The 72089-nt window shown below is 43.7% G+C and overlaps 1 protein-coding gene, 1 long non-coding RNA gene and 1 other non-coding gene across 3 annotated transcripts; 2 read left to right on the top strand and 1 right to left on the bottom strand.

Annotated features, from left to right (window-relative positions):
• Positions 1–27759: 27759 nt before the first annotated feature.
• On the bottom strand, positions 27760–27893 carry LOC128571410 (small nucleolar RNA SNORA70). The gene has a single exon (XR_008375828.1). It is a non-coding gene; the product is annotated as a small nucleolar RNA SNORA70 (small nucleolar RNA).
• Positions 27894–49200: 21307 nt separating this feature from the next.
• Positions 49201–49792, top strand: LOC128570205 (endoplasmin-like). Its single transcript, XM_053569152.1, has one exon. It carries the CDS (start codon positions 49201–49203, stop codon positions 49525–49527), a length of 327 nt encoding a protein of 108 aa, XP_053425127.1. The 3' UTR covers positions 49528–49792.
• Positions 49793–51270: 1478 nt separating this feature from the next.
• Positions 51271–56325, top strand: LOC128570793 (uncharacterized). Its single transcript, XR_008375637.1, has 3 exons — positions 51271–51504; positions 54794–55006; positions 55643–56325. It is a non-coding gene; the product is annotated as an uncharacterized LOC128570793 (long non-coding RNA).
• The last annotated feature ends 15764 nt before the right edge of the window (positions 56326–72089 follow it).

The following is a 72089-nucleotide window of genomic DNA, read 5'->3' as shown; positions in this document are numbered from 1 at the left end:
TATGTTTTGGTTGCAGCCGTCATTGTTGTTTGGCGAGCCCAGGCTGTATTGGAACCTGCCAGCTGAGGTGTATGTGGCTGGCACCTTAGCCGCTTGAACCACAGGCACTGAGCCCACGCAAGGTCAATGGGAATAGGGAACTCAAGCCTCGAGAAATGGGTGAATCACCAGGAATGTAAGCAACCCAGCCCACAAATAGGGAAAACGCACTCCCATAGGGGTACTCACCAAGCCTGGATGAGGCCCGGGTTGAGTGCTGATGAGAGCGCGTTGGCAGATGGACACAAGCCGATGCAGTGGTGAGCGCCCAGTTTGCGAGAAGAGGATAGGGAGTCCCCAGGAGCTAAAACCCCATGGAAAGCGTGGAAGCTACCCTTGGAAGTGTTCCCTAATTAGATCCCACTTCTGACGCCAGACGAAAGGGTGGCACTCGACTGGCAGAGATTTCACAGACCACCAAGGCTTGTATAAAAGGTTTTTATTGGTGAGGGAGGGATGCTGCAGAGCAGCACCAACTAAGAGAGAAAAGGAGAGAGAGGAGAAAGAGAGGGGAGGAGAGAGAGAGGGGAGAGAAAGAGAGCATGTACCCCTTTATATAAGTTCAGTTAGGGGAAGTCTTAGAACGGTGACGGGATGGTAGAATAGCCAATAAGGAGTTACTGCTCTGGAGGAAAGACCCATTAGGGGCAGGCTGTAAGTTTGAAAATTTCAGTGAGTAACTGTATCTTTAAGAGTGAGCCTGCTAGACTTGGTCAGTCAGTCAGGAAGGGGCTTTCTCTGGGGCAATTACCTAACAGGTGGTCACAGTGGGCACCAGTAGTCCCACCTACTTGGGAGGCTGAGGTAAGAAGATGGCTTGAGCTCAAGAGTTTGAAGTTGCTGTGAGCTAGGCTGATGCCACTGCACTCTAGATTAGTGCAGCAGATTGAGACCCCCTCAAAAAAAAAAAAAATCACCTGTATTTCCACCACACAAAAGTACCATTTTCTTCCAAAACTGTGGCTTCACAATCTTTTCTCAAAGCCTAAAACTGCACATAGATTTTTCGTATTTGCCATCGTACTTAAATTTCACTTTTCCCTCGTGACTCGGGATTCTCCTTCAATGCTGAGAGATCTGCCCAGCCACTGAGCATCTCCACACTGTGGCCGTGCAGAGGCTCCGTATTCTGCAGACAAGCTGGCAGGGTAGCTTGTCCAGGTAGCCACCCAGTCTGGGTGTTCTATGCGAAGTGCCTCCCAGACTGAGAAGGCAGGGCATCGTGATCCAGCCAGTCCAATGGCTCTGGGAGACCAGTTCTGTTTCCCTCCCAAAGCGTATCCCCAAACTTTGCTGGAGGCCCCAAGCCCAACCCTTCCAAATACCCAGAGTGAGACACCACTGGACACCGAAGTGGGGGCGGGGGGGTTAAAACACCCCAAAGACCATGCAGCTCCTCGAGAGCTGAACTGTCCAATCACTGTGCCATTCTGTCCAAGCTTCAAGGTACATTGTCCAGACAGGCCTTGTTTGGCTTGTGCAATCCTTGCCAGGTATGCCCTATCAGCTTCCAGCCCCACCCAATCAGCCCTTTATCCTGCCCAATTAGCTCCCTCCTCCCAATCATCACCTTGCCCTACCCAGTCAATTGCTGTCCCTCAGTTCCGGTGCCCAGGGCCTGGTGAGGACAGGGTGCAGGCTGTATGGCTAGAACCCCAGACCAAAGCAGCAGGCTGAGGAGTCTGGGGGGTGGCTGCAAGGACCGAGGGCCCAGGCCTGTGGGTGCCCAATTGTCCTGAGATCTCCAACGCACCTGCCTCCTACCACCCCAATCCTTCAGTCCCTTGAGGCAGGCTGCAGGGTGGGGCTTTCCATCCCAAACGCGTGAGGCGCCACTCCTTCCTTAGGGCCAGAATTATGTGCAGCCCTGGTGCGTGCCTTGTTCCGGTATGTCCACTGCCCCTCCAGCTTCCCTTGACCACCTGGCACAGGCCAGGGGTGTTTGCTGAAGAATGGGGTTGAGCTTCCTTGGGCCATTGGTGATGGTGGTGGCAGTGCACAGGGGGAACTAGAGTACCAACAAGAATTTGAAAAAACTATGACAAAGCATACTTCTAAGGGCAGGCCAGCTGGGGGAACAGCAAAGGCCAAAGCCAGAGACTGCTGGTAAACTCTTTCCCAAAGTAGGTATCTGCAACCATACTTTTGATTTTGCTATATCCAGTACCATTAGTCTTAATACACTCAGTTAAAACAGTTTTACCCAGATATTGTTGCCTTCAAAAGATGTTCTCTTTTGAGTCAAAAGTTATGTTGGGGCCAGGCACAGTGGCTCACGCCTGTAATCCCAGCACTTTGGGAGGCCTAAGCAGAAGTCTCCCTTACTTAATTGCAGGAGTTTGAGACCAGGCCTGGGCAACATAGGGAGACCCCTAACTCCAGAACAATTGGTTTGGTGTGGTGGTAGTCCCACCCACCGACTCAGGAGGCTGAGTTTGTAGGATTGCTTGAACTTGAACTTTGAGGTTACAGTGAGCTGTGATCCTACCATTACATTCCAGCCTGATACCCTGCCTTAGAATAATAATACTATAATTATTATTAATAATAATACTATAATTATTATTAATAATAATATATTAGCAAAGCATGAGATATAAAAACCAGCTGGCACCAAATGTCCACCCTCTCCTTGATGACATTGGTAATCTCAGAAAGGAAACCAAAAAATACAATTTTTCCTCACTTTGAGCTTTGGTCACATTTAGGGGTACAGTTGATTTAGTTGCTCATCTACACAGTTCAAGGTGATTCTGACAAGTTACACTGGGGGAGGAATGCAATCCTGTCATCTACACCAAGGAGTGGGGCCATCATGGAATGCCAGGAGGGGGAGATGCTTGTGGTCTGGAGATCAAGTTAATTGGTGCATGCAGCAAACAATTTTTGAGGGGTCAACAGGGACTGTAGCCAACATTCAGGCCAAGTCCCTGTCTACGTGGGGCTCAGGTTGGGGGAGAGGGCAGACCACAGAAAACAGTAATTCCATCAATAACTTCAGAGCTATGAGAATGATGAGGGGTCTAAAACAGGGTGAGGGATTAGAACAGTTTTAAAAACTTTATCCCACAAAAGAAAGTAGAGTTTTTACAAACTTCCATTCACTTGAATTTCCCTTCAATATTCCCTAGCCCTAGGCAACACTTTTGTGTCTTTGGATTGCCTACGGAGATGGGGGTGAGGGAACAAAGCATTATGTTTTAGAAATACATTCTTTTTCCTTTCTTTCTTTTCTTTCTTTCTTTTATTTTTGAGACAGGGTCTCAGTATGTCACCCTCGGTAGAGTGCTATGGCATCAGAGCTCATAGCAACGTCAAACTCTTGGGCTTAAGTGATTCTTTTGCCTCAGCCTACCAAGTAGCTGGGACTACAGGTGTCCACCACAACACCTGGCTGCATCAGCTGGGTTCAAACCTGCTAGCCTTGGTTTATGTGGCTGACACTGTAACCACTGTGCTTTGGACGCCAAGCCATAGAGGATACATTGTTAAGTATTTATGAATGGAAGAGTATGCCTGGGATTTACTTCAAAATAATCCAGTGTTAGAGGATGGAAGGAGGTGAAGATAGATTAAAATTTAAAATTAGAATACTGACAGGCAGTGAAGCTGAGATTGATGCATTGGTGAAATGTGTTTCATTATACTGTTGTACCCAATTCAAGTGAATTCTCCAAATTTAGAGAAAACGCCAGCACACTTAGTTCAAATTAGGTATGGGGTCCTTTATTGGCTAGTCCACCAAGATGGATTCATGTTCCAAATTCTCAATGTCTGCATGACAAAAATAATGTTTTTTTATTAAATCACAGCTGTGTACAATAATACACTCATGAGGTACAATGTGTTGGTTTTATACACAGTTTGAAATATTTTCATCGCACTGTGTAGTACCCAGCAAAAGAACCCCTAAGGGCCCCTAACTGTCTCAGCCTGAGTCCTTGCATGTCTCAAACCCGCCCCACCTTGGGTTAATTCTGAGAACAGGTTTCAGAACAAGGAAGTTCCGTGAGTTCCAAAAAAACTCCTAGCCACAGGTAAAACAATGGTAGAACTTACCCCAACCCCCTAGCAATGGCTAAACAATGGTGGAAAGCTTACTCAAGCAAAATTTCCAAAGCCAAGTTTGTCCCTATGCCAGCTGCCATGATGTAACCCCCTGAGCCAACCAGCCCCACCCCACCCTGACTGTAATCCCACCTCAAGCTACCCCCTGAGCTAATTGGCTACGTTCTGCTTCTGCCCTTGCCAGCTTGCCTGCCAACATATCACAAAAATGGTATAAAAAACAACCTGCTTTTCTGTTCAGGGCCATTTGCCGTTTGCAGCAACCCTCCTGCACAGGTGTAATAAATCACCATCTGGTTTATACCTGAAGTGAGGTCCGAGTCATTCTTCAGGTGGCAATGACTACAACAACTGGTTAACATAGCTTTCATGGCATTTTCTTAGTTATTGTGCTCAGACTTTTATATTCTACATTTAGTAAGTTTCACCTGTACCCTTCCAAGATGCACTGTAGGTGTGTACCCATTAATGACCCTCCCTCCTCCCATAAAAATGGGGGTTTTATACCTTTTCAGTTGAGGGGTGAGGATAGTAGGTGGAATCTTTGAAAGATTAGATTTACAGGCTTGGGGGTTGGTTAGTTACCAGGGGAACCAAGGACAGGAATGTGGTTTTACAAGGGTCTGCTGTGACTCTGGGCTAATCCCCTGTTTCTGCAGGATATTTAACAGGATATTTATTTCTGTTTCTGCAGGATATTTATTTAACAGCCCATTTCTGCAAGGCCAAAGTGAGGGGGTGCTGAACAGGAGGGGGAAATAAAGTGCAAATTAGGTTCATTCGGCCTCTCAATACTATTCTCTCTACCCTGTACGTTTGAAATTTTCTATAATAAAAACAAACAAGGTCATTCGTTATCTCATAATGAGTTTTCTGAGGTTGGTTTAAGCAATACTGATTGAGTGGCTCAAGGAGGATTCCACCTCTGACTCCAGTTCTTTTCATCTTTTTGCTCTGCCATTCCTGGTATGTTGACTTTGTCTCCTGGGCCAGCTTTGCCATGGTGCTGGCATGGTTGTGACTGTTCCACATATCACATGGAGACAACACTGTCCAGAGGCAATGAAAGGGGGCACAGTGCTGTCTTTTGTCCATTTTTAAGACTGAGGCAAACTTTCCTAGAAACTCCCGGCTCATTTCTCCTTGGCCAAAATACTCTTGCCTAATTCATTCACACAGCAAGAAGCTGGAGAGTATTCTTGATTAACTTAGGATCTAAAATTTCCCCTTTGGGAGTTAAATAGATTCTAGGTGTTCTGGAAGAATCTGCAAATTGCGGGGTTGTGTTAGTCATGTATGAAATAATTAAGCAAAAAGGCTACGGCTGTTGGGTAAAGCTATTGACAAGGTCAGTTGCAAAAGAGTCAAGGCAAGAAACCCTTCTTCTCAAAGCAACCCTGTTCCTAGTTGGTTGAGATTTTAAATGTGAATGGGCGTTGTATTTGTCCCATAACTTTTCTGTGTTTATTAGAATTCTGATCCTGAGATTTAATATTCTTCCCTTTATTGTGTTCACATGATGTATTAAACTGACTGAATTTTGTATTCTGACCAATTTTGCACTCCTGGATGAAATCCTGCTTGGTATACGTATATAATTCTTTTTATATGTTGCTAGATTCAATCTGCTAGTATTATGGCAAGGATTTTTTTTTTTTTTTTTTACCTACATTCATGATGGGTATTGGTTTAGAATATTCTATTTTTATGATGGTTCTGTCTTGTTTTGGTATAAGGATAATATGGACCTCATAGAATGAGTTGGTGTTTCCTCCTTTTCTATTTTTTGGAAGATTTGGGTATGAACTCTTCTTTAAACATTGGGCAGAATGCATTAAGAAGGCATATGGTCCTGGGTTTTCTTTGTGCAAATTCTGTTGTTTATGAATTTGATCTCTTGGTATTTTAGGTGTGTTCAACTATTTTACCTCTAGTTTACTCAGTGTTATTAGTTTGTGTCTTTCTAGAATTTTTTAATTGCTTTTGTCATCCCAAATACACATTAATTGAAATATCTTAGGAAAATAATACAATCCCATCTGTTTACAGTTCTATTTCAATAAATTTTTAGAGAAGCTAAAAAACATCTTTATTGAGGGTGGCGCCTGTGACTCAATGGAGTAGGGTGCCTGTCCCATGTGCCAGAGGTGGCAGGTTCAAACCCAGCCCCAACCAAAAACTGAAAAAAAAAAAAAAAAAATCTTTATTGAATGAACTATGAATGAACACAAGTTAACCACACATAGATCAATATTTTCTCTACCTCCCACCATTTCAATAGGATTCTTGAAATGCAATTCTGATGTCTTTAGACATGACTTACTTGCAAACTGCCTAAATGAAGCAGAAATCATTGGTTTTGTTTTTGTCTCAGTGTGCCTATTTATTGTTTGTAAAAATTACTTTAAAATGTTCACATTTTGCAAGTGTAAATAAGTAATATTTTATCAGTGCCCAGGTCTTACACAAGTTTTTTCAAACTTCATCCTAAGTATTTAGTATTTTGATGGTATTGTACATGGAATCTTGTATTAACAGACTTCCTTTTAGAACAGTTTTATATTTACAAAGAAATCCAGAAGATAATGTAGAGTTTCCAAATACCCCCTGTACAGGTGTAATGTAATCCTTACATTAAGAACTTTTATGGTACATTTGTTTTAATGAATGAACCAATATTGATAACATCATTAAGTACCCATTTGTTGGAGGAAGATCACAGAAAGAAAGTGCCATTTTCATCACATTGTATCGGGATACATACTGTCAACATGATCTATGACTCTTGACATGGACCTTGCTCATCTGGCTGCCACAGTGTTTGTGTGTTTGTGTGATATCTCCAATGTCAAGCTATTCTTTGTTCCCTCTTCCATCAAGTGCTCGTTGGAAGGAAGTCAGTATGTCAAGCCCACACTTATGAAATGGGGCGTTGTGGTCCCGCGTATTAGGGTACAATATCTACACTATTTAATTAAAATTATTCAAAATGGGAGATTTGTCTCTTCTCCCTCACTTATTAATTTATCTATGGAGTAAATATCTATGGACTCAAAGATATTTAGCTTATGTTATGAGTTATAATCCTATACTACATTTTTGTTGCTTAAATCGTTAAAGCTTTTGCCCTTGAGAGCTTCTTCTACTGGTTTTGTGTCCTGTTGATATACAATGCTGATGGAGAGTGTTGTGGTTTGGGGTTTTGCTTTGTTTTGTTTTTAGGCACTTTTGAGTAATGTTAATCAAGGCTGAATAAAATAGTTTGAGATTTAGAATTTTTTCATTCCTTATTTCTTCTGCATTCTTCAAGTTTAGAACAGCAGAAACCCCATTTGGAATAAGTAAAACAAAGTACTTTGTTGTCTCAGGGGAGACAAAGTCTACCAGTGAGTCAGGCATAGCTATATCGAGGACCCAATCTCTATTTTCTCCTCTACCACAATCTCTTTGCTTTATGTTCTGTTGTATTGGCTTCTTTTTGGCCAGTTTCCCTCCAGGGATGGCTCCACTGCATATTTAAAGCCTTACAGTTGTCACCAAGGAAAAAAAGAGGATTTTACTTTCAACACGTACATAGAAGTGTCAGAATTGAAACTTTGCCCTGTCTTGGGCACATGTACGCTCTTGAACCAGGTGCTATTGTGGAGGGAATTGAATTCTCATATCAGCCAGACCCAGTCACCAGCCCAGCTGAATCTCATTGCAGTGAGCTCCCTGTGAAGCATTGGGACTGAGCAGAGGGGAGGTTCCCCGATGAAATAAGGCTTCCAATACCAGCTGATAGAAGTAGATGCTGGGCAGGTGACAAACAGAAGCCCTCACAGGCGATGATCAGCATGAACATGTTTTGGTTTGCCTCTTCTGCACTGCAATAGAATTCTTTGACTTATTTCTCCTTCTTCAGGTTAGAAGTCATCCCAAATTCATTTCTAGATACCTTCTTTCTCTTCTTTCCAGACTCATCTTCAGTGTTTGGAAAGTGACCAATCCTGGAAAGATGTCTTGTTTTGATGAATGATTTTTTTTTTACACTCATGACTCATAGATTGATGTGTGTAAATAATGAAAATACAATAAATCCATAAACACAAGATAATCTGAGAAATGAACATTATATAATCTGATAAATATGATCCTCTTCTTGTTTCTCAAAGACTAGTTATTTTACACATCTGCTGATAATCATAGCTGAATCTTATATAGTGCATTTTAGGTGCCAGCATTTTCTATCTGTTCATTTAATCTTTATAACAAATAAATGAAATATCAATAGATGCCTTTACAGTCTGATGTTTCAGTAAGATGAATGACTCAGTAAGAGTGAGAGCTGGGCCTATGAAGGTGGGGAGTCTGGATGAAGTCCACAGTCTTTTTTTTTTTTTTTTTTTTTCCAGTTTTTGGCCAGGACTGGGTTTGAACCCACCACATCCATATACAGAACCCGTGCCCTACTCCTTTGAGCCACAGGTGCTGCTGGATTCCACGGTCTTTACCGCTGTGTATTACTGTCAGGCACTGAGCTAAAGCCTTCCATGTGAGTAGGACAGAGTCTCCCATTTTAAAGACTTGTGCAAGGAGGAGGCAGACATCATGCGCATACACGTGAAAAGTGCTTGTTGTCAGAACAGCCCTAAAGGGGAGCTGTGTGTTGGTCCATATCACTAAAAGATATTGTGTGAGGGTGTGCTCACTTAAAGAGGCCATATTGGGGCAAAGTGGTGTACTTAGAACCTCCCAATGTCATATTGTGTGGTGAATGCTTTACTATGTTTGTGCTAAAGTAGGATTAATGTTGACATAGGACTGACTAGTCTTACGATTAGACTGTATTTCAGAAATGGTTCTTAGGAGCATGTAATTGTTTATATATTGATTTCATATTACCTTAATAACAGGCACACTAGGATGCAATGTATGGAGTACATTGTATATTTATTTTTCCATTCTTGCAATACTTTACTAAGAAGAATGCATTTCCACTCCATCCAGGTAAATATAAAAGATGTAAAGTTTAATAAAACACTAATATAGTCCAGTTCAGGGGTAGAAGGAAGCAGGGTGTGGGCATTTGGCTGAAGGAGGGAGAGCATGAGGCAGGATCTCACCTAATGTGCACATTGTCGGGGTGTATAACACACCCTGGTGAGGGGCTCTTCAACACAGTTCTTCAGGATCTTTACCCTGAAATGGGACCACTGTAATATAAATATTGTACCCTCATATTAATTTAAAAAAAAAACATAAAAAACATACTCAAAACAATAAAAAGAACTGAGAAGATATTTATTTACTTACTGATTGTTTTCCAAGGATCAAATATAACATGGAAATATAAAGGCATTGCATCTGAATGTGAACATTATAATGATTAGTATTATCAATTGTGAGTATAGGCTTTGGGAGGAGATAAGGCAAATTCCATGTCAGACGAACAGTGATGCCGGTCATTTGCACCACATGTCAATATGACACCAATGTGACAATTATTTCCTGACCCCTCTGCCTTTTACAGAGAAACAAACTGGATCATACCATGATAAAAACCAAACTGATGGGAGCATATTTACAGATACACTTCAACTACCGCTGATCTGTGGTTCAAAAGACCATGGGTGGGTTGAGGGGAGAGAGGGGTTAGGTATATTATGTTGAAAATAATTTGCTCTTGTTTCAGTGTACTTAGTGGGAAAGGTCATCATCAGATGGGGATGGTTGTTAATCCAGAGCCTTCTGATTTATTTCCTCATATTTATGTATACTAAAAAAGCCAACTTGGCATTCATCTGTTCCTAATAGAATTCTGCACTCAGGTGGTGGCTTTTAGCAGCAGATTTTGTTAAAAAAAAAAAAGGAAATAAAAGATTATATTACAGAAATGAGCTCAAAACTAAGCTAAAACCTCATTTCTCTAAGGATGGTATGTGGACCAGGAGCTTCCACATCATCTCAGAACTTTCTAGAAATGCAGAATTTCAGAGCCACCTCAGAGCTACTGAATCAGAACATACCTTTTATGAGATTCCTAGGAGATGCCTGAACACAGTAAAATTGGAGCCAAAGTAAAAATAGAAAGTCAGCAGTTGGATCTGTCGGTATCATCTGATGAATCCTGATTGTCCTTAGTGGCTGAAGCAGTTTACCCTTATCTGGCAGTCTGGACATTCAGCTTCTGTTCAGCCTGAGGTCCTGACACATAATTAGAAAAGGCTAGCCTGACCACCAAAGAAGGACAGAAATTCCTTGGAACGCAATCTGGGGCTCCTGGCTATCCTAAAGTGGTCGAGGTTGACAGGTGGAAAAAGCAGAAGCCTATCAGGCAGCAGAAAGAAAAACCACTTGGGGCCAGGCACTGGAGTAAGCAGTGAGCTCTCCAGGAGCTTGGTCAGCAAGCCACCCCTGGACTAGGAGGAGAATGGTACCCTCTGCTGACAAGGCTTGACATCCCTGCTGCTGGCAAAGGAAAACTATTTCAAAGGTCCAGATCCATTGTCATAGAGCAGGCGATGAAGCATGAATTTGGAGCTGATAGGCAATAATAACTGCACACTAGGATGCATTTAACTAGTTTCCTATTAGCGGACGTGTTGGTGTTTCCCGTTTTTCGCTATTCTCAACCATGTGCTATGAGTGACCGTAGGCATACCGATTCTCACACTTGAATGATTGTTACATGAGAATTTGAAATTGCAGAGAGGAACATGAAGAGTTTTGTATCCCATTCTAGTGTTAATCAAGTAAGTCCTGGGCTGAAGATTGCAGGTGAAAACATAGAAATCAGCAGCTGCCCAGATTACTCAAGGATGGTCAAAGGCCTTATTGGGAGTTGGGCACCATTGCTTTTTTCAGATTCACTGTAGATAAAAGAAGAGTAGATATTTACTAAATCTTCATAGGCCCCAGGTTTCCTCTTTCATCTCTGAATGGTCTTAGCCACTGCGGGCTCTCCCAGGATAACACACCCCTACCCTGCCACACCAGAGGACCATCATAGCTCGTACAATTCCTTCTTTATTTGGTACCTGAAGAGTCTATTTTTTACCCTTGGGGATATTTCTATATTTGTCTTGTGCTATTTGAAACATGTCCAGGTGTTTGTAAACAGAACCAGGAGGTCTAGAAGGCCCTGTGTCCTGCATGGAAGGCTTGTCCATTCTTCATTTCTTTGGCCCCTTTATCCTCAACACATTCTCACTCAGAAATCCCTCCAATTCAGCCTATGGGTGGTCACTGCTTGAAGACATACTTTAATCCATTCATCAGCTAAGCACCCTCATTATGCCAGGCAGTCCGTATAAGGATCCTGAAGGACAGATGCTGTTGTGTTCATTTTGTACACATGGAAACTATGGGTAAAGGCCTAAACGAATTCTGAGGTGTCAGAGCTTTAAATAGTAAAGCTTGACTGTGACACCAAATTCCCCAGTGGAAGCCCAAAGCGTGACCACGTTTTAGAAAACATTGTAATTAGTGGAAGGGGGAAAGGGCCAGTGGGCTCTGTCCTGCCTCAAAGGGCCTCACTGTGCCCTATGGTCTCTGGTGGCTCCTAAGTCCTTCCTTCCCTGTTAGTTCTGGCCCTGGTTGTGGCTTCCTCCAGTGATGCTTCCCATGGTCGCCTGAACACCTGTCACACATACAGAGGGTCTTTCCTAAGTCTTTGTTTCTCAAAGGCACCATTGTGTTTGGAGTTCTTGATCCAGACAGGTGTTATTAATCAAGGTGCGGTGCTTCCTTCCAAGAGTCAGGCCCTTCCCGCATGGTGCATCTCTTAGAGATGTTACCTGGCAGAGAGTACCAACAAGCAGTGAAGGTTTCACCAACCTTTCCTGAGCATCAGGCAGAAGTACAGGATGGGGACCACCCACCTATGTCTTTGATTATTGCTTCCCAGAAGAGCCAGTCATCCTTTACTTTTGTTAATTTATATATTTTTCTCAATTTCAGATTTACACAGAACACACACAAAAATACATGCACAAAGACCCTGAAACATCATGGCAATATGTAACGAAGACAATCTTCAAGCTATTATCCTCTCTTTGCAAATATAAGTGTTTGGCATGCTGTTTTGTATTTTTAAAATTGTAATGGACTATTTCCTAGGCAAAGTCAGGTGCTCAGCAAAATTCAGCAGAAAGGATAGGGAGTTCCATATGGCACCTGTCCCCACTCCCTCAGAGCCTTCACACTACCAACATCCCCCACTGGAAAGGCACATCTGGAACAATTGAATAACGTACATTGATATACCGTTATTATCCAAAGTCATAGTTTACATTAAGGCAACAACTTGATGTTGTACTTTCCCTGAGTTTGGACACATGTCCTGTATCCACCATTATAGTATCATACAGAGTAGTTTTACTGCTCTAAAGATCCTTTGTGCTCTGCCTGTTCTTTTCGACCTTCTTCACAACCCCTAACAACTACTAATCTTTTCACTGTCTCTAGTTTTATGTTTGTCCAGGATATCATATTTCAGCTAGTATGCCATATAGCAATTTCAGAGTGGCTTGTTTGTATTTTTAAAATGTCTTGTGACTAAGCATACATGACTATTTGTTTATTATATATTCATTAACTAGGGATAATATCAAACAGTATTTAGCAACTTTCTTCCGGTAAAAGTAAGTCTTGACCATATTTTCTCAACAGTATGTCCAAAGATTACGGTATCAACCACAATAATCACTAACTGACTTGATCATTTACTGTGCCATGCACTGTTCTACTGTAACTGTTTTCCACTTGTAATATGGGCTGAATTGTGTCCCCCTGAAGAGCACATGTTGATGTGCTAACCCTCAGTATGTCATAATGTGATCATACACAGACATAGGACCTTTAAAAGGAGGTATTGAAGTTACAATGAGGTCATCAGGGTGAACTTTAATCCAACATGACTGTTCTCCTTATACACGGTGGAGACTAGGACATGAGCACACAGACACACACAAAGGGTCATTATGTGAAGAGGGATAAAGAAGACAGCCACGTACAAGGCAGGGAGAGAGCTTCAGAGGAGGCCAACCCTGTGCTTATGATCTTGAACTTCCAGCCTCCAGAACTCTAGGAAAATAATTGCTTTTACCACCAGATCTGTAGTACTTTTTAGGACTTGTCTAGCAAACTACTACCATGTGTAACATTTATTCTTGCCATAGCCTCAAAAGGCAGGTATTTCTGAATGCTTTTTATAAGAAGAAACCTGAGGCACAGAGAAGATAAACAACTTGCCTGCAATCCACCACAGTATAACATCCGGCTACCAGGATATGCTGTGCTAACATAAAAATCCCCAAATCTTAGCCGGTTAACACAACAAAGGGTTCCCGCTCACTGATGTGGACAATGTATCAAGGGTTGGTGAGGGGTACTTATTCCTAGTTTCTCAGGGACCCAGTCTCATGGCCCCTTCATCCCAACCTGCTTTCACAGGCTCCTGAGATCAGGGAAGTGAACGTGGTGAACCTATGTTGACTCGGAAGTTTCTGCCTTCTCATCATTTCCTCTTACATTTCCCCTACTAAGGCAAGTCATTAGGGCACATCTGTCTTCAAAGGGCTAAAGGAAGGAAGCATAATCCCACCACGTGCCCAGAAGGAGAGGGAAACCAGGATGTTTGTGGATAGTGTCATGGCATCTACACGGGGCAAGCAAGCTCAGGGTGAACATGTCTTCCCCGATACAGGCAGGGCAGTGTGGGGCAGAGAATTCTCTTCACCTGAAGAGATGTCTGGTCCCTGGATTCAGCTACTTAGAGGGAATCTCAGAGTCCCTGGAGTGTCCTGCCTCATCACAGCATCGTTATCTGCCAGGGGGCTTTAGTCATCAGACAGTCTAAGAAGGTGATGTATGTTGGGTGCTTTGTGACATGCCATATGACTTCTGACCACCAGAAGGGCTGAAGGCTAATGGTCAGCTACACAAACATCATGTGATCAAGTTCACAAAAAGGCCTGAACACCTGGCTCAGCTGAGCTTCCTGGGTTGGCGGGACTCTGTGTACTGCCTCACCTTGTTGATTCTAGGAGGGGAAAGTGCTCCCAGGACACGAGACTGCACATCTGGAATGCTCCAGATTCTGCTCGAGGTGTCTCTTCCTTCCGCAGTTCTAATGTGCATCCTTTCACTCTAAGAAACTATGCTCACAAATAACACTTTCCGGAGTTCTGTGAGTCATTCTAGAGAATTATCAACCAAAAAGGTGGTTGTGGGAACCCCCCAAATTTGTAGCCAGCTGGTATGAACTAGGGTGGCCCTGGGATCCCCTGAACTTCTAGGTGTTTATCTGTTTTTTTATTTTCATTTTTTAAATATTTATACTCAACGTAACACTTTATTCTGTTGCTCTGCTGAGACTTTTCCTCCATTTAGAGAAGAGAACCCATCTTTTAGTTGTTGTTCCTTCCCTCATTCCAAATTAGGTATCATTTGACAAAGTAGAATTTCAAAATTCACTTTTCAGTAATACATTCCAATTTAATTTTTTATACAGCTTGAACCTGAGAGTTACAATGCATACATTTGAGAATAAAATGACATCTTTTCACATAACTTATTTTGAACAGCAAAAAACAACTTTATGTACCTGACCATCAACTTCCATGCAAATGAAGAATCAAAATTGCCAACTAATATATCAATATTCCCAATGTTGATTATTACTGAGGGTTCGATTTCTGACTATTTATCTTCCAAAGTTAAAATTTGTTCTCAGAATTTTGTTTTTAAAAACCTGCCTTTTGGAAGTGCTTTTATTTCTTAAGGGTGATGGCAACGTAAATTGTGAAAACAATGTGTAATACATCAAAGATAGTGTAAAAATACATACGGATACATAAATATGATAAATATTTCACTTTTTTCTGATTCCAAAAGCAGATAGCTAGCCATCTTTCTTAAATTGTATCAAAAATCTCCAAAGAGCATCTAGGTAACTGGAATATACAGAACCACTCTATAAGAAAGAGATAAATTGGAAGTAGGGCTTCTGTCACAAACATGATGACTATAAAGCATTCTCTGGAAACATTCCTATTTTGGAAGTGGTGACAGAAACGCAGGTATATTTCTTATTGTTTTATGATTTTATAACAGCTATTATGATTTATAACCCTAAATTCTAATACATCAAAACTAAAGTTATTAACATTTCACTTAAGATCATTCAGCATCCTCAGCTTTTAAAGAAATATAGTAAACACCTTAAAACAATGAAAATAGTGTTAACAAACTATACTCTACATTAGTATTTGACCCCAAATTTTGGTCTTAACAGGTGATGGGCAAAATCCCAACCATAGAACACTCTTCAGAAAAGTTGGCATGACACTCATTTTCAGTCTTCTCCCAGAGGATGGGCATGACAGTGGGGCTCTTGGGCCTGGGCATGTGGTTGTAGTATAAAGCAGGAAAGGGGAAATGACTGGACAGGGCTCTCGGAGGGAAAATAACTAAGTTGCAACCTGAAAGTATGGTTCATTAAGGTAGGTTTTGTGACTTAGAGTATGGGTGAGGTAGCCCCCAGTGAGGTCTCATAAGTGGAGGGTAATACTCCCTCATCCCTTGTAGAATTTCATTGTTTGAAAATGATCTTGAAGTTAAGCTTTATCTTGGAGACCAGGGTGTGTGCTGCCTTTGCCATTTTCTTTCTGCCATTTCTCAGTCAATGTCTCATTTCCAGTCCTCTCTGGCAGTTTGGCCCCTAAGAGCTTGGTGGCAAAAGACTGTTAGCATGGCAGAGCCAGAGGTGAGCTATTTCCCACCATGAAGGCAAAGCTCTTAGAGCAGGCAGGACACCCAGGCCCGCTGTCTGCTGCCTCCTACCCCACCTCCCTGGGGGCCTCATGGGGCCATTGTCTGCCTCTCTGAGATTATATGTGAGTGGCCTTGTCCTGTGTTATTTGTGCGAGTCTCATGCCTATGAATGTTTGAGGAAGAATTGAATTGTATGAGTGTTGGCATGTTGGGAGTGCCAGGCTTAACTGCTTCAAGTTTATGGGCACCCAGCTCTCTACTGGGAGGTATTTACTCCCCTCCTCCCCACCCCTACCCTCCAGGTCTGCCAGCCCTTAAAGGCAAAAACCTTTTGAAATTCAGGGGCAGCACTTGCAGCCATACAGTGGTTGTAATGTCCACCCCTTCAGTTAGCTGGGTCCTAGAAAACTTGAAGCAGTTAAGTCCCAACATGGCGCCACTCATACAATTCAATTTCTCCTCAAACATAGGCAGGCGCATCAGACAAGTAACAGGACAAGGCCTCGTACATATCATCTTGGAGAGGCAGACAATGGCCCCATGAGGTCACCAAGGAGGTTGGGTAGGAGGCAGCTGACCGCAGGCGTGGGTGTCCTGCCTGCTCTAAGAGCTTTGCCCTCTCAGAGGGAAGTGGCTGACCCCTGGCTCTGCCATGCTAACAGTCCTTTGCCAGCAAGCTTTTAGGGGCCAGCTGGCAGAGAGGTTGGGACATGAGGCATTGACTCAGAATAGATAGGAGGAAAATGGCAAAGACAGCATACACTATGATGAAATTCTACAAGGGACAAAGCAGCAGGAAATGGAGAAAGAGTCCCCTAAGGCAGTGGTTCTCAACCTGTGCGTCATGACCCACAAGAACTGTATTAAAGGGCCACGGCATCAGGAAGGTTGAGAACCACTGCCCTATGGGAACTCAGGGAAGAGAGCCACTTCTGATAACCAAGCCAAGTAAGGAAATGTTTTAGAAAGAAGTCTTTCCCAATCCTATCAAATGCACAGACATCCAAGTGGGCTGCACCTTATAGCTGCCAGCAAAGATGGCTGTCAGGGCAAAGGTAGGCATGGAGGCCACCTGAGTAAGGTTACACACTAAGCAAGAATTAGGGAAGTGAGTGAACTGAATGTACAGAATGTTCTGCAGCCTCACCAGTGAGATTGTCTAAGTCAAGGTCCCTGGCTCTGCCCTGCTGTAACCAGCCTTCCCTTCCCACAAGGCAGGTACTAACTTGAAGGGTAAAAGCCTCTTCCTAATAGGTTCCATGGTCCAGATTTGGGAAAGATGCTGGGGGACCAGAGTCAAGGGACAAAGGCAACTTGTTAGAGGTGAGCCTCCTTCTGATATGCAGTTGCCGCCGAGCACCTGTATCCTTGGACCCTGCATTAATGGGAAATGCAGGGGCTGGAGACATGACAAGCCCACCTCCAACAAAGCCTTGGGTGGGTGTTGAGGACGCTCCAACAGAGATGCTGCTGCCCGATGAGCCCACTCCAGTGCTGGCGGTGTTCTGATGGAAGGTGGCACTGGAGGTGGCTCCACATGGAGGTTTCTTGACAGGCGGGCTGGGCACCTTGAAGACCTCACCTGTCAGGATGGGTGTGTCCGGCCTTGAGGTGGATCCAGGTACAGGTTTCTTGGCAGGCGGGCTGGGCACCTGAAAGACTTCGCTTGTCAGGATGGGTGTGCCCAGCCTTGAGGTGGCTCAAGGTGCAGGTTTTTTGGCAGGTGGGCTGGGCACCTTGAAGACCTCGCTTGTTGGGATGGGTGTGCCCGGTCTTGAGATGGCTTCACCTGTATGTTTCTTGACAGGCGGGCTGGGCACTTTGAAGACCTCGCTTGTCGGGATGGGGTGTGCCCGGCCTTGAATTGGCTCCAGGTGCAGGTTTCTTGATAGGCGGGCTAGGCACCTTGAAGAGCTCACTTGTCGGGATGGGTGTGCCCAGGCTTGAGGTGGCTCCGCCTGCTGGTTTCTTGGCAGGCGGGCTGGGCACCTGAAAGACCTCGCTTGTCAGGATGGGTGTGCCTGGCCTTAAGATGGCTCCAGGTGCAGGTTTCTTGATAGGCGGGCTGGGCACCTTGAAGACCTCACTTGTCAGGATGGGAGTGCCCAGGCTTGAGGTGGCTCCGCCTGCAGGTTTCTTGACAGGCGGGCTGGGCACCTTGAAGACCTCGCTTGTCAGGTTGGGTATATGTGGCCTTTTCTGATGTAAGCTCCCCCCATAGCTGGTGGTAGTGCTCGTGGTCCCATTCTGTGCTGCTCCGATGCTAAACTCTCCTGATGTGGATCTAGAGCCTGGGGTAGCCACACTGATTCCCAAGGCCCTGCTGCGAGCTGGAACTGCTGAGGCTGCCAATGTGTAGGAGCCAAGCAGTGAGCCACTGGTCCCACTGCTGGTGGTTTGGGTTGCAGCTGTCAAGCCAGAGGTGGTGGCTGTGTGGTCTGGGGTATCCTCACTCTTCTCAACGTCTTGACTGGCAGGTGGGACTGCCAATGTCGCCAAGGAGAAGGCACGTGACACTGATCTACGGCGCCTACTTCTGGTGGTTTTGGTTGTAGCTGCAGAGGCAGGGATGGTGGGATGGTGGCTGCAGCAGAGCTGTCACCTGAGGTATCCTCACTCATCTCAACGTCTTCACTGGCAGGCGGGGCAGCTGATGTCCCCAGTGGGAAGGGACCAGACATTGAACTAATGGGGCCTCTGATGCTGGTTTGGGTTGTGGCTCTAAAGCTGGGGGTGGAGGCTCTAGCAAGGGAGAAAACAGCCGTGGTGGTAGCAAAGGCTGGCTGAGTGCCAGCAGGTGTCCCCAACGCAGAGGATATGGTTAGCAAACCTCCAGAATCTAAATGAGCAGCAGTGCCAAAGCCTGGCTGGAGTGGGGTTGTTTTTGGCTTTTTAGCTCGGGCCAGGGCTGCAGAGTTTCCATATGCCAGAGTGCGGTTCACACTGCTCAGGGGAGATGAGGAAGGCACTAGGAGCCACAGAAGATGGAGGGTTAAAAGGTGGGGTGCTCAGCTTTCCAGACTGAAATCCTTGCATGGCACTGGCGGATGGGCCAGATAGGGCTTGGGATTTGGTAAACGTCTCCGCTGTAAAAGCTACAGGTGACCTGGTATCAGTGTCTGGTGGGTCCACCTCCATCATCTTGACTGTGGAAATTAATTCTGTAGTTGTGTCTGGAAGGGGCCCCGACTGTGAAAAGCCCACCCCAGCCAGAAGGCGGGGTGTTGTTGCAGACAGATGGTCCTCAGTGGTTCCCAATCTAGCAGATTCTGGGAAGGGTGGGAGGCCTGGGGGATTCTGCCTTTCCATCCAGCTATCCAGCAGTGGATTAGTGCTTGGGGCTGGGAGGGAGGCCATGGAGGATGCAGTCTCTGAAGGAGATGGGGTCAAAGTAAATGCAGGCTGCATAGTAGCTGGGGTTTCAGGGAGGCAGGTGGAGGCAGGTGGAGGCAGCTTCATTCGTGTCTGCCAAAAGCTTGTTAAACAAATCGAATGAAGCTTTCTTTTCTAAGTCCAGGTCTTCAGCAGTGACTGAATAGTCAAGCTCGGGAGGTGGAGGCAATGTTAGAGGTTCCCCCCACCTACAATGCAGCAGCTGAAACTTCTCTTTTCACGGCCCAGAGCTGGGAGGTGTAGATGGGGAACTCCAGGAGTTTTGTTCCTTCCGCATGGTTGTTTCTGCAGGCTTCTCTCCCTGGGACTCCTTGTCTGTGACAGGTGGAGTTGAGGAATTGGAATGATGACACAGCTCCTCTCCTATTATTTTCTTTGCTGGCCTCTGTTGTGTCTGGGAGCGGGATAAGGAGGGTGAGGAACTGGGCCCGCTTCTCTTCTGGAGCCCTGAGAAGCCTCGGGTAGAGCTGTAGGAGCTGGTAATGGCATTGCGTCTAGGGACGGGGATGCCACATGTGTACGTGCTGGCCAAGGAGCTCGCAGAAGATGTGCACGATCTCTTATTCAAGGGGTCCTCTGAGCTCTGTGAATCGGGACCTTTCTTCAGACACTCAGGCTTAGGCACCAAAGGAGCGGGGACTCCTTTGGCCACCAGGGGCTCAAGGGCTGAATATCCAGTCCCACTTCTGTCATGGCAACTTCTTCTCTTTTCCTGGCCATCAGCAAATATTTGGTCTTCTCCCCTCAGTGTCTTTTTCATCCTGTCTTTGAGGGCACTCGGGACAGTCTCCTTGGCACTTGGGTCTGGGACGTGACGTGATGGTGAGGACAGTGCTGAGCTGATCACCTGCTCTGGTCCTACAGAGCGAGTCCATTTTCTGTCAGGAGGGGGGATCCTCACAGTCCCCAGGCGGCCCACCCACCTGAAACCACAAACAGGTAGCAGGGTCTTCTTGTTGGGGCAGCCATCCCAGGACACCCTGGGAAGTACCCCCACATGGGAATACCTATTCTGTGGAAGTGGATCCCATCTTGGAGGTACCATCACGTACCGTTTTGAGGACATCCCACAGTCCCCGTGGCAAGGCCTCCTGGAGGCCGGGAGCAGAGGAGTGGGGAGCAAAGAGTAAACATGCCAGAGAGGATAGGTCAGCCGGTCGGGAGGTGAGGTCCGGGCGGGTGGGTGGTCCCACCTCTCCTGTGGGTCCCTGCCCTCCTGAGCTGGCGCAGGCTGCTGCGGGCCAGATTTGTCCAGGTAACTGCCCATGAGGGCAGTTCAGCAGAGTCAGGTTCTTCGAATAGGATCCACTACTCTGGGAGGTTTGTGTTGACTACAGACTTTGCCAAGGTGAAGGGATCAGTTTTCGCTGACATTCTGTGTTCTGAGCAGCGCGCTCAGCACTCCAGATTCTAAGTTCCAGCATCAGGAGCCTCCGTGACCAGCCTGACCTCAGCACCTACTGGCAGCACCAGGTATAGCAGTAGGGCAGGAGGTAGAACAGAAGTGGAGGAGAAACATCCTGGAGGGCCCTGACACTCGCTCTCGGCCTGTATATGTGCAGTGTTGTCCATCTTTTCCACAAATGTTTTTGGTGTTGACAGCATGGGTACTACAAGAGGGCATACACACTACTCGGCCTATGATGAAATTAATGGCCTGATTCTTCTCCATTGTCGTATCCACCATCTCAGCTATGCAACTTTGCACTGCCCTACTACTCAGCACGTGGGTGTAATTTTCCAACCCCGAGTTCAGCATGTGTCTGGCTTTGGTCAATAGGAAATCAGCCAAAATGCAAGCGATTTTGCATTTTGGTCAATAGGAAATCAGCCAAATGCAAGTGAAGGTACGATTTGGCCTGCTGACCTTGACTTTCTGTCATTCCTGGGAAGGCATATGGGGTCCAGCCATCTAGTCTGTGTAGAATGAGAGATTTGTGACACTGAGCTGCCCTAGCCAAGGCTAGATGACAACAATCTCCTAGCCATCCTGCTGATGCACAAGAAATCTTCATTGTTCAATATCCCTGTATTCTGTGGTTATTTTTTATGCAGCTATAGCTAACTGTCACATATTCTAATTAGTTACAAACCCACAGAAAGACCTTGTAGTAGACATTGTCCAGGGACACGATGCATTCCTCAGAGCACTAATGGGAAACTGGATAAAAGTAAAGTTCAATTATGAGGAGAATTAATTGAGGAAGTTTTAATTCTTATCATTGGCTTTTTAAAGGACTAAGACACCATTATCCAGAGAACATCTGAATTGTTATTGTACTGAAACAAGACAGGAGCCGGAATCAAAACATGTGTATCAGTGTCAAACAGGAACAATGGAGAAGGATGCAGAGCTGGGTGTCCACCTATAATGTCATAATTTCAATATACCAGAGGTAAAGGGGACATCCTAAAGGCTTCTGGGAATGTGTAAGTGGGAGAGATAAGAATTCGATTGCCTTGTGCCTCTCACCAGGAAAGCCAAATTCTGGAATATAGCAGAGCAATTATTTCAAACTTGATTCTTTTTCTTTAACCAGTGTCTGATTTATTCCCAGCTATATCAGCAGTCAAATGAAATCACAAAATAAAAATCTGTTTGTTGTGAGGACTCTGAAGCTTTCCTACCACAGATGTTCACAAAAAAAAACAAAAAAAAACACAACAACATATTTCCAAGTATATAATCCAGCCAAGGGCTTCCTTACTCTTTGCAGAAGCTACCTAGGAGTGCAAAGGCAGATTTGTAAATTATGTTCTCTGCTCCCTGCCCTTTTTCTTCCTAACATTGGCTCCATCTTTATCTTCAGCAAGGGAACTCGCACCACCCATACAGAAACCAAAGTCTACAAGTCTGAGATCCATCCAAACCACCTCAAGCAGGCTTTTTCTGCCTGGCCCTCAGCTCTCCCGAGAACTGTGATCTGCCTGAGGAGGTAGAAGCCAGAGAATAGACCTGCACATGCTCTGCGAGTGGCTTAGGGGCCAGGTGGACAGGGAATTCTTGATTGTCCTGACCACAGTCCATAGTCTTGAAGGAGAGGAGATGAAGTCTGGGTAGGTCCCATAGACTCTTCACTGCCTTGGAAGGGGCTAGAGAAAAGCCAAAGCAGGACCTTATCACATCTGAGATGCACAGTAGAGGCCCAGTTGCCCAAATATTGGGGTGGAACTAAGGCTAACCACATGAAAACTGAATCCAAAAGCAAGACCTAGAACACAATAAGGAAACATGGAACAGACAAATATATCACGGACAAGAATAGACCCATATGTAAGGGAGCTTAGCATATGATAATTAAAACAATGTTGACTAAAATTATCATGTATTGAAAGCTGAGTATGTATGATATTCTCATGGATTTCAGTTCATTTATGAGAAAACTAAGGCTCAAGTAAAATTTATAGTTCACAGGACAGTGCCATAACCATACTTCTATGTGCTGCTCTAGCGTCTGCTAAAGGTAACCATATTTCATAGGATGGAAGCAGTGGCTCAAGCCTGTAATCCTAGCACTCTGGGTGTCGAGGCAGCAAGATCACTTGAATTCAGGAGTTCAAGTCCAGCCTGAGCAAGAACAAGACCCTGTCTCTACGGAAAATAGAAAAATTATCAGAGCAGGTATTCTGGATGCTGAGGCAGTAGGATCACTTGAGTCCAGGAGTTTGAGATTGCTGTGAGATAGGCTGATAACATGGCACTCTAGCCTGGGAAAGAGAGTGACACTCTGTCTAAAATAAATCACTGAATCAAAGCATAAATAAATAAATATTTGAAATTAGTGGTGACTGGATGAACTTTCAGTAAATAATGTTGGAAAAACCTTGTCTCACATTTTTTCAGGTAACCTGGTTTCTATAGCCTCAGTGGTTTCACACCATAAGAGATCATTTCTCTCTCTCCGAAACCTAAATGGGTGTTTTGTTCCTGATTGGCAGTGATTTGGGGATCACAGTTTCTTCTATTGTAGCCCCACCTTTAAAACTGGCTTTCCTAGGTACATGGTCATCTGCACCAGGCACAAGGGGAAAGATTAGTGAGGATGGTGGTGAGAGGTTTTTATGGGTCAGGCCTAAATGGAATTCCCACTTTCTACCCACATTCCATTGGCTGGAGCTCAGTCTCCTGGTCACAGTGAACTGTGGAATAGGCTCAGAAAGGTGAACGTCTGTACCCCGAGGAAAAAGGAGAAAAGTTTCATCAAACATTTCTATCTGTTTGGTAATAAAATTTTAAAATGGAGAGGAGGGGCAAGATTGTGGCCAACTAACAGCTTCCTTGCAACCAGGCATGGTGAGTCTGGGGAGACAAGATTCCAGGCATCTCTGACTTGTGGGATATAACCATAAACATCCCTTTGAGGACACAGGGAGTCAGCGAGAGACTTCTGGACCCCAGGAGGAGGTCAAAAGCAGTGTAAAACTGGCAAGTGGTTGCATGTGTTCATTCGGTCTAATCCTACTCTCAGCTGTAAGTAAAGCGGCAGTGAGATTGCAAACTGGAAAGGCCTTACCTGTGAGCTGCTTTGGTTTTTTTGGAATTGGCACTCAATTGAACTACCTTGGGAGAATTTGGACAAGAGTGTGGAGGACTTGAGTATTGTCTGGGGCCCCAGACTGAGCTAATAGTGTTCATCCATGGACCACACAGAGCCATTGTGAGAAAAGTACCCTGTCAAGTTCTGCCCTCAGGGTCGCAGAGCAAGGATCAGGTGGGAGCTTGTAATATTGTGACTGAGCAGCCTAAAGGTGGGAACTGAGATCCCTTGCAGCCTTAGCCCTCGGAGGCACTAACAGCATAGCCAGTAAGAAATGACCAGGCTTTGGATATATTTTTAAAGCCAGGCCTCTAGTGGTGTTAATGAGTCACCCCTGGATTCACAAACCACCAGAAAATCCAACCAACTCTCTAAGGAGTGATCTCCTTTAGCACATCTGCCAGACAGATGAGTGGTAAAGTTAGAAATATAGTGAGACTCTGTCTCAAAAAAAAAAAAAAAAAAAAAAAAGAAAGAAAGAAAGAAAAGGAAGAAATACTTAACCAGAGAAAGAAGAGCAGCAATCTTCATATATTTTTTAAACCTTCCACATAATTGGCTGAAAGCTTGATTGTTTCTTTCTTTCTTTCTTTTTTTTTTTTTTTTTTTTTTTGAGACAGGGTCTCACTATGTTGCTCTTGGTAGAGTCCTGTGGCATCACAGCTCACAGCAACCTCTAACTCTTGGGCTCAAGCAAGTCCCTTGCCTTAGCCTCCTGAGTAGTTGGGGCTACAGGCAGCTTCCACAACATCTGGCTATTTTTTTGATGCAGTTGTCATTGTTGTCCCCCTGCCCCCTGCGTGGGGTTCAAACCCGCCAGCCTGGGTGTATGTGGCTGGTGGTGTAACCATTGTGCTACAGGTGCTGAGCCAAAGCTTGATTCTTTCAAAGGAAACATGCCATTTTCATTAGCACTCAAAAGCTCCTATTGTGCAGTGTTCTGCAAGTGTTTCTTTTTATCTCTTCTACCAAGTGAGTCAAAGGGACATGACATCCTACTTATTGCATCTATACTGTAAATTTTTGTATCACTTATATATTCTCTTATATTCTTCCTTAGTAATTTCTTGCATATTAGTCTTGGCATAGAAATAAAATTACTGACCTATGGGCAGGGATCATACCATTCGTGTCTTTCCTGTCTATTCCTAGACCTAGGAGAATGAGGTCAATAATGATCATTGCTGTGTCCTCAGACATGAAGAAGCACTCAGCACAAACTCAACACTTGGTTTCTCACTTGATCTCTCTTTCTCTCTCTCACACCCATACTCCTAATGAACAATTAAAATATAAATTGCACAAAACTCAAACTCACTTTCATCTTTTCTAAAACATAGCCTATGAGGTAGTGCTGTTATTCAGAAAAACAAGTACAACTGAGTGAGTAACTATAGTTTGGAGCTCACGAGAGGTTCTGGACTGAATTGGTGAATTTTGGAAGTATAGATTCTACCTTCTTTAGAAATAATTTCTCCTGCAAAAAAAACTCATTTGTAAAGGCAAGCATTACCTTTGGTAGGTAAATTTTAGCTATAAAAAATATTGATTGCTTATGAAGTAAGACAGAGTCTGTCACACTTACAGTGACCAGGGCTATAAACAATGGCATCAACTTCTTCCAGCCAGGTTCCCTAAGCCGCCACATAACAGGACCCCACGGTGATAGCAGGCTCTGTGCTGGTAGCCTGGACTAGCTTCACTCACCTCAGTGAATTTCTTTTTCTGCACATATTCAGTGGTGACAGCATCAAAATACTAAGCCTAGCCATAATTGAGGCCGTAAATCTTTCCTTTCTTCTTAATCTTGACATCTCTTTCCACCAAGACAAATTCACCAAGAGCCTAGGAGGGTGAACAGAGACAGAAGGAACAAGGGAGGAGCAGGAAACAGCAGCCAACAGCACACTGCACAGCGCCCAGGGCGTTAGGGGGTGAAGCCTGCTGCAGGAACCCGCGTTTCCTCTGGTCATTATGGAACTGGCCCAGGGGTGTTTTCATGAAACAGTCAGAAGAGACAGTGATAATTTGGAGCCTACACAGAGAGCTCAAGCAGTCACAACATGAGAAGCAAAATAATTCAAAGGAAAGTGGCCCAGTGTCTCCTTTCTTTCCTTTGCCCCTTCCACTGGCAGTGAGGCCCCTCACCTACAAGGACTCTGACCATACATATGTCCCAGTTCGTCATCCCAAGATTAAGGTTTTCAGGAGAATTTGGGCCATCAGCAATGAGAGGAAGAAGTTGCATCGATGCATGAAGGATACTTGTTGACCATTAAATTGTGGGCCAGCTATGTTGTTTAATGATTCAGTTTTGGAAACCACTAAATCTCTGTATATCAACACTCTTACTTGGGGGGAAAAATTCCTTCAGTCAGAGACTGGGTTCACGGGGCATAAGGACCAAGTTAGTAAAATCTAAAGGCATCCTCAGACTTATTAATAAAATTGAACCAAGTGCCCTGCAGTCCCAGAGCGTCATGTGGTCAACACCTGCAGGGCATTGCTCCAGCACCCCTTTATCTACTTCTGGTGGTAGCAGCCCCAAAGGATGTGGTCAGCTAGCTGCAGAAATCACCTTAAACTCTGGTGACTCTCTAAGTCCCCAGGAGGAACATCAGGGCAAGGGGCCCTGATCTATTTTGATGACTGTCAAAGACTAAGAAAATGAGAAACTCCATTTGTCCCAGCCTTCCCTGGAGTCTCCTCTGATAGTTCACAGCTGGCAGCCAGAGCAAAAGGTTCACAAGGGACACTGAAGATACTTCCAGAATGGAAGAAGGCAAGGCCACTCTGATCATGTCTGAAATAAGACAATGATGAGGACACTCAACAATCACAAAAATCACTAAACATTCCTCTCTCTGCCTAACATCAGTGATGACGGCTCCTTCACCAATGAATCTCTACTCTCACTTTCATCTTGCCTCCTAGATAAAAAGTATTAAGACATCTAATTATTAATTGCAACCACTTCCAAGTCACATCCAATCCAGAAGAGATCCTCTCTTCCTAAAATCCTTGAAATCACCAAGACAACACCCAGGTGTTGAATAAGCCCATGCAGACTCCTTCTTAGCACAGTGCCCCTGGTTCCTCTGGGGGCATCCCCCTGGCCCAGTGAGCCCAGCTTCTCTTTATTATAAGTTTGCTCTTGATGGTCTTTGGTTCATGAGCTTTGTTAACGTGCTGTGGGCTTCTATTGCTTTGGAGCAGTTCAGCACTGATTTCAGTTCTGAGAAGCACCCTGACTTCCACTGAAGAATTAGCTCTTTTCATGGATGCCAGTCTAGGAAGACTCATGTATGGGCCTCCTCTAGGCCAAGGTCAGACATTAGCTTGAAAATTAGATACTCATTGGCATTTGAAACCCGAGTGAGAAACAGAACTTGTGGTGGTTTCCAGACCAGACTGGCCAGGCTGTGAGACCACTCCTGAGCTCCCTGTTTTGGGGCCCTCCAGACCTGTCCATGTGCAGCAGCCTAAATATCCAACCTGCCAATTATTTGAGCAGGGTCAATTTCTCTCTTCCTTTTCTTGGACAGGAACTAGGATTTATTATTGGTAGGCACAAATGACAGGCAACACAGTAGAAGTCCTCGTGAGTGCAAGGCTCACCACTTGTCCAGGGCTATGACTTGGAATGTATTTGACCCCACAGATATCTGGGATGACCTGCTTCTCAGCCATCATGTCTTCAAATTTATCAAATTTAGATGTAAACTCAGTAAAACCCCACTTCCTGGAGATGTGAAGTAGAGGCCAGAGAACTTGAACTTGGCCCTGCAAAGGGCCTCAGTCACATGTTCCTTATTCTGTAGTTTGGTGCAGAGGGACATGATTACTTGACCAGTGTGAACCCTGGCCACAGTGCCGTGGGACTTTCCAAAGGTACCACACATACCTGTCTGGACCCTAGATTGTGGACAGCACAAGTTCTAACACATGAACATGTATTGGAAAGGAATGTCTCCGAAGTCCCTTAGAGGAACCTATAAAGCAACAGGCTGTATACACTACCAAGGAGGCTGCTGTTTGCAGCCATTGCACACCAGGCCTCCATGAAGAAAGGAGCATGGTTGGCTTAATTAGCTGCAGTTCTCTCTTGCTTTTCACCAAAGAGCATTGAGGATCATCTAAACAGTGGTAGTCACCAGTCCGTCTGCATGGAGGAGCACTTTCTGCATCAGTTTGGGGCACAAAGGGCCGGTTTATCCACCCCTGGGCCTGCGTGTGGGAACTGTCAGGCTCCTGGAACATTGTTTCTGGATTGTGGGGTGGCAATGATGCCTTACTACACTCTGGAAAATATGTCTCTTGGTGACCAGCAACAACCACTGATGATTAACGTGGCTCTCACACACTTCGGTAAGAGGCACCAGATCCTTGTCACTACAAAGCAGTATCTCCCTTTTGTAACGAGCACCTTGATACTGAGTCTCTCCTTCGTGGGGAGCTTGGTTAACAGTAGGTGGTCCCTCTGCCCTCACAGCACGTGTGTTCTGAGATCATCAAGTTATGAGCCCTGCAAGCCCATAGGTCAGACAGGTTCTGTGCACCCCACCAAGGATCTGTATCCTGTGTGATGCTGCTCATTAGCTGCTGGCCACCCTCCATGGTCTCTCTCTGTGACAACTGCCATAAGCTACCTCAGCTTGACATCAGCATCCAAACAGGCCCTAAGCCTCGTACACTGGGTCTTTGCTGCAGTACCCTTGTAAGTACCAACATGATCCAGAGGGTTTTCAGGCTAATAAACAGATCAGAAAAGATTATGCTTTGGTTCATCTCTTTTTCTGTCACACAGACAAGCTCTGGTGCCCCTATGTGTCCAGACTGGGCCTATCATCATGACTGAGGGCAGGAAACAGAGGTTGTGTGCCTGTGACTCTTTGTGTTGGGTCCCTGAGTCAAAGGCACCTCCCACTGTCTTTAGCACTGCTCAAAAGATTCTGGAAATATTTTGTTTGCATTGCACATAGTGTGTTCCAAATTTAGGAACAGATTAAGCACAAAATAGCCTGAGGGTGACTCCTGACACCCAAGTCATCAGTTTGACGTTGGACAAGTTACTTACCCTCACTTTTTTTCATCTGAACATAGGAATAATAGTAGCGCCTGCCTCCCAGGGCTGCTGTAATATTTAAATGAATCATAGATTAAAAATTCCATAGAACATGTATCTACATTAATACCACTTATTAAAAACTATATAACTAAAAAAAGACTATATAACTGTCAGCTGTTGTTCTAGAACAATTGTTGGAAGACCACTTTATTGTCTGATCATAATATTTATAAACCATAAAATGTCTTTGAAAATAAGAGCAAATTGGGGCATCTGCAAACTGGCACAGCAATGTGTCTTGGTTTAGGTGTAAAATGATTTCTATTTGAAAGTTCATGGTGTCCATACTGCAAACTCCATTCTGTCAGTTAACTGTCCTGTTTTGAAATCTGCCAACTTGATTCATTTTACACGAATGTATTAACAGGCAAACTCTACGAAGGCTGAAAAGTTTGTGTGATCAGGGCTATATCACCACTACAGCAGTGGTGCTTTGTGAGATAGTGTAATAGATGGTAAATAAACATTTGTAAATCAGAATTAAATTAAGGACTGACCTTTCATGTGTGTAACCACAAGCGGCTTTGAAATGGCCTTCAGTCAAAATTATTTGACTTTTCACAAGACCTGACTATACTTGGCAAAGCATCCAGCATTTAAAGGTGAAATTCACAGGTCATTGTACAGATGCTGCTGCTCTAAACAATCCGTACTTCATGCTTCAGTCTGGACATAGATGGCGTTGTCATTCTTATATTATGGAGTTCCCATAAATTAAAAAGTTTGAATTCATTTTTGGAAAATAAACTCCTTAAGGACAGGGTCTGAGTTGATACATTAGACTCTATAGACCTCTCTATTCCAAAGTGCCCTCTCTTGGACAGAGGTTTTTCGCATTTCTGATAATGGTGTTGGCTCCCTAAACCAGGCCCTCTCCCTCCCAAAGCAAGTATAAAGAATGACCGGGAAATTATCCCAGGGGACTGGGATGAAAGCAGGGGAGCATGGAGTACCCAGGAATAAATGTCGTAATATTCTCCTGAGTGGATGAAGAAGCATTCAAGTGGAAGGTAAGGACTTCTAAGTGTGAATATGTGAGGGACACTTCCCAAAGGAGGTTCGCAAGTAGCCACAATCCTCCTGTTTACTCCAGGGGTGGGATGTTCCTGGGATGGCCAGAAGAGTTTCCTGTTGAGGAATTTGGACAATTCATTAATCTCAGGATTTAGATCTTACAAAATGTTCTTCTCCATTAAAAGAGACTTTGTTCCATAGAAACAAGTTTTTCATCATTTCTCCAGCTTCTTGTGCTTGGCTCCCAGCCTTTTTAAAATGTGCATCCAACTTATGAGCTGCCTGCTCAGGAGCGGCCACCTCCTCGGTGACCTTGATCTGCCCCCGGGAAGGCTGCAATCTGCCATGTTTCTGCCTCAAAGTCCTTCAAGTTTCTACTTGCTTACAGCAATGTCTTTCATTTCAGGATACTTGAAATGAATAACCTGCTGAGGTTATTCATATTTTCATTTTTTATTATTATTAAATCATAGCTGTGTGCATCAAGGCGATCATGGGGCACCATACACTGGTTTTATAGACCATTTGACATATTTTCATCACAGTGGTTAACATAGCCTTCCTGGCATTTTCTTAGTTATTGTGTTAAGTCATTTACATTGTACATTTACTAAGTTTCACATATATACTTGTAAGATGCACCGCAGGTGTAATCCCACCAGTCACGCTCCCTCCGCCCACCACCCCCTCCCTCCCCTTCCTTTCCCCCTTCCTCCTATTCTTAGGACTTCAACCTAGGGGTCGTCCCCCCTCACCACCTCTCATGGCCACCTACTGGGCAACACCCAGAGCCACAGATGGGCAGAGCAGGGACTCTGAGAAGTGTCTCAGGTCACATTGTCTTCCTGGAAGTTCCTCCTCTGAGGGCCCTTTTTCCCAGAGAGACAGTGTCTAGCAAGTGACTTCCTCAGAGATCAGGGACCTGGGACCTCACAGAAGGAATAGGACGGCTCCCCTTGAAGAGCTCACATCGAGTAGGCAGAACTTTACTCACCTCTTCTCCTTCCACCTCTCCCTATCTTCTGGGCTTTTTCCTGAGGCTGGGAACAAAAAAAGATTAAGAGGCTGGGACTCACTCCTCTCACTCCACTCACTAGGATAGCAGCTGTCAACTGTATTAAAGGGTTGCGGCATCAGGAAGGTTGAGAACCACTGCTCTAGGAAGTGCAGGCACTCTTTATCCACAAATAATGTGATTCTTCATTTTAATTGATAGAATATTAGTTCCTTCTGTCAATTTTAAAAAATGATAAAATATTTCCACTTTTTCCTTCTTTGAAAAGTTCAAAGGAGAATTGTGTTTGAAGTCCCCACTTGATGCTCTCAGAAGCCCTGTGTTCAAGGAGGAGAGGACACTGAGTCAGAATCCAACAGTCACATCTTCTCCCTCAGCAGAGGACCCTGTATCCTGGGGACAGAGTTTGTAAGCTCTGGACATTGCTCTCCTGATTAGTGCAGCAAGAAGGAAGGCTTGATCAAGTGACACCTGCCATGGTTATGTGACTCTCCATCAAGTGTCAGGAGCCTGTTCTCCTTCAGAGAACCTATGCTTTCTAGGTGTGCCAACCCAGGACCACAACCTCACTGTATTTTGGATTTTATCCTGGAACCTTCCACTACACCCACGCAGGCACCTGTGAGCCTGAGGTTGGACCTTAGTCCTCCTGAGCCCTTAGCCCCGCCCCACCTCTTCCTCTAGCGGAGTCATATTCTACCAATCTTCAGGCCGACCAGCTCATTTAGAAACATGGGGATGGAAATGGAAAACAACAATGAAGAATATCTCTTGTGTTTTCCTTTCCCTTTTTATCTTTATGGTCCCAGGCTGTTGATAGGAATGAATTCATGACCAGGTACGTCACATATATAAAGGTTAATGCCAAAAATCCCAGAAATGTAAATTGAGGGTCCACATTTAAAATGGTAGAGTGTAGGCTCCACCATAATTCAGGATTACTATTCAGAGAAATGAAAATATTGTCCATTCTCTCAATAGCTATGCTGCCTGAAGCAACTGAGGGCTGAGGGTGCCAGGGCTTAGGTATATATGGTCCCAGGCCTGCGTCACAGAGCACAGGAGACTCACAGAGAGTTTCTGAGGGTGAGAGGGAAGAGCAGGAGGAGGGTGTGGCCACTATCCTGCTCCTGCTGCCAACAGCCCAGCAGATCCCTCCACCCCTCCTGGGCCCTCTGCCCCCCACCCCCATCACGTTTTCCAACTTTATCCTTCTTTATCTGATATATTTGCCTCAGTGAACTTTTCTTTCTTTCATCCATCATCCAGATATTACCCGAGACCCTGTTACCATGCAAATCCTTAACTTGGACCTTGAAAGTCTGAAATATTGCCTGGAATTTCTGCTTGTTCTAGACATTAATAGTCTCAGGATCACACACATTGTCACAAACATGTTATCTATAGAATGCTTTTGCCTTCCATTAACCCTGCTATGAAACCTAAAGTTCTTTTGCATTTATTTAGTTTTAAGAAGTTTGATAGCAAACATTTTGTTTTAAAGTCAGCCTTTTTAAAAAAAAAAAAAGAATATATTTACTGTGCTTTGAACTTCATTTGAAAATAATTTAATTAATGATCTTTAAAAATTCTCAGGGCAGATGAAAACCACTGACTTGGAGTGAGGTTGGGAACAAACTCAGTGAAGTAAACTGATCTGAGGAAGAGGAATGGTTCATTCTAAATCCCTGGAGAGCTTTGTTCTAACTCCCCGTTCTGACTCAATTTCTCTGTTATCCAAGTTTTCACTCATCCTTTCTAAATTTCAGCACTTTGGGGTTAAAATTGATGTTGGAAGAAATGATTTGGTTGAAAATCTTTGAAATCCATTCAAACCCTGGTTTTTGCATCATCTGTGATTTCTGTGCCAAGGACGGGGGCAAATCAAAGTTGGGGTAAACAGCTGAGAAGCTCAGCTCCTCTCAGGCATTGCCGTCCCGCCTGGGTGGATGGTGCCGACAGGTGTGTGGTCTTGTAGGCTGATGAGAGAGCTTTCCTTTTTGATTGCAGAAAAGCTGTCTGCCTCTATGGTGAATTAGAGGGGAAAGGTAAAGAGCTGATATTGAGGGAAAGGAGCAGAGTCTCTGAGCAAAAGATCTCTTCCATAAATAGGGAACATTAGACTGAAGGCAGAAATATAACTTAGACCGTAGCTTTGGTATTTTGTGGAATTGCGAAGGATTTTCTAACAGGGTAAAGTCAGCCTTTTTAATTCCCAATTAGAGGGGTTGCTTCAAATAATTAAAACTAGCAATTCATTATTCAATATATTATTTGTTATTCAATAATTTGTATATTTAATACAAAACTAAGTATATAATAACAATTTTATTTAACTAAAATAAAAATTTAACTATTACTGCAGTGATCTTGGGGATAAATTTGTAGGACTTATTTTTCTGGAGTTAGTAAAGCTTAAACTGTACAAAAGACTTTGGGGACATGCTACACACACACATACACACACACACACTCACACATCCTTGATAAATCAATTCAGTGTTTCAATTTGCAAATCTAGGAATCTATCAATTTCTTCTTTTATTCCAATCTTTGATTCATTGTACTGTCCACAGTTTTTGTAATCTCTGAAATAAGAGTCCCTTCCCTCTACATCAGCTGTGTAACAGATATGTAGTGCCCCCAAACCAGGCATAGGTGAAGCTATTGACTCTCTCAGTCCTTGGTTGCAGGGTGGGACCTAGGAGGGCCAAAGTGTTAAAGCAAGGTGGCACCTGTGGCTTAGTGGGTAAGCTTCTGGCTCCATATATCGAGGATGGTGGGTTCAAACCCAGCCCTGGCCAAACTGCCACAAAAAATAGCTGAGTGTGTGGTGGGTGCCTGTAGTTCCAGATTCTCAGGACACTGATGCAAGAGAATCACCTGAACCCAGGAGTTGGAGGTTTCTGTGAGCTGTGATGCCACAGCATTCTACCGAGGGTGACAAAATGAGACTCTGTCTGAAAAGGAAAAAAAAAAAAAAAAAAAGCAGAATCTAGTCTATAGCAGCCTCCCCTGACTATCCTAAGGGCCACATAAATGTGTTCTTTCTCATGTAATAAATATTTACTTCTGGAAACTAGAAGAGAGAGACATCTGTAAGTTGGAGCCTCTTCCCTTGACCGTATAGTGCAGTTTTAGCATTCAGCTAAGAGATTAATGCTAAACAATGTAGAAAAATTATCCTAAGGTTTATTAGCAGTTAATAAAATAATCTTTTTCTAGGAAAACAGAAAAGCAGATAGACAGCAACACAAATGTTTTTGCTCAACCATAATAGGTGCTTTCTTTCCTTAGATTTTAATTGTTTTGTAGCAAAAACCAAAAAGAAAAAAAAAAAAAAGCATGTATTTCCTGCCCAGTCCAAAATACAGAATGAAATGTGCCTGAAGACGTTCATCCTGGCTGTATTAACAGTAGGTAACGATGCCTGATTGTTTCATAGTAGGAGTTGGACCTAACAACGTTATTGCAGAACTATGTCACCATGAAAACTGATGTTTCTGAAAAGCTTCTAATAACACTGAAAAATAGCGACGTTGTAATCTTAGAAAAAAAAATCATAGGGTATATACAATTGAACACTTCTAGGATTTCAGTGACATTAAAATCTGTCTAGAAACAGACAAAGGGAATAAAAACTTCCATTGCTTCAAATTGCCTGAGAGCCAAGGGGCCCGTGGCTGTGGAGGGCGGGCCAGGGGGATAGTGGCTGCTGACGCTCAGCTCGGTTGCAGGAGCTGGACCCTCAGTCATCACTGCCTGGTTCCCTGTGAATTCCAGTCAGAAAATCCTGTGATTTAGAGGCAGCAGCCCTGGCCTCACTCTCGAGTGACTGGCCTTCCCTTCTTGGAAGATGAAATGATTCTCATCCACACTGGATGTGACGCAATCTGACAGCTCTGCAGAGCTCCTGTGGGGCTCAGGCTGGGGCTGGGGACTCAGAATCTGAGGCCTGAGGGTGGCACCAAGTGGGATGGGCAGAGCGGAAGAAAGTTCTCCTGATGTTCTGTTTAGTCATTTTGATTGTGAGAAACACTCTCACAGCTGAATCAGCAGGAATCAAGGCTCTTGGCCAGAAAATCAAGCCTTTCTGGCCAGAGAAAGATGTAGCCCTCCCCACACCTCACACACATATATGCACGTACATATGCATGAACACACAAACTTACACACACATGCACTTACACACATATACACATGCACGCACACCTGTTGCACTCATACACACCAACTCAATTATACATGGGCATGCACATGTGCACAGGACACATACACATACACTTCTGTACATGTACACAAATGCACACATACCATATACACGCAGACACAGGCATACTCATGACACACATTCACACACATGTGTACATTAATGTGATCATGGGGCACCATACACTGGTTTTATAGACCGTCTGACACATTTTCATCACATGGGTTAACATAGCCTTCCTGGTATTTTCTCAGTTATTGTGTTAAGACATTTACATTCTACATTTACTGTGTTTCACATATACCCTTGTAAGATGCACCGCAGGTGTAATCCCACTAATCACCCTCCCTCCGCCACCTCCCTTCTCCCTCCCCTCCTTTTCCCCCTTCTCCCTATTCTTAGGTTACAACTGGGTTATAACTTTCATGTGAAAGCCATAAATAAGTTTCATAGTAGGGCTGAGTACATTGGATACTTTTTCTTCCATTTTTGAGATACTTTACTAAGAAGAATATGTTCCAGCTCCATCCACGTAAACATGAAAGTAGTAAACTCTCCATCTTTCTTTAAGGCTGCATAGTACTCCATTGTGTACACATACCACAGTTTGTTAATCCATTCATGGGTCGATGGGACCTTCTCCAATTTTTATACATGTTGCAGATGTGTTTTGTTTTTTTCCACTGAATTTTTTATTTTTTTTTGCAGTTTTGGCTGGAGCCGGGCTTGAACCCACCAAACCATGTATCTGGGGCCAGAGCCCTACTCCTTGAGCCACAGGCATCTCCCACCACTGATTTTTTTTAATGCACCTATCATCAAAGTCAATGCTTTCAGGTGTGCAAGTCAGGAGGTTTTTGTACATTTCCTGTTGTTTCTCCAGCACTGCTGTCTGGTTCCAGAGTGCTGCATCCCTCTGAGAGGGAGCTCTGCACCCAGTAGCAGTCACTTGCCATCCCCCACCACAGCTCAGCCCCTGGCAAGAGTGAGTCTGTTCTGACTACATGGATTTGCCTGTTTTCACTGCGATCTGATGCCCAGCAAATTGGGTGGAACCGGTGTGAAGCTTCAGTTTAAGCAGGAGATCAGATCAGCCCTGCCTGACCAGCTTGGGCATGTGTTCCCCTCTGTGTGCAGGGATCTGGTTCCTTTAGCGAGGAAGGGGACACCATGTCCTTGTCACTTTCTTCTTTCTAAGTTCCACAGGGGAGAAGCAGGAGGCCCCCAACACAGGATACTTAACGATTCACATTGACAGAGGCCTCCCCTGTGCTAAGCACAGTGCTGAGGATGGGAGATGGAGACTCAGCCCTGATCATAGCCTTGAGGAGGTGCACACGGGTGAAAACTTCCACCCGCTAACACCCAAGGGCTTCTACAGGGTCCACGTGATGATGCATTGCTTGTGTCATCCTGGTGCCCCTTTTCCCACCACCCTGCCCTGCTCCCTAAAACGGACCCATTTGTGTCTGTCACCTGTAGCCTGAGGCCTCTCCCTTCACCCCTACCCGGGAGCTTTCCATCTGCTCCTGTGCACCCCACCAAACCTATCCTGCCAGTCACGTCCTCCTAGAAGCTCCCTCCCCAGGCAGCTCAGGCCATGTATGGCTTTTCGTGGTGACCCACATGACTTTGTAATTACGTCGTGCTCTGCGCTTCCAGACCAGGAGCCACTCCAGGATAGAGATGGTGTCCCCAGCACGTGGCAGGAACTGTATAAATGACTTAAGCCAGAGGGACCCCTTACCGGCGTCTCAGTGTGATCTCACTCCTGGCAGGACCTTTCCTGCCAGCTCTAGGTCCTGGCAGGTGCTCCTTTGCTGCTGATCCCCCAGCTGAGCCACTGCTACTGTTATAACTGTGCTGCTACAAACTCGTATGGCTCCTAAAGGATCCAATTTTCTCCCCCCATTTTTGATTCCTAAATTGGGGCCAGACTTTCTCAACAGGAGTGGCACTGCCACCTAGCGGCACCATGGAAACCTGCAGTGGCATTTTTAGTTCCTTAGTGTTGGGTGCCCAGCTGGGGCTGGGTGTCAGGTGTCCAGACAAGGTGCACACAAATGTCCCTCAGAGAAGATTCTCCTGGGTTCCTCTGAATTCTGACCATCTGCTGAGCACTTATATAGGAACAAAACCTATTTAATATCATTTGAGCTAAGGACAACTATTCAATGTATATTCAGTTATCCCAGCATGGCACAATTTTATTAATTGATGGAAAAATATATTTTGGATTTCTATCTTCCCTTTCTGAAAATCCCATTAGCGTGCTGCTGTGGTCTTTGAGCTGCCATAGGGCCCTCCATTGTCTGTGGGCATTTGTAGGAATTTCATCAGTGATCATGTGGTTGAAGCAGATACCTGCCAAGTTCCCTGGTCACACCCCGTGTCCCAGCAGGAACCTGCAGTGTATTATACTCTGCGTATGTTCTGTCCAGGTCTGTGTTACATTTCAGTTAGGGGATTCTACTGAGCTTCTAAAATTATCTGTGTAGAAGTTTTTCTATCTACGAATTCTATTTTAGGAGAAGGAAAGGGACATGAAAAAGCCATCTTGTAAAGTTCTGGGGCATACACATTTGGAGGCCAAGGCTCTGGAGTGTGATCTGTAGGACATGGAATTGTCCTTACTTTGGCTTCTTCTTCTGACCTTAAAATCCCTGACAGGCTGGTTCACTCCTGAGAATCCCATGCAAGACAGTGCAGGCAGAAGCTGCTGGCAATCCTTTTGCCAGCATCCTGGGCCAGTCAGAGAAATGGAGGGAGGGGGCAGGTGTGGCTGGAGGGGTTGAGACAGATGCACTTCCTGTCCACAGCATGGCTCCCCCCTACCTGGAGGCTTCCAGCTCTCACTGTGCTTGTACTCACAGCCCTCACTGACACCTCCAAGAAGCCCCTGTGGTTAGTATCATCGTCTTCCCTCTCACTGGAGGAAACTACAGCTCAGAGAGGCCAAAGCACTTGCCCAAGGGCACAGAGCAAAGCCGGGACTCACCACTGGGTCTTCTTCCTACCACTGCTGGCCACTGACCAGGAGGTAGGGGCTCCTCAGAAGCAGGGACACAGGGAGGAACAGGGACGTGCACACTGAAGGCAGAGCCACAGCTGTGTGCTGGAGTGACAGTACATCCCAGAGGCAAGGGAAGGGGCACCCTCTGGAGCAAAACATTACTGTGGAGGGACTCACATATCCCTGGCACACTCTTCCCACTCTGCCAGGAGCTGTCAGACTTGGCTGAGACTGACCCAGTCACCCTTCACCATGTCTTTGGGGAGAGAAGCCGGGACCAGGTGAGTGGGGAGTGGGAAGCAGGAGGTACAGGGAGGGAAACCTGGGCAGGGTGCTAGACAGGACAAAGGGACTAGGTGTCCTAGGGGAGGGGGCAGGGTACCTCATGGGGACACCCGGGGAGTTCAGCGGTCACACATTGAAACAGCCCTACCCACACTGCCATTATTTGGCAGGACTCAGCAGGCAAATTCTTCAAAGATGTCCTCATTAGTTCTATTATGAAGTAACTTCTAGGACAAAAAATTTTTTTGCCTCATATAAAGGCATATAGATATCATTTTACAGAATAACTGGGCTCTGAACCCAGATATGGCTGGGTAGGGCTTGACAGTGGCACACCAGGCTCAGCGGGCCACACAGGGCAGGGCTTCTGTATGGTGGGTTTGCACGGGGTACAGAGGTTTCCTAAGAAGAGGATGCACCCCACATAGAATACTGGTAATAAGTGGGTCTGAGAGGAAGCACCACACAGAGCAGACCTGTTACTTCTGTAAAGGACTAAGGTGAGCTCCCCCGAGGGCACTCAGAGAGGCAAATTTTAGACCAGGGGTCAGAAAACACCTCTGTCAGGGCCAGGGAGTTGTTTTCTTTCTTTCTTTTTAATTTTCTTTTCATTTCTTAATAGTTTTGAAATGTACCATTGCATCATGCACATTAGGTAAGGTCCCCCCAAATACCCTCCCTCCTCCCATATTTCCCCTCCCCTCCCCTCTGTGACCTCTTCCCTTCTACTTTCTGGACTATAATTATGTTTTGCCATTTATATTAATGTGTAGGTAGGTGATTATATATTGATTTCATAGTAGTATTGAGTACTTTGGATACTTTTCCAATTCTTGAGATACTTTACTAAGAAGAATATGTTCCAGCTCCATTCAGGTAAACATAAAAGATATGAATGAAGTCTCTATCTTTTTTATGGGTGCATAGTATTCCATGGTGCGTTTGTTAATCCATTCATGGGTTGATGGGCACTTGGGCTGTTTCCTTGTCTTGGCAATTATGAATTGGGCTGCAATAAACATTCTGGTGCAAATGTCTTTCTTGTAAAATGATTTTTGATTATCTGGGTATATACCTAGTAGAGGAACTGCAGTATTGAACAGTTGGTCTACTTTGTGTTCCTCGAGTGTTCTCCAAACTTCTTTCCAAAAAGGATGCATTAGCTTGCATTCCCACCAACAGTATACAAGTGTTCCCTTCTCGCCAAACCATGCCAACATCTGTAGTTTTGGGATTTTGTTATGTGGGCTACTCTTACTAGAGTTAGACGATATCTCAAAGTGGTTTTGATTTGCATTTCTCTGATGATTACGGATAATGAGCATTTTTCATGTGTTTGTAGGCCATGTTCCTGTCTTCATCAAAGAAGTTTCTGTTCAAGTCTCTTGCCCACATAGAAATGGGGTTATTTGTTCTTTTCGTAATTAGTCTTTTTTTTTTTCCTTTTTTGAGACAGAGTCTCATTATGTCACCCTCACTAGAGTGCCATGACATCACAGGTCACAGCAACCTCAAACTCTTATGCTTAAGTCATTCTCTTGCCTCAGCATCCCAAGTACCTTGGGCCTATAGGCGCCCACCACAATGCCTGGCTATTTTTTGGTTGCAGTTGTCATTGTTACTTAGCAGGCCCGGGCCAGGATCGAACCCACCAGCATCGGTGTATGTGGCTGGTGCCCTACTCATTGATCTACCGGCACTGAGAGAGGGCCAGGGAGTTTTGGACTCTGTGGGCATATAGTCTCTGTGGGAGCTGCTCAACTCCAATACCACTCTGTGGAGACAGCCAGAGACTACACAAACGCACAGGAATGGCTGTGTCTCCATAAAACTTTATTTATAAAAACAGACAGTGGGCTGGATTTGGCTGAGGGCCAGTTTGCTAAGCCCTTGATGGTCTCCAGGAAATGAGTCTCTACTCCAGCCTGAGTGCCCTGATGTTGACAGCCACAATAAAAACCAGTTGATCTCCTCGGAGAATCACCTATGTCAGCAAAGCTCTAATCTGTAAGTTTCAGCAGGAGGACAGGACAGTCAGCCCACTGTCAGCAGCAGCAACTCCAGTGAAGCCATTACACTGCAGCAATAAAGCCACAACTGTATCTTATTAGCTGACGGTTTTTTCTCTCCTGCTTAGTGCCTGGAACATGAACCAAGACTTTCTTCTGTTGGGAGGAACTAGATCTGCAATGGGGAGAGAAGGCAAAGGGAACTGAAGAGATTCCACTGAAAAATATTTTGCAGAGCCGGCTGTGGCAGCACCTGTAGTTCCAGCTAATTGGGAGGGAGAAGTGGGGGGATACCTTGAGCCCAGGAGTTCCAGATCAGCCTGGGCAATATAGGAAGACCCCAAGTACTATCTATAAGAAAACTAAAAACACACACAAAATGTGAGGCCCAGTAGCAAAAGCAGACTCCTTAAACCACAGAGAGCTGCTCTTGTGCCTCTGGGGCTGGGAAGCCTGGTCTCTGTGGGAAGAAGTGGGGAACACGCCCCACAGTGACAGCCCTTCCTCCTGCAAGTCTGACTACTGGGCTCCCCTGGGTGGGGGGACATGGGGCAAGGGGAGCATTTAGGAAAGGGAAACACATCTCTCCCTAGAATACGGAAGCCCTGCTGTGTAACATGAAAACCTAAGAGGCCAGCGGGAACCAGAGTGGGGCCTGGCTGGTTGAGAAGAGAATGGATATTAACTGGACATGGAACCGGCTTGTGTGGGCAAATGTGCCTGTAACTGCCAGGGACAGCAGCTTGTCTGCTTTAGAACGCAGTTGCCCAGTGTGCTCTGTTTCCTCCTACTAAGAGGCTGGAGTGCTCCCTGCAGATCCCTCCTGATCGGCCTGAGGACACTCACCATGGTTAGCGCCTCCACGCTGGCACCCATCAGACAGAGGTATCGGACCCCTTCCAGGATCCCATTGTTGGCAGCAAGGTGCAGAGGCGTTCGTCCACACTGAGAAGAGAGAAAAAGGCCTACGAGCTCTTCTTTTTTTTATTTTTTATTAATATTAAATCATAGCTATGTACATCAATGCGATCATGGGGCACCATACACTGGTTTTATAAACAATTTGACACATTTTCATCACACTGGTTAACAAGGCCTTCCTGGCATTTTCTTAGTTAAGACAATTATATTCTACATTTACTAAGTTTCACACGTGCACTTGTAAGATGCACTGCAGGTGTAATCCCACCAATTGCCCTCCCTCTGCATATCCTCCCCATCCCTCCCTTCCCTCTCCCCCTTCCCCATATTCTTAGGTTATAACTGGGTTATAGCTTTCATATGAAAGCCATAAATTAGTTTCATAGCAGGGATGAGTACATTGGATACTTTTTCTTCCATTCTTGTGATACTTTAATAAGAAGAATATGTTCTAGCTCCAACCATGTAAACATAAAAGAGGTAAAGTCTCCATCCTTCTTTAAGGCTGCATAATATTCCATGGTGTACATATACCACAGTTTATTAATCCATTCATGGATCGATGGGCACTTGGGCTTTTTCCATGACTTAGCAATTATGAATTGGGCTGCAATAAACATTTTGGTACAAATATCTTTGTTATAATGTGATTTTTGGTCTTCTGGGTATATAACTAGTAGAGGAATTATAGGATTGAATGACAGACCTATTTTAGATCTCTAAGTGTTCTCCAAACATCTTTCTAAAAGGAATGTATTAATTTGCATTCCCACCAGCAGTGTAGAAGTGTTCCCTTTTCTCCACATCTACGCCAACATCTCTTGACACAGCCAAGGAAGAGAATATGGAAGGACAGATATTGGAGACTCTCAATGAGTGAAATTACGAGGCACGGCCAACAAGTTCTTTTTATGCCTGTGGTTCCCAAACTTTGTGCCAAGGCACTTGAGGGGACTGCAGTGAATTCACAGGAGTGATAAGGAACATTTGAGGATTTTGATGGAACCACCTAGTGAGGACACCAAGTGAACTACCAGCTCAAGGTATTTCCGAGTCCCATCATTAGACTGTATCACCTTCCCTTCAATGATACCCTGTCATTGCACAGCAGGGGTTGGAATTTGCTGTCCTAAAGACACAAGTATGAGAAAATCACTGTGGAAAATGAGGATGATGTGTCTAATCAGAGCCCAAGGTTTGGAAGGCTGTGTGCTGCCCAACAGGTGCACACATCCAAGAGTCAGCAATTGTGATTATGTATAAATGAAATAAAAAATGGGAGTTTTCTTTCAAGTTTTGTGTGTTATTTTTCTTAATGGCTATGAAGTTGTTAGGACATACTCACTAAGGAGTTTGTACTGAACCACTCAACTTGTTAACAGGACTGGCAGGTACTTCTTTTGCCCTAGAAAAGAATTCCTGAGACCTTAAGGATGCTGTGAGCTGAGGAAGTTTGGGAAACTCTGATTTATGCTGTCTATGTGTAACTAATGGTTTCCACTACGAAGTTAACACATGGTAAAATCCAAACAATATAGAAGCATATATGATAGAAAACAAAGTCTTCCTTCCCTATTTCCGCTCTCCCCTTCTTGATCCCTAGTTCCCTGCTCAGAGCCATATCTACTTAACATTTTGTCTTTGCAGCAACCTGGATGGACTGGGGGTCATTATCTTCAGTAGAATAATCCAGGCACAGAAAGAAAAATATCATATGTTTGTACTCCTCAGTGGGTGCTAAAAATGTGTACACATGGATCTAGGGAGTGGAATCATAGATACTGAAAGAATGATAGATAATGGAGACTCCGAAGAGTGATGGGGTGGGAGTGGGGAGGCTGTTGAGAAATTGGTTAATGGATACAGGTACATTATTTGGGTCATGGATACCCTAAAAGTCCTAACTTCACCACTATGCAATGTATGCATGTAAGAGTTGTACAAATTAAAAATGAAATTGGTATATTTCTATTCAAGCTCTTATCTATGAATCTTTACCTTACTCGGGTGGACACCTAGGAGGTGCAGTTCTGTTCTAGTATAAATACTGCAGTAACGTGCACACACATTCATGTTTACTATTATCTTCCACATGATCTAGAAAGAGTTAAGCATTCAAATACCCTAACATTAACATGAAAAGGGAAAAAGAAATTTTCAAAGGATAAAATGCCTGGGAGATGTGATGTAAAGAAGATATCATTTTAGCTCAGTGAGAAGGGTGCCAGCCACATTCACCGGCTGGTGGATTTGAACTCAGCCTGGGCCGGCTAAACAACAATGATAACTACAACCAAAAAATAGCCAGACATAGTGGTGGGTGCCTGTTATCCCAGCTACTTGGGAGGCTGAGCAAAGAGGATCATTAAAGCCCAAGAGTTTGAGGTTATTATGAGCTGTGACACCATAGCACTCTACTGAGGGCGACATAGTGAGACTCTGAATCAAAAAACAAAAACAAAAACAAAACAAAGAAGATATCATTTTGGTTATAGAATATGAAGTTTTATGCAAGGGAAGAAAGCCAACCGAGGTGGGCATGTTGGGGTGGAGGAAACCCACAGTTTTGAAGGCCCCCAGTTTGGACAGACCAAAATGCAGACCCTTTAGTATGATATTCCAGGTCCTTTGCCACCTGGACCCAATGGCTCTTGATAGCTTTATTTTGTCCCTATCCCTACTTCCCCCAACATAAATACCTACCCTATTTGACTACATGTTAGTGACAGCTCCCAGCACACACACATAGAGATACCTAAATAACTAAAAGTAGCCCAGCAATCCCATTCCTGGATATTTATACAAAGGAAAATTGTATCATTTTATCAAAAAGACACATGCACTTGAATGTTTATTGTAACACGATTCACAACTGCAAAGATGTGGAATCAACCCAAGTGTCCATCTATTCATGACTGTGGTATCATAATACAATATGTGGTATTATGTATAAAGAAAAGAAATAGAAAAACAAGTTTGATGCCAATCCTTCTGAGGAAGGCCTGAGATCCCTCAAATCAGGGCTTGCTGATCATCAGAGCATCAAAAACAACCAAGGGAGGCTATCTGTGGGCACAGGACTATTTGTTTTGTGAGACAGAGTCTTGGTCACCCTTAGTAGAGTGCTCTTGCGTCACAGCTCACAGTAACCTCAAATTCTTGGGCTTAAGCCATTCTTGTGCCTCAGCTTCCTAAGTAGCTGGGACCACAGGAGGAAGGCCACAACAATGCCCGGCTTTTTTTGTTTGTTTCTTTAGCAGGCCGTGGCTGAATTTGAACCTACCAGCTCTAGAGCATATGGCTGGTGCCCTAACCACTGAGCTACAGGCGCCCCAAGCAGCACACTTCGGCTCCAGACAGGCTCTGAATTACAGTTCTGAGCTTTTCCGTTGATTCCAAGAGGTTGAAACTGGGCAAATGATTTCTGCTTCAGCTGAGCAGAACTCAGTGACAAAATCATCTATTGAAGGTCCTCTATGTACCATTGCCATGCTATATATAGCAAAAACACAAGTTTATATCAGCATGTAGAGACTACAATGGCCATTTGCAGTAGCAAAAATGTAGAGACTTTTCATTAAATAAGCCCTGAAAGTCTGAGATTTTCTTGCTGGAATTTTACAGATCAAAGGTCACAAGTGCACTTTTTTGCATTTAGACCTGGGTTGCAGCTGGAAAGAACACCTGTTTCCTGTTTAGGTTGGGTCAAAGCACATGAGATGCTTGACTCCCCCTACCCTGTCTCATGGAGAGAGCCGGTCCCAGATGCTGGGCACATGGGAGTTCCTGTTCATGGGGTGGCCAAGTCTAAAGGTAGTGATGTCAGGGTACAGATGTTCCTTGAAGTTGCTTTTGATGCGCTTCGAGAATCTGAGAAGGAAAGCCAAGGTCTTTATTCTACTTTATGTTATATTCGGCTGACTTGACAAGATTAGAATGGGATAAATGAAGAAAGCAACCGGCAGCTAATGGCTCAGGCCTAGGGTACTGGCATTTCATGTTCCGAGAATGTGAAGATGACCAATTTTGATTTCCATAGAATGAATCATAGAATATGCAAGAATAATTACTTTTTAGAGAAGTATAATTTTCCAGCTGTTTCAGACATTAATTCTCTTACCTGAAACAAATCATACTAAATCCCGCTGGCATTGTACACACCCTTGATAAACAAACATTTCCCTGTAATTCAAATATTAATTCCACTTGTACTTTGTTTTTAATACAATCATAATAGAATAGTGCTTGAACTTTCATACAGCTATAGGACTCAAACCACATGAATATCCAACTGTTCTATATTCTTTGGGAATTAAAATCTAGATGGATGCAGGGAAAAAGGAAGACAGTAGCTAATTTCTAAGAGTCAACATACAGGTTATTTTATGAACCTAGGAGCACACAATTAGTTATTTTTATTTCTTTATCATTTGCCAAATTATCCCCTTCATCTTACGAAATTTATTTAGCACAAAAAACGGTATTAGGAATTTTTGAATAAAAAACTCTTAATGGGAAAGCTTAGGAAAAAATGTGGTCTAGGAATCTTAATCAAATTCAATATCATTGGGTATTTTTGAAGATGCTCCAGTTTGTACCATGTTCTCTGATTTTTCCACAGGACTGTATATACACATTCTGGATGCCCATCAGAGCTGAGCCAGGCTAGGCAGGAAGTAATTGTTAATGTGATAATTTTCGGTTACTCTTGGAAATTATTCAAAAGTAAACACATTAAAATATGCCTTCAAATGGCAGAGCCCTGTAGAAAAGAACACGTCCACCTGTGTAACATTCACTTTGAACAATGAAGAGATGCAAACAAGAGATGCTTCTTGGCCCAAACCCAGAAGCAGGTGAACAGATGAACACAGGTGGAATCTGCAGGGATCTTGTTCCATGTGCATACCTTGAGATGTCCAAATTGCAGTTTGTGTCACAGAGGGCCACCACAATAGATGTGCTGCCATCTTTACTGGCCACCTGCAGGGAATGTTGCTGTGCCTGTCCTGGAAATGAACAAAATATCCCTGGTTAAGGAGAGTCTTGAGGACCTCCATGAGACACCGTCTCACAGCCAGATGCAAGGTGATGTGTCAGTCCTGCCAACAAACCCCAGGAGGACGAGTGCTTTTCACTTGGGTATGTGACCCCAGACTCCACACTTCTGCTGCCTTTGGGTGAGATCTAATTTGCAATAGAATCATTACTGAAAAGCCTGAAGAAGGATTTAAAAAATCATAAGTTGTACCCCATAAATGCATTATTGTACACAGTTATGATTCAATTTAAAAAAATCATAAGCCTTTCCTGAGGAAGTGAGTGGCATGCAGAGGTGGGAGGGCAGAGTAGGCTTTATATGTTCCACTCTGAGAGGGGAGGGGAGGAGGGGTTAGGTGGAGGGAGGGTGTTTGCTAATGTGCATGATGCAATGGTACATTTCAAAATTATTAAGAAATGAGTATAATTGTGATGGATGTGTTACTTAGTTCAATGTAAACATTTCACATTGTATATCGAAGCAGTACCCTGAACCCCATAAATGCATCGATGCACAAAGTTATGATTTAATAAAAAAATAAGTAAAGAAATCTGTATATTCCACTCTGAGTGATCACAGCCTGAGCTGACTATGACCTTGGATAATTAGGCTTGTGCCATACAATCAGAAAGAATCTACACTGCTTTTTGCCTCTGTATTTATAAAACATAAGAATTGTTGATACTCCAATGTCCTGTTTAATGAAAGTATTTGCAAAACACTTTACAAAACATTTACTCAGCAATCTTTATTAATTGCATCAGAAGACACTGAGAAAACAATGAGAAATAGTCTGCTCAAGGGCTATCATATAAATGAGAAACAGACCTAACATGCTTGTCCTCTGCTTCCTACAAAAATCAAGCCTGGGGATTCATGATAGAATCCCTGGTGAACAGCCATGTGGAGAGTTTTAGGTGCTGGGTAGAAAGTTTTGAAAAAATGCTCACCATTCAGGAAATGCAAATTAAAAACACACTGAGCTATCACTACATGTTTGTCAGAATGGATAAAATTTTTCTTTGAAAATAGTGACAATACCAAATCCTGGCAAAGATGAGGAGAAATGGGTTACATTGTTTGACAGCTTCATAAAAAACTAAACGTAACACCTTCATGGGACTCAGTGATTATACCCTTCGCTATTTATTATAGAGAAATGAAGACTTTTTTCACACAGAATCTCTACATAAATGTTTATAGAAGCTTTATTTGTAATAGCCCCAAACTGGAAACAACCCAATTGTCATTCACTGTGTGGTAAAGTAAACTGTAGTACACCAGTTCCATGGAATAAAATGAATGATCTGCTGATAAACACAGCAGCCTAGATGAATCTCCAGAGATTTGAACAGAGTAAGAAAAACCAATCCCCCAAAGTTGATTTTACATGTCTGAAAAGGCAAAATTATAAAAATGGAAACTAGATTTGAGGGAGTAGGAGCAGAAGGAAAGTGGGTATGTCTCTAAAATGATGACACGAGAGATCCTAGCAGTGAAAGAAATGTTCAGTATCTTGACTATCTCAATGTCAATGTCAAAGGTTGTGATACTACCCTGCAGTTTTGTAAGATGTTACCACTGGAGGAAACTGGGTAAAGTGTACATAAGACGTCTCTATTGTACCTTATAACTGCATGTGAATCTATACTCACCTAGAACCAAAAAGTTTAATTTTTAAAAAACTCAAAATGAATGAGGAGGATATAGATGTGTTTGTTATCTTGATTGTGATGATATATACATATGAAAATTCATCAAATTGTACACTTAAATACATGCATACTTTCATGTCAATGATACCTCAATAAAACAATGGGGGTAGGGAAGGAATATAGTATTTTTTTCTTCCCTTTCTGAATAATTCAATCTGATAGGTATAAGGTGAGCCAAGCAAAATTGGCAGCCTCACAAAAGGGGGCACTTGGGGAGTGTTGTAGTGTCTCAGAACAGAGTGTCAGAGCCCAAGTAGGGTGAAGAGGGGCTTGGCATAGAAGGCTTGTTTGATGTAAGGTGTTGGATACCCGGTGGGTTGAGGAGCGTGTCTACATAACACAGCTGCCAGGCACATTGATGTCTAAGCCGGAGTGAGCAGAGGAGGACATCCACACCTGAAAAGGACAGTGGTGGCAGTAAGAGATACCTATAGACAGGAGGATTAATTAAATATGTAAACATACATATTTCTGATAGTTGGAGAAATAAATTACTCACCTGAAATACTAAAAATGAACCTTGTAGTATAGCATGCAATTCGAGATAAGGGTGGGAACTCATGATTTTCAACATATATAGATACAAAACCTATAAATATGTATGCGTGTGTGTGTGTACACACATGTTCCTTAACTCTGTTCACTGAAAGGCCTTACAAGCCATTATACCTTAATAATAATGAGTACAAGTTGCACCTTGACCTTGACTTCTAAATACCATTCTCCATTAAAGGAATGAGGACTACTCAGAAAAATGCCTGAACAGATACAGGGACAAAGTATCCGATAAGCTGAAATATATTTTTGTGTTAGAAACTAAGAAACAATAGAAATATATCAAAAGAATACAAAAGTCTAATTAAAATAACTACCTAAATCTGTGATACTCTGGGCACCAAACTAAATGCTGGTAGCATTTATTGAACTGAATAAGAAACCAAGGGTCTATGTATAAATGCAAATGGTAAATAGAAAATTTGATGTGCAATGAAATATTTGTTTTTGTTTTTGAATGGTATAGTTAATAAGGGAAATGTCTTAATACTGACTTAGAATGGAAATGTGCACTACTAATGCAATAAAGGAAGATGAAGATGACAGAACAGTTTTGGATCTTGCTGTCGTTTTGTTTGAAACAGCGACACTTCGGTCAGGGTATCTTTTACTGGACACTAAAGCATATGGAGATAGGATAGAAAGAATGCTTCGCCTCAGCTTAAACATTGACCCTGACACAAAGGTGGAAGAAGAGCCCGAAGAAGAACCTGAAGAAACAACAGAAGACACAGAGCAAGACGAGGAAGAAGACATGGACGCAGGGACCGAGGAAGAAGAACAAGAAACAGCAAAGGAATCTACAGCTGAAAAAGATGAGTTGTAAATTATACTTTAACCATTTGGATCCTGTGTGAAGAGGGAATGTGAAATTTAAGTCATTTCTTTTGGGAGAGACTTGTTCTGGATGCTACCCCCAGTCCCTTCCTCCCCTGCACTGTAAAATGTTGGGATTGTGGGTCACAGGAAGAAGTGGGTTTTTTAGTTGAATTTTTTTTAACATTCTTCTTGAATGTAAATTTGTACTATTTAACTGACTATTCTTGGTGTAAAATCTTGTCATGTGTATAAAAATAAAAAAGACCCCAAATTAAAAAGAAAAAAAATGAATCTCAAAAACACAGCTCATAACCCGAAGGATCTTACATCTCCTTGGAGCGAGTGTACTGAACTGTGAGAACTCCAGGATTTCTTCACCCAGCATATTTTTCCATCTCATGCACATGGTAGCCAAGTAGCTGTGGAGAAAATGAAGAGAGGAGTGCAGACCAGCTCTCCTGTCTCTAGCTTGGTTGTGACAATGCTACTAATTGCTAATGGGACTATCAGAGGAAGAGCAGGTAGCTAGCTGAGAAAGACAATGTTCAAAACGGTAAGTTTGGAAGATTTTACATGCAGGATGTTCAGGAAACAGGTGGTTTCACTGGCTTGAAACTTAAGAGAATTAATTTGGTGCTGAAAAGCTAACTACATGAGTTGGTAACTGATCAAAGGAAACCGAAGAAAAAGAAAAGAAGTAGGTGAAAGACTGTCCAGAAATGAACTGAGAAAAGGCTTTAGGCTGCTTGTAATAGGACAGCTTATAAGCAAGGACAATTATGAGCAAATGAGATAAGCAAAATATTAACTTTTTAAAAATCATGACCTATTCAAAAGTCAACATACAGTAGGATGCTCTACCAAGTTAATAGAATGTTATCACAAAAAGGTTATTTATGAAAGTGTATAATAACATTGTCGATGGAAAAGAAGCCATAATCCATAAAATAATTTAAAGAGATTTATTCTGAGCAAAATTTGAGTACGATGACCTAGAGCCATACTCAAGAAGCCTGAAGCCACACCCAAGAAGCCTTGAGCAACTCTGGTGGAGTTACAGTTTGGTTTTATACATTTTAGGGAGACAGGAATTGCAGGTAAAGTTATAAATCAATACATGGAAGGCATACATTGGTTTGGTCCCAAAAGAAGGGACATCTCAAAGCCAGGGCGTACAGATTATAAATTGGTCTAAAGACTCTTTAGCTGACTTAAGTTGAACCATCTTAAATTGGGGGCTTCAGTAAACTTCTTTCTAAAAAGGGACACAACCCTGAAAAGGATTCCCTTCCACTTCTTAAGACAAACAGGGGTGCAGTTTCACAGGGGATTCGGACAAGTCCTAGGGTCCTCAACAAATGCGTGGATCCCCGCGCCCCTGAAGAGGGTACCACAGAGTTCCTGTGCTATTCTAGACCTAGGTCGTCCCTGCTGGAGGGTCCCTGTTCTGCTGACCTGATCTCCGAGGGCGTGACAAATGGGTCTGCCTACAGTGGTCGGCGCTGTGGCTCTGATGACTCTGGTCACCGCCCGCGCACAGCGCCTGTGGGGGGCGCACCCCGCGCGGTCCGAGGCGGCAGCGAGGCGGGGCCGCGCCCGGCGGGAGGCTGAGGGGCTGCGAGGCGCAGGCGCCGCCTACCGCCGGAAGTGACACACAAAAGCGGGGAGTGGGAGGTCCCTCGCGGCTTTCGCCAGCACCACGTCTATGAAGTCTGTCTCCACTCGTCTTCCGGAAGCCAAGGGGACAGAGCCGGACGCCGGAAATGAGTGAGACTTGCAGCTGCCACCACCGCCGTTATAAAGCCCAAAAGCCGCCGCGCCGCCGGTGCCGCCCGAATCGCCCGGCCTTTTTTCTCCTGCAGACTCGGCTCCGCCCGTCCAGGTGCAGGTTACCAAGTGCCGGGCGCCGAGCAGCGACGGGGACACAGGGCCCGAGAGTGCCAGGCAGAGTGTGAAGCCGATACTGCCACGCTGGGGAGGCGCTGTGAGTCCGCGACCGAGGGCGGGAGGGCGCATGAGGGAGAAGAAGGGGCATCTGCGGGGAGTCGGCGCAGGGGGAGCGAACAGCGAGGGAGGGACAGGAGCAAGGCGTTCCCCACTTAGCAGGTTTTTAATTTTTTTTTTACATATACATGTATTTATTAGGTTTCCATTTTTTGTGCCTTCACAAAATTAAAAAGGCTTCATTTTAATAACAATAACAATGTTTAAAATGAGGACTAAAAACAAAAACCTTCTAAAGAACGAAGGAACATAAATACATTCAGAAAAGGAATCAGACAATTGCTACATCGAAATATTAAGCAATAATAATAATAATAATGCAAAGAAAGCAACATTCACGTTGTCAAATAAGAATATGTCTATTATGGTATGTTTTGATTCTGAGATTCAGTATGGAGTCATCAGTTAACTTCTTATTTTTTTTTTCAGTCTCAAAAAATAGACAACTAATATTCATAAATAAAAGTAAAAGATAATTTTGAAAAACAGATCATGCCAAATCTTGTAGACAATAGAAAAAGAAGAAATACTTCAAAATCATTCTACTTGATCTGGGTACACCTGATATTAAAATTGGAGAAGTTTTTTTTTTTTCAGTTTTTTGGGGGGCCGGGTTTGAACCCACCACCTCCAGTATATGGGGCCAGGCCCTACTCCTTTGAGCCACAGGTGCCACCTGATACAAGTTTCATGATGAGAAGTTTTTATAGGTTGACTTCTCATTCCTTTGTGGATGAGGAGGATGGAGAAGTTGAGGGGAGTGAAATAGGGGAGAGACATAACTTGAGTAGATCAGGGAGAGACATAACTAAGATGACGGTCCTGTACCCTGCATAGACTGGGCTTTCTTTCCTTTTCAGTGTGTCCCAGTGCTGAGGAGACTGCCTAGCGCCAAGTCATCGCTGGAGGAATGAGTGGATTGTTTTTAGGAGGTGTTGGAACTGGCCATAAGTCACAGATGATGAATTAAGCGGCATGAAAGCCCTTAATTGTGTCATTTTCCCAAAGGGAATCAGCCTCTTTTTAAAAGGCAGGTCTAGAAAAGGTAGAAAGTTGGATTTTTGCAGGCAAGAAAGATGAAAGGAGACTAAGGTAGGCTGTTCCGAGTGGAGCTATACAGGTTTGTGATTAGTGGAATTTTCTTTGGGGGGGGGGAAATAAAGGCAAAAAGTTATTGAATAGACAGGGAGAAAGTTTAAAGTGGCTTGTCCTTCCTGAATAGGAGGAAGAATTGGCGTTCTGAGGGTGTAAATGAGAAAGATAAAGGGTTAAATGTCAGACTGTATTTTTCAGATGGCAGGGTATTTCTGGTGATAAGTTCTGGAGTGTGACAGTAACTGAACTGAAATGAAGGTACAGGGATCTAAAGTGAGAAGGGGTAAGCAGTGGGAGGCCAGGCTGGTGGCTGCTCTGTCCCTGGATGTTGGAGCCTCCAGCTGATTTCTCCCACCTCAAGCTCCCTTCCCAGGGCCCACTCCCACCTCCTTCTCCTCAAGCTTAGAGACTGTAGCTATGAGCTTGCCAGACACACTGTCTTAGAGTGAACGGAGCCCAGAGTAAGAGCCAAGAAATGAATAGAAAAATAAAACTGATGGCATCACTTAAGCCGCATTGTGAACCCTACTGCCTGAGGACAGTCTTGCTCCCTGACCTTTTCAGGCACCTGAGTCAACAAATCGCATTAATGTACACAGCTATGACTTAATATTAATAATAAGAAAACCCAAGAGATTATTATTATTGTTGAAAATCTGTTGTATTTGCTTCCAGTTACATCCAAATCCCACCTTGCAATAGAAAAGGACTCTCCCTTCTTGGTTTCCTCTTGCAAGTAGTGGGCTCAAAGCACCTATTTTAAAGGGTAGGTAGGACTAATATTGGTCATTACTGACCTTTTTCCTGTTGAATTTGGTAATAACTGCCAAACAGATATGCCAAGGTTGTGCAATGCTGTGTTTTGCTGCAGATCCCAAGATAACGGGTCTTGATAGTCATCTCAGCAAACATCATTTTGTTCCTTAAGAAATCCTGTTGTCTCCTGAGGACTTCCACACAGACCCATCCTCCTTACATCCTTATTCTCAAGTCCTTGACTCCAATGACTGCTACCGTTAGCAACTCTCCCTGCATCAGCCTCTAGCTCCTCCCTCCCAGGAGCACCTGCTAAATCCCCCTCCCACATGAGGGTCTGTATAGGACTGTACAACAAGTGCCTCAAAGCTTCCATTTTGGGTCAGGGAACATAAAAGCCATTAATAACCCCTGATCCCAAGAGCTCAGAACTTCCTTGAAGACTAAACTGGCAAGTTAACTTTTATTCCTTTTGGAGTCCCCATTGGCAGGAAGCAGAAGCAGCAATCAATAGCTTGGGAGATTATCCTACCACAAATGAAAATTACATAAAGAGCAAGAATCTCCATAGAAGAAAATTGACCTCCCTTGTAATTGTCAGCACAACCTCCTCTCTTAGAGTGATGCCTTGGTAACCTTGTATAATAATTAAGTGGGATTACTGTTGGTGCCACCCTATTTTGGGTGGGTCACACCTGGATGCGCTGTGAGTGCAAATTCTGTCTCACTGCCTTATCCAGTGTTTCTCTGAGTGGAAGGAAGCAAGTATCTGGGCACCAGGTATGTCGTGTTCTGTGACCTCAGGCCAACTCCGCCTCTTTAAGGCATCACATTTCCCTTCGTTAGAAGTCTTCAGGCAATGGCTATATGGAAAACATGGCAGAGGGAGAGTTAAATGCTCTGAGTTCCCTAGTCTTGCTTTTTCTACCAACTGGGTGTCTAAATCTATGATGTTCAAGCTATGAGAATCAAATTTGAAAGGCTGTGTATGCCTTTAATTATATTAATTAAATATATTAATAAAACTAGAAATTAAATCTTGTAGCCTGTAAATATGCTTTAAATATATTAATAAACATGTTTATAAAACTAGAAATTAAATCTTGTAGCCTATTGAATATGCTTCCTCTATAAGCCTGGCTGTCCTCCTAGGAGTGAAAGGTTGCTTCTTTTGTCCTAAGGTCTGGGAGCTATGTCAGAGTGGAGACTATAGTGGAGGCAAGATAGTGCAACTAGCTTCTCCTCCTCTCTAAGTTTGGAATGAACATTGGCAATATTATGTCAGGGGATTCTCAGAGATCCTTTCACTTTACCATGCATGGTGAACCCACACTATCTTTACCTTCACACCAGCTGTCTCCTTTTCTTTGGATACTTCAATCTCCAACTTCTGATATATATGTATTTTTTTGAAACAGGGTCTCAAGCTGTCGCCAGCTCACAGCAACCTCAAACTCTTGGACTTAAGCAATCCTCTTGCCTCAGCCTCCCAGGTAGCTGGGACTACAGGTGCTTGCCACAGCACCTGGCTATTTCTTGGTTGTAGTCATTGTTGTTTGACAAGCCCAGGCTGGATTCGAACCTGCCAGCTCCTGTGTATGTGGCTGGTACCCTAGCCACTTGAGCTACAGGTACGAAGCTGATATTTATTTAATTATTTATTTATGACAGAATCTCACTTTGTCACCTTCGGTAGAGTGCTATGGCATCATAGCTCACAGCAACCTCAAAGTCTAGGGCTCAAGTCTCTTGCCTCAACCTCCTGAGTAGCTGGGACTACAGGTGCCTGGTACAATACACAGCTATTTTTAGAGATTGGGTCTCACTCTGGCTCAGGCTGGTCTTGAACCCATGAGCTCAGGCAATCCACCTGCCTTGGCCTCCCAAGGGCTAGGATTGAAGATGTGACCCATCGCACCCAGCCACTCTGATATTTGTCTTACTAGTCATCACTCCACTGAGCCATTAAACAGGTTTGACCTTAACAATGGATATGGATGATGAGGAGGATCCATTTGTCACCTTTGGCCACTTTGCCTTTGATGAACTGAGTGGGGTGTCCCAAGAAGAGACCCTTGTGTTAGGATGGCTTGTAAGAAACCTCCAATGACACTGCCTCTTGGTATTTACACACTTGTGTATCACCCTCCCCTTAAATGTAGGTGGGACTTAGTGATTTGCTTCCAACCAGGAGACTAAGGAAAAGACGACAGGATATATTTCCATTTTGAGTTTACAAAAGATAGTAACTTCTATCTTGCTTACAGACTCTCTCCTTTCCTGGCTTTGATGAAGAAAGCTGCCACACTAGGAAGGCGCACATGATGAGGAACTGAGGGACATCTCTAGACAATTCCAGCCAACATCCAGCAAGGAACTGATGGCTTCAGTTCAACAAGCATTGAAGAACTGATGGCATCAACAGCTACGTAAGTGAGCATAGAAGTGTATCTTTCCCACTTGAGACTTCAGAAGAGACCTCAGCCCCAGCTGACAACCTGCTTGCAGTCTTGTGAAAGACCCTGATGCAGAAAACCCAGCTAGGCCTCACCTGGATTCCTGACCCACAAAAACTGTGAGATAATAAATAGACATTTTTTAAGCCACTAAATTTTGAGGTATCCATTACGATAGATGACTAATATACCCCTAAATCACTGTAATCTTAGTGTAAGATGTAGCATGGCTAGGGACAAAAATCACCTCTCCCAAGGAAGATGATAGTGTGTCTTATGATATCCCTGCAGATACTATCTTTGTGATCAGAGACCATCCCTTGTACTCTTATACTGAAACAGTCTCACTGTTGTCTCCACAGCCCTTACTAGTAGCTGCCAGGAGGTAAGGGCTAAGTACAGGAATGGCAGGTGTAAGATGACCAGGATGGGGTCATGAGTAGGGATGATGGAGTCATTATTTTCCCTCTTCATTTTTTTTTCTTACCCACTTCCTTTCCCGTTACATTTTTCTTACTGTCTTCTTTTTTTCCCCAAATCCTTGGTAGCTGCTACCTGATGACCAATTGCTTGCTGCAAGTGATTGCCAGGTGGTCTATTGCTCTTACAATGATAGCATCAAGCCAAGCATCTTAAAGAAATTCCCCAGGGACAGGGTCTTTCCTTTTCTTCTAAATGCCCTCACAATCAACACGGCCTTATAGTCAAGCTCAAATTGTGCTTTCCAGACACAGTACCTCACTATGCATAATAGATTTTGCAATAAGACCCACCCATTTCCTAGACCTTGCCCCTATCTACAGGAGAAAAACCCATCCATACATGTTCCACTCAATAAAGTTCAACTGCCAGAAACTGTGGAATATGTAACTTTTTAAAAAATAAAAGGAAACTACTGTTTTCAGGAAAGTATTTTTATCCCTGGATCCTTTCAGAGCTACCTAGTCTGTCCTGTATACGGCTTCAAAAAGGATAGAGAAAAGGGAAAGGGGAACTTCCATTTTCATTAGGGGAAGGTGGGGAAAATGGCACATTCTCCATACTTCTTGAGGGAAAGAAGGCTGGCCCTTAGGAGCAGTAACAGTTATTCCTCACCACGAGATCCAAGAGGAAGGTTTCTCCCTCCCACTGATCTCAGGGCCTAAACACCCCCATGCTTCCAATTCTAAAACTTCTGGAGGCAGAAAGGGGAATTTCTGGCTTTACTGTGCTGGAGTAATTTACCCCACCCTATAGCTGTAAATAGTTTAGAGTGGTTAGGGAGCAGGTGAAAAGATGGCTTGAGCCAAGGTCTGTACATTAAGGATTTTCTCACTTTGAAAAGGCTTGAAAGTTTTAGCATAAACTTTTTGTACCTTTTATGGTATTTTAATTGCAAGACGTATAAGAAGGCTCTTATAGAGGATTCTAGGTTAAGACTGAGAAGGGTCATTATCAGCTTCCTGCATGGAACTCATCATCATTTAGAAGCTTAATGAGGCAAAGAATAGTAAGAGCATGCCCTTGGCAAGCACTTGAAAACTTTTTTTCTCTCCCAATCTCCTTTAGGCTATTCGGCCTCTTGGGGCTCTCAGATATAGACCCTTCCACCCATACAGTGTTCCACACTGCTGCTCTCTCTTTCTTCTCTCTACCAATCCCTCTTTCCCCTTCCCGATATTTAAAAACTCTCCTTCTGTTTTACAGAGCAATTGTGATAAACTTCAACCCTCATGACCAAACACATCCTGATTTCAGGAGCAGAATTCTTTTTAGCATCATGTGACCTCTAATGAGCACAACTGAAGTTCCATTTAGCAATGCCTTTGGATTTGAATCACACTTATGGTTACTTCCTCCATGCAAGGTTTAACAATTTTTTCCCCCATCTATTTTCTAAATTTACACCACAATTTCTATTGGCTCCACTATACTTTTTGGTTGCAGCCATCATTGTTGTTTGGTGGGCCCAGGCTGGTTTTGAACCCGCCAGCTCAGGTGTATTTGTCTGGCGCCTTAGCTGCTCGAGCCACAGGTTCCGAGCCGGCTCCACTATACTTTTTAAAACAATGTCACTTTTCTAGATGATGTATGTGTATTTGTTTTCTTCCCCCAGGTTACCCTGTCTTTGAATAGTTGTAACACTTAAATTTTCCTTCTTTAGATCATAAACTGCTAGCAGGGTGCTGTAGCTCAGTACAGTGACCGCCCTGCAAATGGGAGGCTGTGAGTTTGAACCTCACCTGGGCCTGATTAAGAAAAAAAAAGAAAGAAAGATAGATTATAAACTGCTGAGATGAAGCCCTGTGTCATTTCCTCACCTCCCACTGAGTCCGATGAATCTATTTTGGCCACAGACACCTGATCCTGTTCTTCCCCTGCACATGGTGAGGGTTTAGTGGTGATGCCAGCTCCTTTCTCAGCCTGACTTCTGCATCCACACCTTCCCTATTATTTCTACCTAAAAAAGAGGGAGACTTCACATCTGCCTCCTTGCATCTACCCTCCCTAGACTCTAAGAGGTCTCTATGTTCAGAAAAATCTCTCCATATAGCCTTGCATCTCTGATACTGTTGTTTTTTCTTGTGGTGTATGTTTGTTTGTAACAAGCCTGGTCCTGACAACTTCTAAGGTTACTAGGACTCACAACTGTGAAAACATCCTTTAAAGTAAGATAAGCTCCACCAACATATTTCCAAGTAAGAAGAGGTTATAAAAATGGCTCACTGAACACACAGTAGAACCTCCGGAGTTGACCACCTCTTTTCATTGCCCACCTGCTTCAATTGACCTAATTTGCACAGACGAGACATGCACCCCACGTGTAGGTATCAGTACAGTAAGCCTAGTTCTTATGTTGACCTCCTCTGTATGTTGACCCATTTGTTACAGTCCGTTGGGTGGTCAACTTACAGAGGTTCTACTGTGTTCTTTAAAAATGGCCATGCTCGGGGAAAAAAAAGTAAGTTTTAGAAACTGCTCCAGATTAAAGGAAACTAAAGACAAATAACAACCAAATGCAATATCTAATTCCAAACTGGATCCTGTAATGGATATGAACAAAGGATATTTGTGGATAAATTGACAACAATGGAATATGTCTAAGAGATTAGTTAAAAGTTCCATACCAGTGCTAAATGGCACTGCTAATTTACGTTGATAAGTTTACAGGGGATGATTGAGAATGTAAGAGGATTTTTTTATTAAGAAATACACCATGAAATATTCAAGGAGAAATTGCATGATGTATGAGAAATTATTTACAAATATTCAGGAACATATGTGTATTTCCGTGTGTGTGTGTGGAGAGAGAGAGAGTAAAAAAGAGAGAGGGAAACGATAGGGAAGGAGGGAGGGAGAGAAACAGATCACAAATGAGTCGAAACTTTAATGATAGTTAAATCTATAAAGAGTATACTGTTGTTGCCATCCATACAACTTTTCTATGAGTTCAATTACTTTCCAATTAATACATTTTAAAAACAGACCATTGACTATATTGTCTTGAGACTTTTAGTTTTGATTCCCACAGTTGCCACGCCACACCCAGACCCCAGTTGTGTGTGATGATGGCAATGTTTTTTTTTTTTTTTTTTAGGGACAGAGTTTCACTTTGTCACTGTCAGTAGAGTGCTGTGGCATCACAGCTCACAGCAAACTGCAGCTCTTGGGCTTAGGTGATTCTCTTGCCTCAGCCTCCCAAGTAGCTGGCACTACAGGTGTCCACCACACAGCGGCTATTTTCGTTGTTCTTACCATTTGGCTGGGGTCAGGTTCGAAACTGCCACTCTCGGTATATGGGGCTGGTGCCCTACTCACTGAGCCACAGGCACCACCCTGATGATGCCAATTTTAACACAGTGGTCTCAGGTTCTGTCCCTGTCAAGAACCTAGGATTCTCTTTCCACATTTGAAGCATGCTGACATTTCAACAGAGTTTTACAAAATATTGGAGAAGAATACTCCCAAATTGTTTTTTTTTTAATACATAATATAAAACAAAAATGGACCGAAGTTTTAAAGAACCATATTTATAGCAAGTAACCTCTAGTTCTTATTTAGTGCCAGCATGTCATTTGTCTTCTGGAGTTTTGTGGTTTGAAAAAAACCCTGGTTTGCAGAGGTTTTTCTGCTAAGTCAGTTATCTGGATTTTCATCTTCCAAAAATGTGTTTACCTCTTCTACTGTATCCTCTCCTGTTCTTGTCTTTCTTAAGCACTTACTATATATATACATTTTTTTTAAGAGACAGAGTCTCACCTTGTCGCCCTCACAAGGTGAGCTGTGGAGTCACAGCTCGCGGCAAACTCCAGCTCTTGGGCTTAGGCAATTCTCTTGCCTCAGCCTCCCGAGTAGCTGGGGCCACAGGCACCCACCACAACACCCAGCTATTTTTTTTTTTTTTTGCAGTTTGGCCAGAGCTGGGTTTGAAACGACCATCCTCCTCAGTGTATGGGGCCAGCACCCTACCCACTGAGCTACAGGTGCCACCCAGCACTTACTATTTTTAAATTTTTTACTTTTTAAACAGTTTTATTCATAGTTCACATACCATACACTTTGTATATAACTAAGTGATTTTCAGCATGTCACAGGGTTATACATCCAGCACCAAAGTCAATTTTATAACATTTCATGACTTCAAAAGGAAACGCCATACTCATTAGCTATCACCCCTTCCAGCCCTCATTCCCCACACCCCTTAGCAACCATTAATCTACTTTTTGTCATTATATAGATTTCCTTATTCTGAATATTTCATAAGAATGGAATCATATATGGTCTGGCTTCTTTCACGTATCATAATGTTTTCAGGGTTCATTCATTCATGTCGTAGCATTGTATTTAGTACTTTTTATGACTGAGCAATATTCCATTGCAAGGATGTATCACATTTTTTTTATTTATCCATTCATAAGTTGGTGGACATTTGGGTTGTTTCTGCCTTTTGACTGATTTTTTGTTTAAATTTTGCTTTCAACTGGCTTTCACTCATCTTAGTTTGAAGTTTTCTTTTTCTTTTTTTTTTCTTTTCTTATTTTAGCGATTCTCTTGCCCTTAGCGTCCCAAGTAGTTGGGACTACAGACACCCACCACAACGCTTGCCTGTTTTTGGTAGAGATGGGGGTCTCACTCTGGCTCACTCCTGGTTAGACTTGTCTCGAACTTCTGAGCTCTGGCAATCCACCCACCACGGCCTCCCATAGGGCTAGGATTACAGAATGAACCACCATGCCTGGCCCCACTTTTTATTTTTATTTTTATTTTTATTTATTTTATTTATTTTTTTTTTTATTAAATCATAACTGTATACAATGATATGATTATGGGGCATCATACATTCACTTCATAAACCATTTGACACATTTTTATCACAGTGGTTAACATAGCCTTTCACTTTTTGACTGTTATGAATAATGCCGCTGTAAAAACAGGTGTGCAAGTTTCTGTGTGGACAAATGTCTTCATTTCTCTTGGGTGTATACCTAGGAGAGGAATTGCTGGGTTTTCGGTTAATCTTGCTTAACATTTGAGAAACTGCCAGACTGTTTTCCAAAACAGCCACACCATTTTACATTCCCCCAACAGTGTATGAGGCTTCCAATTTCTTCACATTCTCAGAAACACTTATTTGAGTTTTTGATTCTACTCATCCTAGTGGGTGTTAAATGGCATTTCATAGTGGTTTTGATTTGTATTTTCCTACAATTAATTATTTAATTGTATTTGGAAAAGAGAGGAGATAAACAAGTATATATGATCTACTCTATTTAATTGGAAACAAGTAACTTTTAAAATGCGTGACAGAAAAAAATGTTTTCTTCTAAATATTTGAAAACATTCATATAGCAATCGTAAGTTTTTATCAACTCGTAATGTTTTATACTTCAGTATTTTTTCATGTTATACTTACTGTGTGATTTAGGGAATGCATTATTATGCACTGAATCTGTTCTATAAGATTATGGCTTGTATGAAATGGGTGAAGGAGTTCAAATTGTTCCTCAGGGTTGACTACAAGGCGGAGCAGAACTGATTGCCAAAGCCAGCACAGCTCAGTGTGGTTCATTCACTGTGTTGTAGATAAGTGTGATCTTCATGTGTTAAACATCAAGGGAATATGAGAGTACTGACATAGGGCACATGGCACGTCTTCTAAGAGATAGATAGCAAGATGTATAGATGGACTTTTACACTTTAATCATAATGTAAAGATGGGGGTCCGTCATGCATGGTAATTGTGAAAGTTGGGTGGTGAATACATGGGTAATTATACGGTTATATCTGAAAATTTTTCATAATAAACACTTAAAAAATAAAAAGATGTGAAGTGCCTCATGAGCAGAGATGAGGGGGCCGTAAGGACAGCTGGCAAGTGTGGATCAGTGCATCAAGACTAGGTTTGATGGCCTGGTGTGGTGGTGCACACCTGTAGTCCCAGCTACTCAGGAGACTGAGGCAGGAGGATTATTTGAACCCAGGAGTTTGAGGCTGCAGTGAGCTATGATGATGCCATTGCACTCTATCCCAGGTGACAGAGTGAGACCCTGTCCCAAGAAAATTAAAAAAAAAAAAGACTAGGTGTTAGCTATCACTCATAAAGCCATTTTCAGGAAGTGTTATTTCTTTGAGGATAGAAACCCAAGAAGGAAAATTTGTTCTGTATAACAGGAAGAAAGAAGAAATGGAGAGATGGATACCATTTTTTGAAGATTTCTTTTGATGAAAAATTCCCATCTAACACCTTATAGTTCCTCTATGAATGACGAGTCCAGTACGTCTACTAAGCAAGTGGAGGTGGCCTAAGTCTGAGCAAAGTGGAGAAGGTTTGAAATAGATTTGAGTAGCATGGGAGATTAGACTAATCCTCAATTTGTTTAGTAAGCACCTGCTAATTATTTGGAGGATGAACGAATGATTTCCACATAGTTCTGGGATTGACGACGAATGTTATCACATTGACAGCAGACTTGTGAGGTTTAATCCAATAGTGATCAGTTACGTATTGGGATTCATTTCTGAAAAAGGCAGAGGGATGAGATTTTGCCAAATAGGAAGGATGAAAGGGGACTGAATGAGGCCTACATGAAGTGGAACTTTTTAAATATTGGTTGCCTTGTAGACCCTAAAGTCTGCCTTGATGAGGGAGGGAATGGAGGCAAGAATGTGGTGAATAGATGAGCATAGAAAAATGAATGACCTGGAGTTAAAGAAAATGCTGTTGATAGTACATATTGGAAGACTAGGGGGATGCAGTCAAAGAGTGGAATGTCAAGCTGCATTATTACAGATGTCAGGGGGGGTTCCTGATGTTAAGTTCTGGGTGTGGCAGTGAATGAACTGGAATGGAGGTAAAGGACCCTAAGATGGGAAGATAAAGTATTGAGAGGCAAGGTTAGTGGCTGGTCTGTCCACATGGATGTCCAGGTCCTCTCCTGAACCTCCACCTCTACTGGACCCCACCCCCCCTTTTGTCCTTCCCAGGACCTCCCCAAACCCTGCATTCTTTTAGCAACCTTAATCTTCAGATGCTGCCGAGTCAATGGCATAACTCTGGACAAGAAAACACAAGTATAGTAGAGTAAGGGGGCTTAGTGTACATCTGTTTTTTGTTTTTGTTTTCACATCCTGCATTCAGAGATTTTTCCAGAAAAACTACCTGAAGTGCCTGCTAGGAAACTCACTCTATTTTTGAGTCCCAGTCTGTATAAGTGGAGTTGTTTCTACTCCAGGACCCTTTTTCAAGGGTAGATTTTTGCAAATTCTTCTCCAAAAAGAGCATTTGTAAAGGCCCTTGGTGAGTCCCCAATATCTGTCACCCTGATGCATAGCCCAGGACTCACTTCCGGGCCATGAGCTGCATGTATTTTAGGAGTTATCTATCTCCACCTCGCCCATGAGAATCAAAGGCAGTACCTCCATTCTGATGGGTGGACTGTACACACAAAGGGCAGGGTGAAAGGAAGGGACTGAGGCATAAACATCTCTTTTCCACCAGCAAGGGCATTCTTTCCCTTCTTCATTTTTTTTTCTTCCTTTCTCACTCACTCTAGGCATCTCTTCCTTACTCTCAACTTTATTTTGCTCTGGGAGGTGAGGAGCTGCCAGGGTGACATTCCTGCCACTGACATTTGTGTGAGCCTTATGCTGTGCAAATGCCATCAATTTAGGCAGCCTATAGAAATACCTGGGGAAGGAAGCACTTCCCCAAGGTGACTTTCCAGTAATAAAACCACAACATTGAGGTCAGAGTATGGTTCCTCAACGTATGAACTTGCCCCACATGACAAATTTTTAGGCAGCATCTACCGCACTCCTAAGACCTTCCCCCAACCAGCCCAGCATCCACCATAGCAATAATCCCTGAACACTCCCACCACCTTTTTTTTTTATTATTAAATCATAGCTGCGTACATCAATGTGGTCATGGGGCACCGTACACTGGTTTTATAGAACGTTTGACACATTTTCATCACATTGGTCAACATAGCCTTCCTGGCATTTTCTTAGTTATTGTGTTAAGACATTTACATTCTACATTTACTAAGTTTCACATATACCCTTGTAAGATGCACCGCAGGTGTAATCCCACCAATCCCCCTCCCTCCGCCCACCTCCCCACTCCCTCCCCTCTCTTTCCCCCTTCCCCCATTCTTAACTTATAACTGGGTTATAGCTTTCATGTGAAAGCCATAAATTAGTTTCATAGTAGGGCCGAGTACATTGGATACTTTTTCTTCCATTCTTGAGATACTTTACTAAGAAGAATATGTTCCAGCTCCATCCATGTAAACATGAAAGAGGTAAAGTCTCCATCTTTCTTTAAGGCTGCATAATATTCCATGGTGTACATATACCACAATTTATTAATACATTCGTGGATCGATGGGCACTTGGGCTTTTTCCATGACTTAGCAATTATGAATTGGGCTGCAATAAACATTCTGGTACAAATATCTTTGTTACAATGTGATTTTTGGTCTTCTGGGTATATACCTAGTAAAGGAATTATAGGATTGAATGGCAGATCTATTTTTATATCTCTAAGTGTTATCCAAACATCTTTCCAGAAGGAATGTATTAATTTGCATTCCACCAGCAGTGTAGAAGTGTTCCCTTTTCTTCACATCCACGCTAACATCTCTGGTCTTGGGATTTTGTGATATAGGCTAATCTTACTGGAGTTAGATGATATCTCAAAGTACTTTTGATTTGCATTTCTCTGATGATTAAAGATAATGAGCATTTTTTCATATTTCTGTAAGCCGTGTGCCTGTCTTCTTCAGAGAAGTTTCTCTTCAAGTCTCTTGCCCAGCTTGCAGTGAGATTACTTGTTCTTTTCTTGCTTATACGTTTGAGTTCTCTGTGAATTCTGGTTATTAAACCTTTGTCAGAGACATAACCTGAAAATATCTTCTCCCATTCTGAGGGCTGTTTGCTTGCTTTACTTACTGTGTTCTTGGCTGTGTAGAAGCTTTTTACTTTGATCAGGTTCCAGTAGTGTATTTTTGAAGCTGCTTCAATTTTCCGGTGGGGTCCTCCTCATAAAATACTCACCCAGACTGATTTCTTCAAGGGTTTTCCCTGCACTCTCCTGTAGTATTTTTATAGTTTCGTGCTCTTCTTTAGGGACATACTCTCACTCTCTTGCCATGCCTACAGTGCTATAGTGTTCTAGCTCAAACTTTGGAGCTCAAGCCCTTCTGCGTTATTCTCTCCAGGGTCTGGGACTGCAGGCACCTGACACAACACCTGCCTTCCTGCCTTTCTGTAATCCTTTTCTTTTTTTGCTTTTCTTTTCCACTTTTTTTGCTATCTTTCTTTCTTTTCATTCTTTTTTATTGTTTTCTTTTTTCAGTGTTCCTTTTTACTGTTTTCACCTCGCATGTGACAGTTTTTCAGGAAAGAGTTATATCTCACAGATACATGTGAATACACTTATCCCACTTAGGGGCTACAAATGCACCTGACAGGACCTTTCAAGTGGTTTATTTTCTCTTTTTTATTTTATATGTATAATTTTTTATACATCCGTGCTGAGAAGGAGCATTCTGCTTGCCTGTGGAAGACAGTTAGCTCCACATAGCCCACTCACTGCCTGGCAGAAACTCAAATTTTCCCCAGGCATCCATCCTCACAGGCTCAGATGGGCCTAGAAACCTACAGTTCTCCAAATGTCTGGGTTTTTCTTCCTTTGCATCCTACCTGTGCCCACACAAATCTCCAGTGTCAGGACCACAGCTGGATTCTCTTGTCATGGGGACACAGCATCCTGATGGATTCTTTCTAGCATGGTCCTGTCTTCCCTGCAGCCTTGGCACCTCCCAGCCATTGGCCCTGGCTACAGGTGCAGCAGCTGGGGGCAGACCCAGGACAGAGTCTAAGCCTAACCTGTAGTCGGTCTGCAAAGTGTGCCATCTATGCAGGGATATCTAGCAGGGAGCCACTTCCATCAAATCCCAAAGATAAAAATGGAGAATTTTTTCAGGCCCCTTCACCCCCATCTAAGCAAATTTGCTTAATGTACCCAAAGTTTGCATCCCACAGGCATCAGGAAGTTACCATCTGTGGCTTCACCCAACTGTCATGTTCACCCACTGAAAGGCACCTCAGTTGGTGCAGCAGGGGAAGAGGGAGATAGAGGGAAGTTTAAGTCAAAAGTGCAGGAGTGAGTCTGTCTCCACCAGCCATCCACTTGCCTATCCTAGGCCCCCAGTGGGGCAAGCATGGACCCCGGGAGCAGCCAAAGGTTTTGGTGGCAGAAGCAGCAGCCAGAGAAAAACCGAAAATGAAACACAGAATGAAACATTGAGACAAAAGCAAAATGCAGAAGGGACATCGGAATCTATGGAAGCATCTTCAACAGTCTGGCACAGCGCTCTCTTAACAGGCAGTGTCAAGGTACAGGAAGTATACACAGGGTGACTTAGGGTGTCATAGGTGACTGCTTCTTCATCTCATCATATGTCTTGTCAACACAAAATGTAAATCTACATGTGTTTTCTGCCCTCTCAGTGAGCCTTTTCCTCAGCCCAGGAAGGCAGGCTGCCAGGCATATTTTCAGGCCCTGGGGACATTTACAGACAGCACCAGAGAGACGTGATCTATGGAAGTCACAATCACCCAGCAATGGAATGTTTCTGAAAGAGCTTGTTTTCATCAACAATGACACTGCTGACCCTACAATATTGATCCACCATGTATGTTGTGTTCCTCTCACTCTTGAAAAAAAAAAAAAAAAACAAACCGGGTGTGAAAAACCACGGGCTGGTCACTGACAGGTGCTCTCTCTGCCTCACCTGTGCAGAGTGGCTCCCGCAGTTGACCTGACATTGGCTTCATCATCATCGATCCTGGGCAGTACACAACACTATTCCAGCAAGGTGTCCTCAGAAGTGAGCATCCAGGGGGGCAAAGGCTCAGACTAGCCATATTAAAGGGAGCCCAGAGAGGTCTGAAACTGTACCATGGGGCCACATGCTGGTCCTGGTCACTGGGGCTAGCAGAGAGCTCAGCCAGGGCAGGCCAAGTGTTTGGAGTGCACTTAAGATTCTCAGCATGCCTTACAAGTCAGATGCAGGGAACTCACCACCTTGAGCCCATGTTTCAGGGATAGGTGATGCAGTTTGCATGAGGCAGTGGTTCTCAAACAGGAGTACAAAATCCCCCCTGCAGTGCTCATTAGATGCAGACCCCTAACCCTCCCCTCGAGATCCCTGTTCAGTGAATCTCAGCTGGGACCACCCTCAGTAATTTCTGACCCCATTGCTGGCCATTCTGCTACTCTGTAACATCTGTGCACATGTTGTCACTTGATTTAGGCATGTTGTCTGGGCATGAGAATACAATTGGCCTTGTTGATCAATTTTCCATGTACCATGATAGTCTGGTGATGTAGTAAAACACATCTGGCACACATTAAGTGATCAGAACATGCTCATTTTGTTAATGTCATCAGTTGTCTCATGCTTGTGGGATTCCACAAAATTCTGTCTTCTATCTACCCATAATCATCCTCTACCCTAGTTATTGCACTGATCCCATGTGTAGAGTTTGGGAAAAATCTTGTTGTGTCAATATTCTTGCAATTTCTATGTCTTAGGAAGAATCCAGGCACTCTGCCTGTCCCCCTTGGTGACTTAGACATCATTGGCCCTTTGACCGCAGCCACTATCTGTGTCATACTTCTCCATAGGTCATCCTGGTCCCCTTCACAGAGCAGCCATGGAATAGCACCTGTGTTTTCAAACAAACCACCTCACCTTAGATGACTTAATAAAAAAGGAATTTTAAATGTCTACAGGAAGATTGTACTTCAGGAAATTTTCTACACCACATGAGAATGCTCTGGGCCCTGAATTTATGGGTGACACAGATAAGGGATGCTAATCTCTGTCCTCCACTATAACTCCCCTTGAACTCCAGGCTCTCCTGTGGGAAGGAAGGTCTGTGTACGTGGCTGTGCCAATGCACATGGCCCATAGAGACTGCATAGTCATCAGGTACGTGTAAATAGACCATAACTCCTGACAAAGTCATGTAAATACACATGAAACATAGAGCCCAGCATAATCATGCTCATGTACATGGACAGCAAGACATGGCTCTCTAAGGTATAGGTACATGACTCACAAACTCGTGTACATAAACAGGGCCAAAAGGCCAGGCACAGAAATGTGCATGGACCTGGCCACAAGGCTTGACAAGGTCATAGTCATGTATCTATGCATGCCTCCAACAAGCCTAGCACTAACATTTACATAGATATGGCCCACAAATATTTGCACAGTCATGTACATGGACGTGGTCGACAATGTCTAGACGTCCAGGTACAACATGAACTGGGTCAACAATGATTGGATCAGGCATATCGATCAGCAGGGCCCACAGAGCCAGGCTCAAATTAATACATGTGCATGTCCCTCAGAGCAGCACATGTACCTGCACATGGTCAGCTGAGCTGGGAATGTCATGTATGTACAAATAAGCCACCAAGCCTAGCTCATATACATACCTACACATGGCTATGGCCCTGACCCACAGAATGTGGAACAGTCTTGTTTGTGTTTTTGGCATAAAAGGTCTGCAATGTTCTATGTAAACATACATGGTACATAGGGCCTGTTACACTCATGTATAGATACTTGGCATCAATGCCGTGGCACAGGCATATAAGTATATGTTACCTGCAGAGTCTGACACAGTCATCTGCATATACAAATCCCCAGATATTGGAAGAAATATGTACATGTAAATGGCCACAGGGTGTGCTACACTCCTATACATACACGTCTTGTATAGCCTGGCACAGACATGTACGTACACAGCCATTAACATGAACATGGGCAGCAGATTTTGGTGCAGTCACGTACATGAACACTGCCCACAGAGCCTGGCACAGTCATTTTTGTGTACATGGTTCAAAGAGCTTGGCATAGAGGTGGCCCACAGAGACTGGCACAACATGGCCTACAAACCCAGGTACATGTTCAATGCACATATGGCCTAGAAGAGCCATGTATATATACAAGGGCAAGGGGAACTTATAATGATCATCAACATGGACACTACCCACAGAGCCTGGCACACTCATGTACATGTAGAGAGCACATAAAGCCTGATATAATCATGCATATGAGAATGGCCCACAGAGACTGGTATAAACTTATACACGTTCATAGGTCGCAAGGCTGGAAGGAGAAATGTGTATGTATATGGCCCACACATCTGACTCATGTACATTTACATGGCCCATAGTCCTAACGCATTCATGTACATACACATGACCCAGATGTCATGGCTATGTACTCTATGGGTATGTGACCCTTAGAGCCTGACACAGGCACATACATGTACATGGCTCACAGAGCCTGGCAAGTTCACGTACATGTACATGGCCACCAGCCCTGGCATAGGCATGTTTACATAAATAACAAGGAGTATGGCACTGTCATACACATGAACATGGTCCACAAGACATGTTCAAGACTTGTATGTGAACATGGTGTCCAGGAACTGGCACATACAAGTGCATGTAGATGGGCCACAGACCCTGGCACACTCAAGTACATGTACAAGACCCACATGGCCTGACTTAGGCCTGAACATGTGCAAGGCACATCCAGTACATGTATATGATCTTGTAGATCAACAGAACAGACAGAGCCTGGCTCCCACTTTTACATGCGCATGGTCCTCAAAGGAGGCACATGTCCATGCATGTGGCCCACTAGGCTGTCACTGTCATGTGTATATACACATGACTCACAAAACCCAGCATAAGCATATACATGTACATGGCACTGTACAAAGCCTGGCACTGCCATTTACATGTACCTGACCCACAGAACCTGGCAGACTCACATTTGTGTTTATAACAATCAAGTATTGGCACAGCCATGTACTTGTAAATGGCCTACAATTCCTTGCACAGTCCATTATATGTACAGGGCACACAGACCCTGGTAGATCCATGTACATACACATAGCCCACAACCCTAAGCACATCTAAGTATATTTGCATAGCTCACATCCCCAGGCACAGTCACATACATGCATGTGGCCCTCAGAGCCTAGCACAGCCACATGCATATGGCCCACAAGCACAGACATACTCATGTGCATGCGAGTGGCCCTCAAAGCATAGCACAGTCATGGACATTCATGCGGCCAAAATATCTGGTACAGTCATGTACATGCACTTGACCCACAAGACCTGACATAGACATGAACAAGAAGATGGCTAAAAGGCCTAACACACTCAAGCTGATGCACTTAGGACACAGAGCCTGGCGCAGTCACATACATGTGCATATCCCACAGAGCCTGACAGAGTCATATACATGTACATGGCACAGACAGCCTGGCACACTCATGCACATGTAAAGGCCCATAAGGCCAGGCATAAGCATGCCCATGCACATCGGCAGGAGCATAAAACTGTCATGTACATTGACATGGCATCCTAAGAATGGCTTAACCATGTACATGCACATGTCCCGCAGAACCTGGTAAGCACCTACCCATGCTTATTGCCCACAAGGTCTAAAACAGCCATGGATATATGAACAGAGTTGTGCATGTACATGAGTAAGAGAACCTGTCATGGCCACGTACATGTTCATGGCTGAAAAGGCTGGGCACAATGAAGTACATAAACATGGCTCACAGAGCCTGTCATAGTTATGCATATGAACCTGGCACACAGAAATTTGCACCATTTTAAACATGTACTTGGACCAGAGGCCTGGAACATACATGTATGTGCATATGTTTTACAGGGCCTGGCAGTCATTTACATATACATGGCCCACAGTACTGACATATGTTTGTACATGTTTCATATATCCTAGAAAATTCATGCACATGTACATAGCCCACAAGTCCTGGCCCAGAAATGTTCTTGGAGATGTACTGGTGTAGTCAGGTACATGGCTCAAAAACATAGCATAGCAATGTATATGAACCTGGCCACAAGACCTGGCACATTTATGTATGTATAAAAGGCTGAAGAGGTCTAGAAGACCTACATACATATATAGGATTCACTGAGCCTGACATAGCTATGCAAAGTATTACATGGCTCATAGAGCATGGCTCCTTCATGTACAGGTGCATGGCCAGCAAGGCCTGGTGCAGCTATGTATGTCTTTAGGGTCCACAATACCTACAGAATCAGGTACATATCTGGCCCATATAGGCTGGCATAGCTATATCCATGCACATGGCCAACTCAGGCTGACAGAGCCTTGGACATGTAGTTGGTCCATAAGTCCTGGCACAGCCTTTTGCACACACATGGCCAAGTACACGCATCAGGACATGGCAAGATCAATTGCAGCCTAAGACTGTCCAAGACACTGTTCTTAAGTTAGAGTGCAGGTGCTTTACTTGATATGATACGTTGCAGTTTGCTATGTGAGGCTTTAAAGTATGGAACCAGGTTTAGGCTCAATGTAATTTAATTTAATTTAGCAGAAGTATTTAAGTTTGAATTTGATTCCCAAATAACATGCTTGACTCTTTTCATCTCATTACTACCACTACTTGTATATTATACATTTTTACACCATTTTGAAGATTTTCACATTAAAAACCTATTAATCTTTATCACATCCCTTCATTAGACAGTCAAGAGAGCGATAGGCTCCATGCCCAAGTAGGAAGGAAAGAGCCTGAATTGGGGAGAAATTAGGGCAGCAAGAGGCCAGGCTTGTAGGGTTGCAGGTGGCAGGCCAATGGCAGGAAGGGAGCAGGCCTGCAGGGGGCAGTCATGCAA

This window comes from Nycticebus coucang, chromosome 18, assembly GCF_027406575.1.
Source record: "Nycticebus coucang isolate mNycCou1 chromosome 18, mNycCou1.pri, whole genome shotgun sequence".
NCBI lineage: Eukaryota > Metazoa > Chordata > Mammalia > Primates > Lorisidae > Nycticebus > Nycticebus coucang.
The sequence above is the reverse complement of the archived record's forward strand: the minus strand, read 5'-3'. Positions and strand labels throughout refer to the sequence as shown.

Excerpts from the sequence above, each read along its gene's own strand:
- LOC128570205 (XM_053569152.1), top strand. The coding sequence starts at position 49,201 with ATGGAAATGTGCACTACTAATGCAATAAAGGAAGATGAAGATGACAGA.